The sequence below is a fragment of the Mixophyes fleayi genome, chromosome 1 (genome assembly GCF_038048845.1).
Source record: "Mixophyes fleayi isolate aMixFle1 chromosome 1, aMixFle1.hap1, whole genome shotgun sequence".
Classification (NCBI taxonomy): domain Eukaryota; kingdom Metazoa; phylum Chordata; class Amphibia; order Anura; family Limnodynastidae; genus Mixophyes; species Mixophyes fleayi.
Window position 1 is genome coordinate 7,269,482 of NC_134402.1, and position 72,089 is coordinate 7,341,570.

The 72,089-nt window shown below is 42.5% G+C and overlaps 1 protein-coding gene across 1 annotated transcript; it reads right to left on the bottom strand.

Annotated features, from left to right (window-relative positions):
* Positions 1–15,415: 15,415 nt before the first annotated feature.
* On the bottom strand, positions 15,416–25,353 carry LOC142110997 (vomeronasal type-2 receptor 26-like). The gene is made up of 2 exons (XM_075193790.1): positions 25,307–25,353; positions 15,416–16,151 (listed from the first exon to the last, which is right to left on the bottom strand). Exons 1-2 carry the CDS (start codon positions 25,351–25,353, stop codon positions 15,416–15,418), a joined length of 783 nt encoding a protein of 260 aa, XP_075049891.1.
* Positions 25,354–72,089: the final 46,736 nt, after the last annotated feature.

Genomic DNA, 72,089 nt, shown 5'->3' on the forward strand with positions numbered 1-72,089 from the left:
CTTCTATTACACTGCACCAAAGTGACATTACCTGTGTCCCACTAACTACAAAGAAACACCTGCATGTGCAGGGACCCCCTGATCATTTACACCCATGCCCATCAGCTAGCCAGGGCTTGAGAAGGAGGTGCACTGTGTACCCTTTGCACCCCACACTACACACAGTGACAGGGGGTTACATAATGGCGCCCAACGTGGGGCTCAAGCACAACAGATGGAGAAAGTGCTTGCAGGACACAGGGACTGAGTGCAGTGTGCCCAGCCGGAGTAACACCCTTGGGACACCATGTCTGACCGTCTCTAGGTGCCCAGGAGACCAAGGGTAATGAGGAGAAGGTGAAGCAAGCTGTTTGCTGAGTAGTTCTGTCCGGGACAGTATATGGAGCAGCAGTGTGCTTGTTGCTGAGACTTGTAGTGCCACTTAACCCAGCTGAGTGGGAAGCAAAAGAAGAAAAGGTTCAACGTGTGAGGTGTAATTATAATGCAGTCTGTATATTGCCTTTCCTGAGGATTTGGGGAAGCAAAGAGAGGCAGATTGTGCAATGTGACGTCTGTATATTGCCCTTCCGGAGGATTAGGGGGAGCAAAGAAAGGCAGATCGTCCACGTTGGAGAGAAAGGGGGGAAGGCAACCCCGCTGGTCAAATGCCACCCCTGCATATATTGCTGATATGTGACTTGGGGGAGATGTATTTGTTGGGAGGGGCCCACGAGAGCCACCTGTCTCTTTTTGACCCAGGAGGGGGGAGACATGGGCAGGCATGGGCAGGTGCTACATTGCTTTGGCATAAAGCCATATTTAAATGTACATTGAAAGAAAACAGGACACCTGTGACTCACATGTTTACATCCATTGGGGGTGTTGTGGGGTATGCAATGTGAAATGTGTTTATATTGATACTGCCATTGTATTGCTATGTATGTATTCACTTTACACTGTGATGTTTAATGCAATAGTGATGTAGAAAAGTTTACATGTGTGTGGTCATATGTGAGTTAGGTGTGAGTGAGATTAGCTAGGCAGCCCCATTAGGTGTAGTTTAGGGTGCCCAGCTAATCGGGGGAGAATGTAACACCCCCCCTAGAGGTGTTTTAGTTAAACCTTTACCTCAGTGAATTCAGGAGGGGTCACCTAGAGGGTAAGCTAATAGTTTATGAAAAGTTACATAAACAGGTTACCATGGGGATAACCCAGCCCAGCCTGGAGACTGAGGGAGAGGAAGGAGGGGCTGTCAGCAAGGGGGAAAGGAGATAGAGGGAAGACAGAGAAGAGGAGAGTTGTAGCTGGGGACCTGGGGTGGAAGCTCCCAGGCTTCCCCAGCATTGCCTGGAAGTCTGAGCATGGTGACTGAGCCAGGGCAAGGAATGTGTGCCCTGGATGAGGGGGAGAACTCCATGCCACTATAGAGAACCCAAGAGAGAGGGGGACACTTCGCATGGAAGAGGCCCTGGAGTGAGGGCTGCTACAAGAGGCCTGGTAGCTGTAGTGTCAGATCCTGAGGCTGAGAGTACACAGAGTGACGTGTCAGAGCACAGGAGACATCATCCCCGCAGAGGAGGGGTGAGCTGCAGTTGAGAGGTACACAGAGTGTGTCAGAGCTGCATGGAGGAGAAGCTGCCTGCCTATTAGCATCCATGCATGTGCCCCTGCAGAAAGGGTATCTGCAGTGAGTATGGAGTGTAAGAGAGACCAATGATTTATGTTACATAACATCTGGATAACATTAAGAACTGTGCAGGAGGAGTAATGAGATATATTTGCAACCATATTCGTATTGCTCATTAAGAACTGTGCTGGAGAGAGTAAGGAGCTGTACATATATTTCTTTATTGCTGCAACCATTATGATTATCGTGCTGGAGGAAGAGTGTAAATAAAGAGTTAAGTTTGTTATAGAGATGGTCTGGCGCCCAAATTATTGTGACTTCTATTACACTGCACCAAAGTGACATTACCTGTGTCCCACTAACTACAAAGAAACACCTGCATGTGCAGGGACCCCCTGATCATTTACACCCATGCCCATCAGCTAGCCAGGGCTTGAGAAGGAGGTGCACTGTGTACCCTTTGCACCCCACACTACACACAGTGACAGGGGGTTACATAGACAAAGATCAGCTCTCTAAAGATCAGCCAGCTTCCCCAGCATTGGTCTCCATGAACAATGAAGCAAGCAAGGTTTTGTACATGACATTCCTCCCACAGCTCTAGCTTGATGGGCAGGTGACACACCCAACTTCCCTTTAAAATGAAACTCCCATCAGTGGTTCTGTTTGCCCTGACACAGACACAACCTCTCTGTTTGCTGTAAAGTAGGACATTTCAAACCATGTATGTTAACCAAACTTTAAACTATTGTTTGTCACACATAAGTCTTCACCTGGTTTATCTTCAATCTAGATGCATTACTGCACGGATGATTTACTCTGCATGCATGCATTTTCTTCATATTGCCAACTAAATGCCTCCCTTTGTTACAATATATATATATATATTGTGACAGAGTCACTGGAAGGAGCCTAGATACAGAGGTATGTGTCCCAGCCTTCCAGCTTTGTATACATAAGGCCCAGTCCGGGTCTTCTGTTCTATCAGTCTCTAACAGACTGATTAAGGGATGCACCTGTGAGGTGTTTGTAATAAGGCAGCTGGGATATGCATCCAGTGTCTCAGACCTGGGGAGGTGAGTGCCTCCCAAGACACTCTGCTGCAGGGAGCAACAGTTGCATGTGGTTTGGTGAATGTGTGGGACATAAGGTCCTACACATGAGAGAGCGCCTCCATGAATGTATTAGCTAGAAGCCAGACGGCTAAGATTTTATTTGGGTTTTGATCCTATTTTGAAGCTGGTGAATAAACTGGCTGTGGCTGTTATTCAGAAACTCCTGGACTCATGTGTCTTACTGCTGCTGTTCACCCAGGAGATGATACCTGTTCCCCTGATTATACTACATATGGTGGAGAATTGGCTTGCAAAGATCTGCGCAGATCAAAAATGGCAGCAGTCTTGGAGATACTTACAGAAGCCAGCTCTGTGTGTGTGCTTGGAAAGTTTAAAGGAACAGACACCGTGGAAGTACATGTATGTCTTGTCATGTGAAGAAAAAAGAAAAAAGCAGCTAAAATATTGGATTGTTTATGCACAGCAACGGAGGATCCAGAGAACCACGTGGATGTGAGTAATAAACTCTACTGTGAAATGCTGTATATACAGATTTGCTGCATATATGATGAATTGAGAAGAGTTAAAAGTTGTCTGTGAAAACTGGCCATTTGTGTTGGGAAAACAGAAGTGTATGCAAAGACCAGTGAGCGAAAAAGGAATCAAGTGTTTTCATGAACTGTGTTTGTTAATTGCTCTAAAGCAGTCAATACAAGTTGTTTCTGAAGTCATTTTCCATGTGTACAGAGCTGGATTGGTGCAACTATTGTGTTACAGTTGATGTGGTTTATTCCAATGTCCAAGGGGCTTCCACAAAAAGTAGTAAGAAGTCTCAGAAAATGAGCACATTATTGGCACAGATAAAAATGTTTTCTGCAATGGAAAGACTAAGTTGTGTTAATTGATGGAAAGCAGGTGTGTTCATTAAGACTGAAGAGAAGAAAATCCCCAAGTATTAGTGTGTCTGCAAAAGCACAAGTTGGGTGTGGTTCTGTGCATAAACAAAGAGCAAGAGACTTTAAAGAGAAAGATTTATTGAGAATCTTTGTCAGTGCAAAGTAGATGTTTTCCGTGTTGAAACAACGGAAGTGTGCAAATGTGTTTGCAAAACCATTGAGCAGAAGTTAAGGGAAAAAAGGAAAAACTTTTACTCTGCAAAGGAAAAGTTTGTGATATATGCTGGGTGTTGTAGTTCCACAGCTTTTAAGTCAAGTGAGGTGCTCCTTCTGCAAAGAAAGTGCTTTGTTCGTATAAAGTTAAATTGGCTACTCAAGCTATAGTGGGCAAGAAGAAGCAGAGGCCTAGTGGTTCAACCTAAAAAGACTGTGTGAAAATTTAAAGAGACAGCACCCAATTTTATGAAAGTATGCTATATGATCCAGTCTTATGAACCCTAACCCGGGACATCGCCAGCTTATTAAGAAGGCTACATTCTGCCCTTTTCCTGCACCGGAAGCCAGCATGGAAGATATGTTCAAGGCGTTGGTACAAATTGCTACAACTCAGTAAGGAACTAATAGAGCTCAGCAAGAAACTAATAGGATTCAGCAGGAAACTAACAGGCTACAGAAGATAGCCAATGAAAGGACCAACAGACGTCTTCAATTCCTTGAGGAGACCATTGCTCAACTAAGCCAAAAATTTGCAGAGTCCGAGCAGAATCACAAGAAGGCTGAGCTAGAGCAGCGCAAGTTACTGGTGGATAAAAAGACCCTAAAGGAGGGTATGATGCTTCTCCAAACATCCTTTACTCCTCGCCAGGAGTATGGAAAAGATATGAATGATATGCATTTAAGAATCATACAACTGGAGAAACAGATGTGTCACAGAAAGGTGAAGAGGAGGCAAGAAGAGTAAGCTCTCTTATCTCAGAAAATGCCAGTCTACGGGAAAACCACATATCGCTGACAAAACACCTGCAAGCCTCTGCCGCACTGACCACAGAGTTGGAGAAAGCTAAAGCTGAGCTAGCTATGATCAGGAAGCAACTGGAGTGTGAGACAAAAGACCTGACTAAGATATGGACAGAGCTGCAGAGAGAGGTTACTAAGCAAGCAGCCCTGCAAGCTCGGTTGGACAGGGAGATGGCTCTAAAATCAGAGTTGCAGGACTTGAGAGAACAGATGTGTTTGGACTATGTGACGAGGAAGGAACATGAGGAGAAAGTGTCAGGGCTGCAGAAATTCAAAGAACAGATAAAGCAAGAGCCTATAACGGCACATGACAATTATCAGAGTGACAAAGTGGATGGTGAAATAACGCAACTTCAAGCTAAGAAACAGAAGCCTGAAGCAAATATGTTACTGTTGCAACAATCTTATTCCAAATCTGGCGAAAAGAAAGAAACCAAAGCACCTGCTACAGGTCTAGGGAAAACAGGACCCCCTCAGAGTGCAGCCAGTGAAAAGGTTGCAGCCAAACCTGGCATGGCACCCAAAAAGTCACTTGCTGCCAAGGCTGGAGGGCCTGCCAAATAGGCCAAAGCATCTGCCTCTGCTGGAGGAGCTGCAAAGGGCAAGAAGGCAGCCGAAGTCAAAGAGGTTATTGAACAAAAGCTCTCGCCTGAGGCCTGTGAAGAAAAAGCAGCAGCTGTTCTTCCTGCCTCTTGCATGCAGCAGCTGGACAGCAGCAATTGGAAGGAAAGGTTGGCAAGCATGGAGGAATTCCAAAAGGCTGTTGAAACAATGGAAAAGAAGTTTCTTAAAAAAGATGTGAAGAAAGAGCAAGCGCCTGCCGACAAAGAAATAGAGCAGCGTGAAGTGCAAGATGCAGAGCTCAAGGCAGTAGAGGCCCAAGAAGAAGATGGGAAAGTAGAGTTGCTGGACCATGCAACTTGTTGCAAGTCATCAAGGAGCAGCCAGTGCAGCAAAAGCGTTTGCTAGACCAGCAGGAGAAGCTCTTGGCGGTTGTCAAGGAGCAGCAAGGAGACAAGCCAGAATTGCATGTTCCAGGGCATCCCAGGAGTAAAAAAGAAATTAAGGGAGAAGTAGCAGAAAAAGTCCTAGTCATTAAGAAAGAGCCTGCCCTAGATTTGCAGAAGGAAGAACAGACCAAGGAGGAAGATAAAGTTGCCCTGCCTGCACCTGAGAAAAAGGCAGTACATGAAGATATTGAATTAGAAAAAGGTCCGGTTGATGCAGTGACTAATCAAGTGTCTGATGTCATAAAGACTGATGATGATCAGTTAGCTCAGAAGGTTGAACCAGAGCAGAATGCAGTTCTGGATATTGGGCAAAAGGCAACGGGAACCAAGAAGCAGCCCATGCAGGAATTTAACGTACAGAACCCGGCACAGGAAGAGAAGGTAAAGTTGAAAACTGATATTACAATGGTAATTACAGTCCAGAACACAAATAAAGGTCAAGGTCAAAGTGCGAAAGAGGAAGCAGTAAAACTGAGGAATGAGACAGAAAATCTGCAGAAGGAACTTTACGCCAAAGTCATAGATATACAAGAGAAAATTAAGATCATTTCCCAGGTTGAAAATGTTGGAAAGCAATATAAAACTCAATATGGAGAGTTAAAGATTCAGCAGGATAAGTTGGTTGCCAAAACTCTCCTAGCTCAGACAGCATCATCAGAAGAGCGAGCTTCTGAAACAGAAGTACAAGAGTTAAGAAATTCCCATGACCAAGCTGATAGAGATATCTGCACTTGCAGACCAACAAGAGTCCATAAGTAGAAAAGAAAGAAAGATAAAGGTCAACGGGAGCAAACCCCAAATATTCTATCAGAATTGTCCACAGTTCAAGAAGAACTACGGTACGCTACTAAATTTATTCAAGACAATGTCAGCAGAATACAAATTGTTAAGGATAACTGGGAGAGGTTTTCCTGTGGCTTTGAGACACCTTCCACTTCAAATTTTAAGGAAAAGTAAAGCGGCTAATTAAACCAAGATTGTCCAAGATTTTAACGGAGCCTCAAGTTACAAGCACTCAGGAAATTAATAATATGCTTCAAAAGGTACAGCAGACTGAGATTACTACTGACTTTCCTCAACAACAATTAAAGGAGTTGCAAAGTCAGCTGTGAGGATACCACCCTTAGCTGGGATGGAAGTTACCCTCTGTGGGATTTAACTCACTCGGGTAGACCAGGATATATCCAAAATAAAACTTTATTACGACAGCACAACACCACAAGACGTTCACAAGTTACAGGGTAAATCGTAGCATGTATCCTCCAGCAGCCTCCTGCAGTCAGCACTCCAAAGTAATAATCTCTGTCTCTTTCAGGGTCTTATCCTCCCGAAATATTACCACTACCGATTAGCAAAACAGGGTGTCCCCCAGCCTGCGATACTGGCTCACACCTCCCCTGTCCTGGTAGTGTTTCCTCCAGCGGCACCACAATGCCTGGCCCAGTCCTTTTCACTGATGTCTTCTACACCAGGATCCTCCAAACTAGCATCCCCCGCTCGGCATTCTCCTCGCCCTATCTTATTTTCTGTATACACAGGAAGTAGGGTCAAATGTCTCAAACCTCCCCTTTACAGAAGGGGTCTCCCATTCAACAATTTAGCTGCTAGACATACTGTCCCTGTTATCTTGATTAGACAATAGAATGGCTTGACTCAATTAGCTGTTTTGGCTGGATACACTACACATGGGGTTACAATAGTACATCAAGGAATGACACTGCACGCTTGCATGGAACAATAAGACTTTTGACACATTATATCAGCAGGGTTACACAATATAAATCTGTGATACCTTTTGATACAATAACATTTATATTGATACCTTTCCCAATGTTATTTTACCCAATATATTACTGTGGAGGCACATTGCATATCATTAGAAGTTCTAACCTCATTACCTCTCAGGTTACCTGTTGACCTAGCTAATTAACATGGACTGCCAGCTGGTTAGCTCAGACATTGTTCTGATTAGAAACCAAATCTCAGCTGCCCCTCATAACAATGGACATTGAGACAAATGGTAATTGCATTAGCTAGCACAAGCAAACTTACTGATTTTGTCCTGTTATTTTCACACAGTATAGCAATATTCTTTATATTTATACTACATACAATATTGCAGGTAATAGGAAGGGCAAAATGTACCTAATAACATGAAATAATAATACACATAATACACCTATGCTCTGGTGTATATACTTAGACTGGGCCAATGATTAAAAAGTACATTAAACTGTGAGAAACGGGTGATAAATACAAAGTTCTCAGTCCAGTAGCAACCCATTTCCTCACATCAGCCGTGCCAGGAAGCTGAGTTCCTGTCCTTGTCTAGGGTTCCATCGGAAGTAGTACAGACCAAGTATGTAGCAACAAAAGAAGTGAAGAATACACCCCGCCAGCCTCTAGTTCAGAAATGGCGATCTCCAGTGGATTCTGGTAAGACTGTTCCAGGGGAAAAGGGTGCTGGGTGGTTTAATGAACTAAAATGTATAGAGACTGTAGGCTCAGTACCTGAAGATTGGCAAGTTATGCCAAGAGGGTTCCGGCCTCATAAGAGATATGAAAGAAATGTGATTACCTGTTTCAGATGTGGTGGCTTAGGCCATATTGCTGCTTATTGTTCCCATACCTTTGAATCTATGCAATGTAATAATGCTTATGTACCACGTAGAATGTCTTTATATGCCAAGCTAGCTTGTGACGCAGACAAACAGGCTGACAAATTGATGTGTGAAGTTACCATAGAAGGTAAAAAGATAAAGGCTCTTCTAGATTCTGGCAGTACAATTTCCCTTGTGAAAGCAGAGTTAGTGAGCCCCTTAAAATATAAAGAGGGAAATGTTGGAGTAACCTGCATACACAGGGATACATCGCAGTCTGTTACCACGGAAGTAAACATAAAAACAGTTTGGTTTTGGGGTAGTCACTGTCGGTCTGGTTCCTGGTTTTTAAGTTGACACAATATTGGGGAGAGACTTTTCCCACTTCTGGAAGCTATGGGAAACCCACTTGGTTGCAAAAATAAATAGACCAGCCCCGCGTGAGGATATTACGTATACAATGGTAGCAGGAGTGTTCCTCAAGTCAAATGTGTTCCCTTTGTCCAATGTGCTGAGTAAGTCAGGAAATGACAAGGGCAGCAGTAGAGTACAGGATTTTGTACCTCCTATTGAAGGGGGAAATATGGTTGAACCTGTTGATTGTGTACCTGGGATTAATCTAAGGAAAAATGTTTTTGCCTTAAAGCAGTTATAAGATCCCACCCTGGCAAGGGCCAGAAAAAGTGTGAGAATTATTAATATGAAGCCAGTAGAACCTGCTAATAGATTGCCGTACCCATACATGACGATAACCCAGGGGTTATTGTGTCAGTCATTTAAATGAGGAAAAGACATTTTGGAACGGTTGGTAGTTCCTAAACTGTATAGAAAAGCAGTGTTGGACTGGGCTCATGGTTCAACAACTGACAAGCATCAGGGGGTGGGAAAAACCCTAGATAAAGTTTTACAGAAGTTCTTCTGGCCAGGGGTTAGAAAAGAAGTCTTTGATTGGTGGTCATCCTGCCCGGAGTGTGAATGCCATGTTTCCAGACCTCAGTCTAAAAAGTCTGATGGCAACTACTCTAGTTTACCCACTAACCGGTGTTTCTTTGGGTTGGAAAAGTTCTGTAAGCAATACCCTTGCACTCAGTTTGCAGCATAAAGCTAAAATGTTTATGGGAAAAATTAGAGGAGCATTTAGGGTTACAAGTGTTCTACCCGTAGGTTGAAACAAAGGGGGGAGGATATGTGACAGTCATTGGAAGGAGCCTAGATACAAAGGTATGTGTCCCAGGCTTCCAGCTTTGTATACATTAGGCCCAGTCCGGGTCTTCTGTTCTATCAGTCTCTAACAGACTGATTAAGGGATGCACCTGTGAGGTGCTTGTAATAAGGCAGCTGTGACATGCAGCCAGTGTCTCAGACCTGGGGAGGTGAGCTGCCTCCCAAGACACTCTGTTGCAGGGAGCAACAGCTACATGTGGTTTGGTGAATGTGTGGGACATAAGGTCCTACACATGAGAGAGAGCCTCCTTGAATGTATTAACTAGAAGCCAGACGGCTAGGATTTTATTTGTGTTTTGTTCCTATTTTGAAGCTGGTAAATAAACTGGCAGTGGCTGTTATTCAGAAACTCCTGGACTCGTGTGTCTTACTGCTGCTGTTCACCCAGGAGATGATACCTGTTTCCCTGATTATACTACAATATATATATATATATATATATATATAGAGAGAGAGATGGAGAGAGAGAGAGTAGATAGATGTAATCAAATGTGTATTATTTTATTAAAACAAACAAGGTAACAATTCATAAAATAGATTGATCCCTTGAGAATCAAAACCTGTAGGACAATAACTACTAATTATACTTTTAAAAGAGGATGTATAAAACCTTTCCACATCTTGGGCTCCTTAATTATTTTGTAGTGTAGTGGGTTATTCTATTGTGGTCACTGGTGATCATAAAGAATAACTAGTAAGGGGACATATCATTTGAAACAAGGGACTTTTCTCTTTCAAATGATGGGATCTCTGCATTTATTAATTCTTAATGCTTTCTGCTGTAAATCACACATGATCACCAGGGAATATCCCAGAAGTGAAGATGTCATCAAGCCTCACTCTTCCCTGGCTCCCACCCGATGTAGCTAACTGTAAGGGCCTTTTATGTGTTTCCCCCATTTGAACTCCTGCCAAGGAGGTGTAGGACTCATTCTTAGCACATTTGAGGTTTATTCTGAGGAAGAGTCCAACTTGTCCTAAACAGTGAAGGGGTCAAATAAGCCAATTAAAGGATTAGTTGAAATCTGCCAAACAGGATATTTTAATGTGTTTCTATCAATATATAGTTTAACAATCTTGATATAGCTGTTAGCTAGTGAGGCTGATAGCTAGTGAGAATTCTTCTAAGTGAAATTCTTACAAGTGTATTAACTAGTATAGTTAGAGATATACAAGAGATGAACAAGAGGAGAACAGGAGGGGAACATTCTACCTGCAAACACTGCTACATGAGGACAACATTCAACAAACAGCCCTGAGCTCTGATATCCTCCACCACCTGGATTGTTAACTGCCTGGACTCTCCCTGCTGATCTGTTTCTCACACTTATTCAGGCTGCTGCAGTATTATCACTTGGTGATTCCTCTTATGCTGCTTGGATTCCCACTTTCAATCCACACTGTTACTCCACTTAGCTAGAACTTTGAACTGGCTCACTCTTGTCCTGTGGATTTGTATCACCAGCTCAGTACACCTTTGTATTATGCCTTGTTTTATACTATTGCCTTCCAATCATGCCTGATGTTACTGTTTCACCTAACTGTTTTTTCTAAACCCACCCATCTGCTATCTCTGATGTCCTTTCTGCTTCTTATTCCCTGACTCATACTTTACATCTCTTCTTCCTCTTTTCTCTCCTTCTACCTTTGCATTCTTTTTATTCACCTCTTGTGCTCTCACTATTTCCTCACTACGCTTGTCAGCCCTTACCATTCTTGATTTCTGAATTCTTTCAACTGTCTATTCCACACCTTCTATAGCTTTATCATGATTTACTCCTCTCTCACTTCTGTCCTCTTCCTCTGTCCCCCTGCTTCCCATGTCCAACCTTTCCATATTCTTCCTCCTCCTCACTCCCCCCTCTCACTTCCCATCCCCCTCCCTATTTTACTCCTCTCATCTCTTCTGTGCCTCTGGACCCCTGATCTAACATGCTGCCCCCTCTTACATCTTTTCCTCTCTCCTCCCTTTCCCCACTCACACCCTTTCCCTCTTGTCCCTTTCGCTGCTCTTCTCTCAGCGTCAATCTGCTCCTACCTTCCTCCTCCCTCTCCTTCCCCCCCAGCTAATCGTCTCCCTCACGTCACTCCTACCTTCTGCCTCTCCCATTCATAAACCTCCTTATCTGACCCATCTCCACTCCTCCCCTACCTCTTGCTCCTCTGCCCCTCGTCTCCTGTCTGCTGAGCAATCCCCTCTTATTTCTGCATCTCGTCCAATTCCAGTCCTCTTTTCCTGTCATTCCCCTCGCTCCATATCATACTCACCCTTGCAGACGAGCAACCCCAACAATCTCATCCACATCTCTCCTCTTCCCTCTCTTCCACTATCCTGTGGTCTCTGGAATGCCAGATCAGTCTGCAACAAATTGATCTCTTTATCTCTAGATCCTTCAACCTGCTTGCCATCACTGAAACCTGGCTATCCCCTGAGGACACTACCTCTCCAGCTGCGCTCTCTTTCGGGGGGTTGTCCTTCTCCCACACACCCAGACCTGGGGACCGGCAAGGTGGTGGCGTCGGCATACTTCTCTCCTCCTGCTGCTCTTTTCGGGTTATTCCCCCTGAACCCTCCCACTCCTTTTCCTCCTTTGAGGTACACTCTATTTGCCTATTCCACCCAGTCCACCTTTGTGTTGCTGTTATCTACCGTCCTCCTGGTCCTGTATCCCAATTTCTTGATCACTTTGCCACCTGGCTCCCTCACTTTCTCTCCACTGACCTTCCCTCCCTGATCTTGGGGGATTTTAATATCCCTATAGACAATCCCTCAGACCCTGCTGCCTCCAAACTTCTCTCCCTCTCCTCCTCCCTTGGTCTCTCTCAATGGACCTCCTCTCCCTCCCACCGCAGTGGCCACTCCCTAGATCTGTTTTTTTCACACCTCGGTACTGTCTCTGACCTCATTAATTCACCTTTTCCTCTCTCGGACCACCATCTCCTCTCTTATAGCATCTCTCCACCCCTCTCATCATCCCCATCGGTTACTCTCACCAGGCTTAATTTTGACACAGTTGATCCTACCACTTTCTCCTCCTCCCTGGGCTCGCTCCTCTCCCCCCATCACCACTCTTTCTTGCCCCGATAGGGCTGTCTCCTTCTACAATCTCACTCTTACCGCTGCACTAAACTCTGTCACCCAGGCTGTCACCGTCAAGCTTCGTCGGTCCCTGCCACAACTAAACCTACCCGCTATCTTCAAAAATGCTCCCGCAGTGCAGAACGGCTTTGGAGGAAGTCACACACTCATGCTGACTTCCTCCACTTCAAGTTCAAGCTTGCCTCTTATAGTTTGGCCCTTTCCCTCTCTAAACAATCTTTCTTCAAAGCTCTCATTTCTTCCCAATCCTCCAACCCCCGTCAGCTTTTTGCCACCTTCAACTCCCTCCTCTCCCCTCCCTCTCTCCCACTCCCCTCCACGCTCTCTGCTGTCGACTTTGCTACCCACTTCACCTCCAAGATTGAGTCTATACGTCATGACATCTCCCAGCAGTCCCTTCTTACCCCACCCTCTCCCCCCTCCATGCCCATTCTGTCCCCCTTCTCACCCTCCTCTTCTGCTGCTATCTCCTTTCTCCCCTCCACTCCAGCTAGCTCACCCTCCTTCTCTTCCTTCACTCCGGTATCTGCAGATGAAGTCCAAACCCTTCTCTCTTCCTCTCCCCCCTCCACTTGCACACAGGACCCAATCCCCTCCCACCTCCTCCGCTCCCTCTCTCCTGAAGCCTGCTCCCACCTTGCACACCTCCTTAACCTCTCCCTCTCTCTAGAATCTTCCCCTCCTCTTTTAAACATGCTCTTGTCTCCCCCATACTCAAGAAACCGTCCCTTGATCCCGCCTCTCTCTCTAATTACAGCCCTATTTCGCTTCTTCCTTTTGCCTCCAAACTCCTTGAATGGGTTGTCTACAACCGTCTTACCTCCTTTCTTTCCTCTCACTCACTACTTGACACGCTCCAATATGGTTTTCGCCCCCTCCACTCCACTGAAACTGCCCTCACTAAGGTCACTAATGACCTTCTCCTCGCTAAATCCAATAGACACTACTCCCTTCTAATCCTCCTTGACCTCTCTCCTGCCTTCGATACCGTTGACCACGCACTACTTTTGCAAACTCTCAAATCTTTAGGCCTATGTAACACTGTCCTGTCCTGGTTTTCCTCTTACCTCACCAACCGCTCCTTCTCAGTCTCTACTCATGTTTCTACCCCCTCTTCCCCTACCCGTTGGCGTTCCTCACGGCTCCGTTCTTGGCCCCCTGCTTTTCTCCCTCTACACTTCCTCCCTTGGTGTCCTCATCCACTCCTTTGGCCTCCAGTACCACCTCTATGCTGATGATACCCAAATCTATCTTTCATCCCCTGACCTCTCCCCTTCCCTTCTGTCTCGTGTCTCCTTCTGTCTCTCGGCCTTCTCATCTTGGATGTCCCAACGCTTCCTTAAACTCAATATTTCCAAGACAGAGTTTATAGTCTTCCCCCCCTGCCAGGACTCTCCTACCTCCCCCCCTCTCTATTTCTGTTAATAACACTACCCTCGTTTCTGTCCCCCAAGTCCGATGCCTTGGGGTCATCCTTGATTCTTCCCTCTCATTTAAGCCTCACATTCTGTCCCTCTCTAAATCCTGTTTCTTCTACCTTTGGAATATATCTAAGATACCTCCCTCTCTCACCACGGAAGCCACGAAAACCCTTGTTCACTTGCTTATTATCTCTCGCCTTGACTACTGTAACCTTCTTCTCTCTGGCCTACCTGATTCTCACCTTGACCCTCTTAAGTCTATCCTCAATGCTGCTGCCCGCCTAATTTTTTTCTCCCGCCGCTCTATCTCTGCGGTCTCTCTCCAACAGTCACTACATTGGCTCCCCTGACCCTACAGAATTAAACTTAAACTCCTTACCCTCACCTTTCAAGCTCTTAGCAGTCTTCCCCTCCCTACATCTCCAATCTCATCTCTACCTACACTCCTACCCGCCCCCTCCGCTCTTCCTCTGACCGCCGCCTCACTGCTTCACTGATCACCTCCTCTCACTCTCGTCTTCAGGACTTTGCCTGGGCTGCTCCCCTGCTGTGGAACGATCTTCCACATTCCATCAGGTTAGCATCTACTCTCAGAGGCTTCAAGCGTGCCGTTAAGATTCATTTCTTTATTCAAGACTATCAGTCCTCCTAACTTTCTTGTCCTGGCTCTCTCCCCTAGTTAGTACCACCCTTTATGTGTCTCCCCCTCCCTTTAGGTTGTTAGTACTCATGAGCAGGGCCCTCTTTCCTTGTGTGCTCCTTCTACTTTTCCTTCACCCTCTATACCTCTTGGCCTGCTTTGCTAGCCATGTTTTCCCTGTTTTATTAATCTTCAGCCTTCTTCTTGCTGATTTCTACTATCCATTTCACTATCCATTTCACTATCCATTTCACTATCTGTCAGATATAATCTGATTTGCTTTACCCTGTCACCTGTGTTTGTATATATTTGTGTATCATGTTGTGTCTTGGTTCTGTTTTCTGTGTATGTAATGTACGGCGCTGCGGACCCTTTGTGGCGCCTTATAAGTCAAAGATAATAATAATAATAGCGCTGTATTCTGGTTAGGTTTTTGTGGTTTTTCAGGAGGGAGGGAGAGGACAATAGTGGCAGCTGCTTCTTTTATGTGTAACTTGTGCAGTTCTCTTCTCCATGGAGTCAGACCTTCATAACATTATAGGAGCAATTATTTCAGCTTATGATTCTTAATGTTTTTCCTTTTTTGTAGACTCACTGTAAAATACTTCATCTGTGGAACTTCTGTTGTGAGATCACAGAAAATATTCATCAGGTTTAACCCTTATTGAATACTGAGGACACATTATTACATTTTATACTTGAGTTAAAATTTAATTTTAATAGCATGCATATAGAAAACATTAACGGTAATTGTTTCTTTAAATTATATATTGTTTAAAACAATTATTGATTTGCACCAGACAATAAAGCAAAACATTACTTTCTATTGCAAAGTAATGAATACTTTTATGAATAAGGTTTCTCTAACAAATGTCTTTTACTGTTCATTTCAGGTCTCAGTAGAATATTGTAGCATTTAGGAAAGAATATACAGCATAATATTCCAATACCAGAAGCCAAAATGGCAAAAATCTCTACAGTGACCATGTGCTTCCCATTACTGCTCAGATAGGCAGGTATGGCACAGACCCAAACACTGCAGAACACCAACATGCTGAACGTGATGTATTTGGCCTCATTAAAGATGTCAGGTAATGTCCTCACCATGAAAGCTAGACCAAAACTCACAGCTGCCAGGAACCCCATGTAACCCAACATGACATAAAAGGCAAGGACAGAACCCTCATTACACTGAATGATGATCATCCCAGGGTAAGAATCAAACTTTTGAAAAGGAGGAGAAACTGACAACCAAATAGCACTGATGAGAACTTGAACAGATGAACAGATCAACACAACAGAATTTGGCAGTTTAATACCCAGCCATTTTCTCCAATAGCTTCCAGGTCTGGTGGCTTTGAAAGCGATGTAAACCATGATTGTCTTGGCCAGGATAGAAGATAAAGCAACAGAGAAAATTATTCCAAATGAAATTTGCCGTAACATGCAGGTGATATCCACTGGACGACCGATGAACAGAAAGACACAGAGTAAACTCAGCTGGAGGGAGATGAGAAGAATGAAGCTAAGGTTTCTATTATTGGCTTTTACTATGGGAGTGTCCCGGAATGAAACAAATATTCTGATTATATAGACAGTCAAGATAAAAAATAGCACAGATATTGCAGAAAAAACTATAGCAATTGTGTCCGTCTTGTATGATAGAAATTCTGTTATCCTGGGGACACATGCGGCTTTCTTCTCATTGGGCCATTCATCATCAGGACATTTATTGCAGCTTTCACTATCTAAAAAATGAATAAAGCAAAAATGTGTTCTGTTAAAACATAATACTCCCACGTTGTCTCATTTATTTCTATTATTGATTTACAAGTGCCTCCCACCCCTGAAGTGGAAGGAAAAAGCTAAATACAGCCAGCACATGCACATAGGAACACAGCTCCACAGACACTAAAAGAGGGATCCTAACTGTAAGTTTCTTATTGTATCTAAATTTGCTTCTCTGGAAAACTGCAAACACCAAGACATCTTTATTCTGGGGCAGCACGGTGGCATAGTGGTTAGCACTGGGGTCATGAGTTCAATTCCCAACCATGACCTTATCTGTAAGAAGTTTGTATGTTCTCCTTGTGTTTGCGTGGGTTTCCTCCAGGTGCTCCGGTTTCCTCCCACACTCCAAAAACATACTGGTAGGTTAATTGGCTGCTAACAAATTGACCCTAGTCTGTCTGTCTGTCTGTCTGTCTGTCTGTATCTGTGTGTGTGTGCATGTGTGTATGTTAGGAAATTTAGACTGGTAGCCCCAATGGGGCAGGGACTGATGTGAGTGAGTTCTCTGTACAGCGCTGCGGAATTAGTGGCGCTATATAAATAAATGGTGATGATGATTCTGTATTTATCCTAATACTAAGGGTTCTATACTGCTATAATAACACTACATTGAAAACCTCAAACAAAAACAACTATTACACTTTTAGACTTAGTTAAAGCTGAACATATATGTACAATGTGACCATATTGATGAATGGATGTATACAAAACTCAAGCCACTACAGCAATGAGTGACATAATAGGGCACAACAACTAGCAATTACATGATGAGCAAACAGAAATAAGTTTCATAGTACATGGGGACTGAGCAGTTATCATACTAGTATAAAGCAACCATGGGTGCAACAATCAGGGCAAGAGATGATGAATAAGACAAGGCAGGAAAAGATTAACATAGGTGTAACAATAGCTATGATAGGGAAGAGAGGAAAACACAAGGTAAGAGGGCCCTGATCATGATCGCTTACAGTCTAGATAGAAGGGGCAGACACAAAATGGGTGATAAAGAGTGGGTGAGTAAGCGTGAGAGGGCAGCAGGGGATGTGTTAGGATGAGGGCTGGCAGGCTTTGATGAAAAGATGAGTTTTTAAGGTGTGTTAAAAGTCTTGGATACTAGTGGATAGTCTGATTGGTGTGGGAGTGAGTTGCAAATTTTGAAGAGCAACACGAGAAAGAGGTTACATTGATCTAGAGATGGTCACTGACCCCCGTGTTTGGTTTTGGATTCGGTTTTGGATCTGGATTACCGTCGTGTTTTGGTTTTGGTTTTGCAAAACCGCCATTGCGTGTTTTGGTTTTGTTTGGTTTTGTTTGAAAATCAATGTTTTTGGGCCTAAAATAACCCAATTTAGTGCTCCAACTGTTTTAGAGATAAGTAATCTAATTGTTGAGGTAATAAATCATCAAAAAAACAGTTTAATTCTTCGTTGGTAGACCTTCATTTATTCTACACACAAAACAGATTGTCTTCCTCTCCATCTATGCATATTGGCAATGCAGCCATCGTCTTTGGATGTATATTACACCCTACACTTATAGTTAAATATGTAAAGAAATGGAAAAAGGCAGTTTGCTTTCTGCCTCTATAGGCCCCCTCCACTTGTCAAAAATACAAAAAAATTCAGCCGTTATAGACTGTATAATATTAATTGACATGGAGAAAGCCAGTTTGGTTTCTGTATCTCTAGGCCCCCCTCCACTTGTATAAAATACCAAAAAATCCAGCCGTTATAGACTGTACAATATTATGAGAAATGGACAAAGTCAGTTTGGGGTCACTCTGTCTATGACACCCTACCCTTAAGGATAAATTTCTTGACCTGCCTCTGGGATGACGATTCACCCCCAGCAGCAGCAACAGCAGCAGCAGTGGGACTAACGCTTTCTTCAGAGGAATCAATAATAGTGCAGGAGTCATCCAGCCTTAAGTGGGATGCCGGGCTAACTCCGAGCGCTACTGAGGACATTGATGAGGATGGTGTGGTGGGTGTATTTTGTAGCCGTCGGGATGTCGGTGAGCGGAGGGTCCTAGCTGATGATGGAGTGCTTGTATTTTTTTGGGAAGAACTTTCAGCTTTTCCCAACACTTTGCCATGAACTCTCGTTAAATGGCGTAACATAGACGAGGTTCCAAGATGGTTAAGGTCCCTCCCTCGACTGACGGTGGCTTCACATACACTACAAATGGCTATACAATTGTTGTCTGGATTTGGGTAGAAATAATTCCACACATAAGAAGTGGATTTTTTTGTTCTATGCCCAGGCATGACAATGGCCTTTTTCTTGTCACGTGCCAGAACTGCTGCCACTGGTGCAGGACTTACACAAACAACCTCATCCTCATCAACATCCTCATTAGCGCCCTCGTCGCCTACACAAATTTCCCCCTCATCCTCTTCTAATTCCAAAGTGGCATCCTCAATTTGAGTATCACCGGCTACACTCGGGCTATTAAGGCACACATCAGCAGAATGCTCACGATTAGACATCCCACTGTTGGATGGACTCTCCACAGGGATTGTTGTCATTTGTGAATCAGAGCAAACATTCTCCTCTAATGCCTCACTGTTATCTTGCAGCTCGGCTTTGACGCGTAACAGTAGTTGTGCACCAATTGTAGGCTGGGTAACTTTTTGGGATCTGCCACTAATAGCCAAAGGTGAAGGCCTCATTCTATCTTTGCCACTGCGTGTGTAGAATGGCATGCTTGCAAAATTTTTTTTATCGTCACTTAACTTTTGCTCATTTACATTTCTTTTACGCTTCAATACAGTAAATTTTTTTGGGGTTTTTGTTTTTTGCACTATTTTGGAAACACTCTATTGTTTGACATCGCCTTGGCCAGATGACATACTGGGAACACTAACATCAGGACTGGTGACAGAACCTGGTTGCTCATTCTGATCATATGTGGACTGCTTTGAATCCATTCTGAGCGCAAACCACTGGGGAGGGCTAAAAATTATTTGGTAGATACTGCTGACAGATATGACTTTTGACAGCCAGAAATATTAGTGCACAATTAGGGAGGACACCCCAAAAGCACTGAGGAGTGCTAAAAATTATTTAGTAGATACTGCTGACAGATATGACTTTTGACAGCCAGAAATATTAATGCACAATTAGGGAGGACACCCCAAAAGCACTGAGGAGTGCTAAAAATTATTTAGTAGATACTGCTGACAGATATGACTTTTGACAGCCAGAAATATTAATGCACAATTAGGGAGGACACCCCAAAAGCACTGAGGAGTGCTAAAAATTAGTTAGTAGATACTGCTGACAGATATGACTTTTGACAGCCAGAAATATTTATGCACAATTATGAGGGACACCCCAAAATCGCTGGGGAGTGCCAAATATTAAGAAAAAATAATAAACCTCTATCCTCCCCTCTGCATTAGTGATTTTGGTTAGAGCAATTGCAAGAACAATATTGTATTCTCTGTCCCTGCTCTAATCAGCCTATGACTACACCCTGCTCTCTCCCTCTGTCAAATGGCGATGGATTTCTGTGGAGGCGTGTATTTATAAAGTTGAAGTATCGCGAGAACCGAGCCCCGAGATCCGACGACGTCACGATGACGTTCGGTCTCGATTTGGATTCGGAACGGGCGGGAGAGTACCGAGCTGCTCAGCTCGGTACTCGGATACCCAAAGTTCGGGTGGGTTCGGTTCTCGGAGAACCAGACCCGCCCATCTCTACATTGATCAAGATTACAAGGGAGTGAAAAAGAGATTTGATGGAATTTATTATATTGATTATATATATATTCCAGGGGTGGAGGTGGCAGGATTTTGAGAGGGACTAAATGTGAGATTTGAAGGAGAGGATTACATCTAGGTAGGGTAGAAAAGAAATTAGTGTTATCAACGGAAAGAAGGGGGGTAGAGAAGCCTTGAAGGGGGGTAGAGTGTAGACAATTGTTACAGTCTTGGACATATGAGTTTAAGAAAACTCTGGAACGTCCCAGATGAGATGGCCGAGAGCCAGCAGGAAACATTATACATAAGGAGGTTAAGGGATGAAAGATAGATTTGGCTGTCATCATCATATAAGTGGTAGTGGATGCAAAATGAGCTGATAAGTTCGCCAAAGAAGGAGATGTTGAGGGAGAAGAGCTGGGAGCCAATAATGGAAATTTGGTAAACTTCAACAGGTAAAGAAAGAGTGTGGAAGTCGAAACATGTGTAGAGATTGATAGGGAACAGTTGGTGATATAATAAGAAAACCAGGAGAGGACTGCATTACAGAGACCTATCGATTGGAGTCTTTGCAAAAGGATGGAGTAGTAAACCGTATCAAAGGCAACAGAGAGGTCAAGATGTATAAAAGTTGTCCCTTACACTTAGCAAGGAGAAGGTAGTGACCTTAGTGATGGAATTTTTGGTAGAGTGGAGGGAGCAAAATTCAGATTGGAGTGAGTCAAGAAGGGAGTGAAATGAGAGAAAGGAGGTGAGATGGTTGTACATATCCCATTCAAGAAGTTTGGATACAAAATGAAGAAGGAATATAGGGTTGTCATTTTTGAAGGAGGAAGGCTCAAGTGATGTATTTTGAGAAAGTTGAGAGAAGAGCATGTTTAAGGGAGGAGGGGAAGGTACCTGAAAGGAGAATTAGGTTGAATAAGTGGGCAAGGTGAGAGCAGGCCTCAAGAGAGAGGGAGGAGAGGAGATTAGAGCTGATGTGGTCAAGTGGGCAAGTGGAGGAGGGAGTGGGTGATAGAAGACTGTAGAACTTAATCAGATATCAGAGTGAAGGAAAAGAAGGTGGGCTGCTTTGCAAGCAGGGTGATAGTCTAGAGCAGGGATAGAGATAATCCAAAGAGGAGGCTGGGAGAGGGGATAAGGTGGGTAGGTAAGGGAAAAGTGTAGACTGAGAGGGGACTCATGTTGTGACGTATGTACTCAGTTTTGGAGGTGTAGTGTGTAGAAAAGTTGATGGCAGAGAGTGAGGAGGAGAGTGGGAGAGGGGAAAGCAGGGAGTTGAAGGTGGCAAAGAAGCCTTGGTGGTTGGAGGGTTGAGAGGAAATGTGAGATTTGAAGGACTGTGACTGTTTAGTGAATGATAGGGGAGAAATGTAACAGGAGAGAATGAACTTGAAGTGAAGGAAGAAGCATGAATGTGTGATTTCCTTCAGAGCTGTTCCATGATTATGAAGAGAGTGGGTCAGTTTGGAGTGCCAATATTGAGGAGGGTACTGGTAAAGTTATTGACAGTCTGGCTGACAGAGTGAAGTGCAGTGGTAAGGGGGTGGTGGGTGGGGGAGGGGATAAGACAAGAAAGGAGGTAAACTTGGTAGGATCAATGATGTCCAGGTTACACCTGGAGAGAGTAACTTTAGGAGATGGGGAAGGTGAGAAGGGTGGAGAGATTTTTAAAGATTGGAGATGGTGGTCAAAGAGAGGGAATGGTGAATTGTTAAATCAGAGACTGTTCAGAGGTGAAAAAGTCCAGATCAACAGCCTTTGATCAAGTATCAAATTAACTCCAGCGACTCTTCATACTACATGTCTACTCCAATGTCAGCTGTGGCACACTAAAGTAACACAAAATCTTTAAAAACTTTCCCATAAAGCAGAACATTACTGGTGTAAATTTTGTACCTCTAATGATTTCTTTACATATACTTCTGTCTATCACTCCTATCGCAATGCTCTGGACACTGCAAAACAAACATTCTTCCAATTTCTCATCTATGCTCAGGTGTCACACGCCGGGCGATCAGACGCCCTTGCCTCGCAGGAACTTCTAACCACCTTGGACGCTATGATTTTGTTATGTAATCGTGTGAACCTCCACTTTTTTGAAAGATCTTCCGAGAGAGATAGTTCCCGGTGCCATGCGGTCAAGTTAGCTTCTTGCTTTCTTCATCCAGTGTTGGAGGATGAGCCCATGCAAATAGGACGTTCTCGTCTGACTCCGGAAGAACGTGACAGGAGACTCAATAATAAATTGTGCTTGTACTGCGTGGATCCTGGTCATCTGCTGAATGTCTGTCCCAAAGATCAGGAAATGCCAAGCCCTAACCTGCTCCAGAGAGTTCAGATGAGGCCTCTCTAAAACCTCTCCCACTCTTGAAAATCCTAAAATCTGCTCCTTTTCTGTCATTCTCTATAGCCTTAGGGTACCATTCACATCTATGCTCTCTTAGATTCAGAAGCAGCTGTGAATTTTATTTCACTTACTTTACTTTACTTCAGGTTCCTGTTTCTATTATCACCATCGATTGGTTGCCCGAACAATATCATTCATTCTTGGACGTCTTTGATAAAATCCGTTCGAAGCATTTGCCCCTTCATTGATCATGGGACTGTCCCACTGAACTTCAGCCAGGGAAGACTCCTTCCAGAGGCCGGGTATACCCCCTGTTTTTACCTGGGACTCGGTCCATGTCTGAATACATTAAAGAAAATCTTCAATGAGGCTTCATCAGACCTTCTTCCTTGCCCCGGAGCGGGGTTCTTCTTTGTGAAGAAGAAAGACGGCTCCTTGATGCCGTGTATTGACTATCGGGGTCTCAATGCCATAACCATCAAAAACCGCTTGACCGTATCAAAGGAGCCAAAGTCTTCACCAAATTAGATCTTCGTGGAGACTATAAAGTCATTAGAATAAAAGCAGGGGATGAATGGAAGATGGCGTTTAATACATGCGATGGTCATTACTAATACCTTGTAATGCCGTTCAGTCTGTGCAATGCACTGGCAGTTTTTCAGAGTTTTTTCAATGAAATATTCCTTCTCTATGTATGTGTGGTCGTGTACCTTGATGATATTTTGATCTTCTCCAAAGATATTTCCTTTCACCACCTCCATGTGGCAGAATTTCATTCCAGGTTACGCCTAAACCAACTCTTTTGTAAACTTGATAAGTGATCTTTCGAATTTCATCAAAGACCTTTCCAGGTTACATCGTGTCTGGATCTTTATTGTGAATGGATCCTGATAACATTAGATCAATTCTGGAGTGGCCGCTACCATTAGTCCTCAAGCCTATTCAACGGTTCCTTGGATTCGCCAATTATTACAGGCATTTCATCAAAGATTATTTCATTATTGTGGCTCCTATCGTTGCTCTTACCTGGAAAGGTTCTAATCCCAAATCTTGATCTACAGACGCCTTGGAGGCCTTTGAGTTCCTTAAGAACGCCTTCATGTCTGCACCTGTCCTCAGACAACCTGACACCTCATTAACGTTCTTCCTGGAGATTGATGCCTCTAATGTGGACATAGAAGCAGTCTTTTCGAAGAAGTCACCTTGAGGGCAGTTTCATCTTTGTGTTTTTCTCTGTAGGAAATTTCTTCCTGCGCAGAAGAACTATGCCATTGGAAACAAGGAATTACTCGCCATGAAGGCAGCTCTTATCGAATGGCGTTATCTTCTGGAGGGTGCTCAACACCCAGTTATCATTTTTACTGACCATAAAAACCTTCTATACCTCCAATCAGCACAATGTCTGAATCCCAGACAAGCACAGTGGTCACTCTTCTTTTCTCGTTTTGACCTTCGCATAACCTTCAAACCAGGGGAGAAGAACAAGAGGGCTGATCTTGTGCATTTTCTTTGGACATTTTTTCGGAGGATACTCGTTTTTGTCCCATCCTGGACCCCAAATGTCTCATATCCTCCACAGTGCTCAAATCTCCAACCCCTCCACCTGGGAAGACTTTTGTTTTCCTCTGGTCTCAGCAAAAAGCTCCTGAGTCATTTCCATTGTACTCATTTCTCTGGTCACACGGGGGTCTTTAAAACCATCAAATTGGTGTCAAAAGGCTACTGTTGACTAAGCCTACACTCTAATGTTAATAATTTTATTTCTCCTGTGGTATTTGCGCCTAACACAAGTCTGCTCACCGGGCTCCCTCCGGTCAGCTACTTCCGTTACTCATTCCACAGGAACCATATCAGTATGGACTTTATTACAGACCTTCCACCCAGCAAGAAATATACCACTATAAGAGTTGTAGTGGATCGGTTTTCTAAAATGACCCATTTCATCCCACTGGCTGGTCTTCCCTCCTCTCCGGTTTTGGCATCTCATTTTGTTAAGTAGATGTTTCGTCTGCATGGCTGTCCCGCCGATATAGTCTCAGACCAGTGCATCCAGTTTGTGTCTAAGTTCTGGCGATCTCTCTGCAAACTGTTGGGAATTAAATAAAAAAATTTCTCTTCATACCACCCCCAATCCAACAGGCAGACCAAATGGGTGAGCCAGGATTTAGAGACCTCAGGATGTTTTCTTCGGCCAACCAAGACAACTGGGTTGACCTCCTACCCTGGGCCGAATTTGCCCATAATAATGCTTTTCATGAATCTATCACTACTTCAGCCTTTTTTGTGGTCTATGTATATCATCCTTCTCTTCCAAAATTTGCATCCCTCCCTCCCAGGTTCCTGCTTAAGAAATCTTCCATTCGCTACAAACAGTTGGCAAATAAGAAACGACAGATATTTCCTGTCTTTAAAGTCGCAGATAGGGTGTGGCTATCCACCCAAAATATACGTTTCAAGGTTCCATGTATGAAACTGGCTCTGCGGTTCATTGGTCCTGTCTGTTTTAAATTGTAGTTGCCTGCCTCTCTTCGTATTTCTAAATCCTTCCATGTTTCTCTGCTGAAACTTTTGATTATTAATCTTTTTTCATCTGTATCATGCTACACGGATGATAGAATTCATCATTAAGAGGAGTTTGAACTCAGGCAAATCTTGGACTCCAAGTACTATAAGGGTGGTCTAAAGTATCTGGTGCACTGGAAGGGCTTCCGCCCTGAGGGACGCTCCTGGGTGTGTGCCTCCGACATTCACGCAACTTTATTTTTGGAAAAATTTCATGAGAAGTTTCCCATGAAGCCTAGCAGTAGACGTGCTGTGTCCACCTTTAAAGGGGGGTATTGTCACACACCGGGTGATCGGGCTGCACACCCCATCCCCAGCGCTCTTACCTGGTAATGCCAACAGCTCCCTCCGTCCCGGCCACCACCATCTTCATTTCCGGTCTACGCATGCCTATTACCACCCGTTAAACAATCCGAGCAGGACAATAGCCCTCTGACAAACATTGCTGTGTAACCGGTTCATACAGCATACTAATCCCTTTTTGTTTATTTCATTTTTTGTTTTTAGCTTTGCAATCTGATTGTACTGAAATACAATATATAGACTTATCCCTATGTATCCAACTCCCATTGTCCCATAGATTATAAACCTGAGAGCAGGGCTGTCTCACCTCTGTGTCTGTTTTACCCAGTTTGCTGATTACTGTGTTCGTCCCAATTGTAAATAGCTACAGAATATGTTGGCGTTATATAAATAAATGATGATGATGATGAGTGGCCACTGTGGTGGGAGGGCGGGAAGGTCCATTGAGAGAGATAAAGGAAATAGGAGAGGGAGATCATTTTGAATGCAGCAAGGTCAGTAATATTCTCTATAAGGGTATTAAAGTTCCCCAAGATAAGGGAAGGAAAGAGGATTGTAGATAACTGTCACATGAAGGTGGGCTGGGTGGAAGAGGAGGATGAAATGTACCTTGAAGGAGGAGAAAGAGAGGTCAGTGTGTACAGGAGAAGGACAAGTCACTGAAAGAGAGATCAGGGGGTGTAATCAGGGGATAGTCAGGTTTTAATTATTGCATATCAAAATATTACAAGTGAAAGAGCAACACAATTATAGGTTCCAAATAGGGCAGTGACATAACATGGCAATGGTAAAAATATAGTAACCTGTATAAGAAAGAGAAGAAATGTAACTATGATTAAATATTCATTCCATTTGCATTCTATTTCAAATCACTTTATGATAGGTCATGAAAGCAACCCCATTGGTCTGTCACTAGCAGAGTTGAACAGTTCAATGTAAACAAATCAGGGGGTGATAGGCATAAAAAAGTATGTATGAGAGAATCATTTGGATATATACTTTGGGAACACGACGCCCGTGGAATTAAATGATGTGCTTAATATAAATAAGCTTAAAAAATCTCCAATTTTCTATGGGCTACACTTTTAATATGGTTTTGTACCTGTTTATATTGGGTAAATTAATGTACATCTGCCCTGTTATTTCTGGATTTTCCTATTTATATTATGTGTATACTACAAAATATCCAAAATAACTATAGTCTGTTGAAATGTAAATATATATTACTGTTAAAAATGGAGTCTCATCAATCTGCTAGTTCTCTTGTGATAACTGGGGTTAATGGTAGATGAATAGTAGTCTGATTGGCTGTCACAGAAATAAATACTCCATCTTCTCCTACTCTAATTACCTCTGATGAATCCATATTATATGGGGAAATTTGTAAGCTGATGCTGCTTGCTATATTTCTACCATGTTATGGTTCCTATGGTCTCCTATGTGCAGAGTTTGCTCTGCTAGATTGGGACACTGAACTGCATTTAAAGGATTCAGATCTTATTCATGTTCTATTATCTATTATAGACAGTAAGTTACAATTCATTCCCTTGATGTTGTTGGTTGCAGAACTATTTTAGTTACATGTTTGTAACAGTTGCAGCTTAGTTTATTTTACATCTATTCTAGTGTGTATCTTTTTATCTATGAGTTAGATTATTTTACATTTACGTCTCTGCTGTAGGGGAGTTGCATCAAGATACATGTCCTCATCATCACCACTTGAAACAATTTCAGAGGCACTTTCTGAAAATTGATTATCTAACACACATTACTTTGTACTGTATACAACTGATGCGTATTTGACACAAATTGGATTTTTCTTGAAGTATATAATAATTGGTTGAAGAATCATCAGTGACCATTTCCATTCCCAAGTTACCACAGACACGATCACTGCTTGTTATTGTATAATGTACCTGGCAATGTGGGGGTTTCCTTCTGTTTTGCTTGTAATTGTACTGTTGTTATTTGCTATAATAACCTTTAATGTATGTCTGACACTCTATCACAGTAATATGTTTTCTTATTTGGAAAAATGTAATATAGCAAATATGTATAAACATTCATAGAGCACGGGTATAGTTTTAATAGATAGATCTGTACACAGTAAGTATATAAGAGGAATGGAAAATGCATCATACGCATAACATAACATAACATTACACTTGAGTAGATCACACTGTAATATTCTAGTGATATATCATAAGCTGAACAGAAATCTACACGTAGGTGATTCGCTTCATTCAGTTCAATGTCATTTAATTGTCAGATTCAGTATGTTTGGTATATTGATGATGTATTTAACATTGAATATTACAGAATATTACAGAACTATGAATTGCCAAATTAAATGAATCGATCTTCTTTACTTCTCTCTACAATGGACATAGTGCAGCAGGCAGGTAACTTACATTTTCCAATAAAATATAAGATATTTACCAGATGTATTAGATATTTCTCCTTCTGAACATGGAATACAGTCATAGCAGCAAATGGGAGATCCTTTCCTTATTGCTCGTCTGCTTCCCGGAAGACAGATTGCAGAACACAAACCTTGTGGAGCCTAGGAATTACAAACATTAAATTGTCATTGCAATCCTGCTTTCCAAGTATGTTATTGTTTTACTTGTAATTTAAATGTGTACTCTGTTCGAGCCTAATAAATACATTATTTTAACTATAATCAAATTATCGTGTTATTGTAGCAGTTTTATAACGTGATCCTTCTTTATAATTCAAGATTAGAGCACAGGAGAGAACTGGTGCATTACTGAGGATGGTGATATATAAAGGGTAATCTATAACAGCACTGATACATTTTGATGAGATTTTGTGTAGATATTACCTGGTAAATGTGACATTATAAAGGGTGCATTATAAGCAGAGAACACAATAGTATAGCTACTTCCTGTAACAATAATATGAGAGATACAACAAATGCTATCCCTGCCTAGTAAAAAAAAACATTGCAAAACAACATCTAGACTAGCTGTACATTAAAAAGCGTCACTTAAACCTACTTAGAAAAACATCAAGGCATTTTATAATTTTTCTGCTGATAGTTATGTGTCTGACAGAGAGAACAGAAGAATGCAGTGCACTTTTAACTGTGCTGTGACAATATAATAGAGATCATTTTATTAAATAGACAAAATAGACATTTTCCCCAGGCAAAGAATCTTTCTTGCATAAAGTATACCCACAAATATGATAATCCTTCCACACAAGTGTACTAAACTGTAGTTTGAGATTATCGTTATATGTTGAGGACCCATTAATGTGATTTTTGTCTGCCAATCAATGTCTTAATAAAATCCAGATGCAGACTGCTATAAACTGATATTGGCAGAACCTTTTGGTGTCTGCAAGGTATCAAAAGTGCTGGATAGGAATGTTATTCCGTACAGCGTTAAACTTAATTGAGTTATTGATTTACTTTAGAACAGTAACAGCAGTGATGCACATGTACACAGGATTAATGGCTGCAGCAGTTGTAACAGTTGTAGAATGCAATTTGGGTCATAAGGACATACATTGGGATCATAGGGTCATACAGCAGTAGGATGCTGATGTCATTAATCACCGCCCCGTGCACCAGTATTTCTCTAGAGGACCAACAGAGAGAATGTAAGAGAGGCGACAGCACATGGTTACATGTATAAAACATAACACTTTATCAAAATAAAGTTTTTCCTGTATCCAGAAAACATGGGGTTAATAAACAAAACAGGCAAACAGTGAAACATATCAACATTAATCAACCAGGCAGAATCCACTCTACATTTTAACAGGAGCATAGTCAGCAAGTGTGATATCAGTCCCTTCATTAATATATCCGCAGCACTATCCTCGCTTGGCCTATAACTCACACTGATAGACTTTTTCTCCAGTAACTCACGTATGAAGTGCTGTCTAATGGCAATATGTTTGCACCATCCATATATATTTGTACTAGAAGGCATATCAATCGCACCTTTGTTATCACACTCAATGTTCATGGTTTCACTCTAACAAAGAAGATTAAGTTCACACAAAATCTCCTTTATCCTTAAAGCTGATAGCTGCACCTGCCAAGACAAACATGTATCCTGTGTAGGATCGACATCTGATTCCAAGTCAGCATCACAGAAAGTCTTAAGTTGAATCTTTAGAATTTATAAATCCCAACTTTAAGGAACTTGTACACTTCAGGTATCTTAAGATTCTTTTTACTGCAATCCAGTGTTGCTTCCCAGGTTTGAATGCGGCTCACAGCATGTGAGATGTCGTGGCAAGTCTCAATACTTGCATACATTAAGCTCCCAACATCTTATTGTGTGGACCAGTATATGTGAGGGGGTCAGTATATATTGTGTGTGCGAGGGGGCCAGTGTATATTGTGTGTGTGTGTGAGGGGGCCAGTGTATATATATTGTGTGTGTGTGTGTGTGTGTGTGTGTGTGAGTGAGAAGGGGCCAGCGTATACATTGTGTGTGTGTGTGTGTGTGTGAGAGAGAGAGGACAATAGTATATATATATCGTGTGCATGTGTGTGTGAGAGAGAGATGGGGCCAGTATATTGTGTGTGTGTGTGTGTGAGGGGGTCAGTATATTGTGTGTGTGTATGTGTGTGTGAGGGGGTCAGTATATTGTGTGTGTGTGTGTGTGTGTGTGCGTGTGTGCATCCCACCGCTAAAAGCCAGTATTCCATCCAAATGTATAGCAGGAGCAGGAAAAGGAAATGACTGCAACCTGCCGGTGCTTTGTCCACCAAGCGGATAAACACAGTTGAATCCGTCTGCTGCAAAAGCGGGGACAGTGAAGCATGACAGAGCCCACTGGTAGTTCCGACTTTAGCCCAGAGAGCAGTGGAGATGAGTTATCCCCTGACACTTTGGAGGAGAGCGGTTCAGACACCAGCAGAGGTGCCCCGTTGCCCACCAGCCCAGCAGAGTGCAGGTACCCAGAGATGAGATATATGTATGACCATTCTCGACCTTTTTCTAACCGTAATTTAAACACAGAGAGTCGGAGAGACAACGCGGTGTCTGTCCAAACGCTATCCAGAAACAGTGATGGCTACAGGTCGCATAGCAATAAGCAGTACTGCATGTACTGCCTGCCCCTCTTAAAAATTGCCCAGCACATGGAGCATGTTCACCGCTATGAGAATGAAGTAGCCTGGTCCCTGAAATTCTCCAAGCACTCGAAAGCAAGGTGCATGCAAATGGCACATCTTCGCAAAAGGGGGAACTTTGCACACAATGCTGAGGTAATGAGGGCAGGCAATGGCGTTCTGGTCCCATGCAAACTTCCAGACAAACAGATGGACGTTGAAGATTTCATGCACTGTGTAGCCTGTCATGGCTTATTTGCAAGAAAATACCTGTGGTGACACATGAAGAGATGTAAGCTAAGCCAAAGGGGCAACAACCTTACACCTGGAAAGAAGAGTCCAGTCACTGTACATCTTTGCTCAGCCTGTTCCACCTGACATCAGTGATGACTTTTGGAAGCTCTAGAGTGACATGAGCCAGGATGAAGTCTTACTCGCAGTCAAAAATGATCGATGCACCAGGCCAGAAGTGTTACCCCTTTTGGAGAGGTTGGAAGACTTTACCGCCCCATCAAAGTTTCTGCATACAGACACTGTGAAGCTGGTAGCTGACTATGATGAGGAGACAGGTACATTTAAGATGCCCTCACTGGCACTGAAGATCGGGCATGGCCTGCAAAAGATAGCAAGCATTGTGGAGTGCCGAGCCATGATGGAGGTCTGCACTGCTGCGGTGGAAAAGACACAAAATTTCAAGTAGCTATATGAGGCGAGATGGATTGAGTTGATCTCATCGGCTGCCTTGAAAACTCTTAAGGAGTACAAATGGAACATGTCTTAGCTCTTACCTTTCACGGAAGAGGAGAAGCAGCAAGCCTACCGAAGTGGGCTATCCACCGAGTCTACGGTTAACCATTGGGCTCTACTTGCAAAAGTCACCCTTGCACAGGTGATCTTGTTCAATCGAAGAAGGGAAGGTGGAAGTTTCAAAAATGCTGCTGACTACCTTCTCCTCAAGAGATACTTCGGATCACCACAAAGATGTGTCCCTAGCGCTATCTGTCGCATTGAAATCCTGAGGAAAGCGAGGAAGAAAAGTACCCATCCTCTTGACACCAACCATGCAAGCTGCAATGGAACTTTTCGCAGAAAAACGTGACAAATGTGGAGTGGATAGTCAAAATGTCTACATACTCGTCATACCAGCTGCCTTGTCACACTTCAGAGGCTCCAATTGCATACAACTGTTTGCCCAAGAGTGTAAAGCCAAACATCCCCACATGCTGTCTTACACAGAGCTTCAAAAGCACATTGCCACTCTCTCGAAAGTTCTCAACCTAAATGACACAGAACTGGAATAGTTGGCAGACTTCCTTGGTCACGACATCAGGGTGCACCGGCAGTATTACTGCCTCCCAGAATGTACCCTCCAACCCTCCAGGATCAGCAAATTGTTAATGGCTCTCGAGAATGACAGACTGGCCAAATTCAAAGACAAGGATTTGGACGAGAAGCACATTGATCCGGAAGGTAAGTGGAAAATCTGTTGTCTGTTGTATGCTTTTGACATTTACCTCGGTCATTTACATATCTGTTTCTCTTCAGAATTGGTCCAGCTACACAGCGACATGTTGGATGATGAGCAATCCCCCGTGACAGAGGGACAAGTGGCCAAATGTTTAGTCGACACTTCTACATCAGAAGAGAGTTGGTCTATGGACCTGGCAACACAGGACCATGCCCAGCCATGGCTTCCACAGGTAGGTGTAGCACACAGTTTTGCTAGGCAGAAGAACTTTGCCTTCTCTGTATTTTGCGGAGCTAAATGGACCACTCTACTTCATTTCTGGTTGCAAAGAAGTGCAGAGGAAATCCTGGAACAGAGAGGAGGTCCAGGCTGTGGAGAAACACCTGATGAGGTTTATACAGATGGAAAGCGAGACTGTGTTGCGTGCCTCATGGCTGAACCATCCATACTGAAAGATCGGAACTGGTTGGGGGTGAAATTCTACATAAAGAACAACATAACAGCTTTAAAGAGGGATTTAACTTGTTGAAATGATGCAAAGTGGTTGAACAGGGCTGTAGCCTCCATGGCTAGGTGTAGGTGTAAGCGGGCATGCGGATGTCCTCAGACAGTCACTTTCCCCATCTAACAGTCCATGTCAGTACTTTATGCAAAGTCAAAATGTAAATCTCATGCGGTAAGTCTGGTGACAAACCGCTCCTATACATACCCCTATGATTGTTCTGTCGACAGGGCATTAGGAAAAGGGTGTCCCTATACGTCATGTTCCAGACATGGGTCCTCTTGATGCAATAAAAACAAATATGTGTGTGTGTGTTTGTGTTTGTGAGGGGGTCAGTATATTGTGTGTATGTGTGTGTGTGTGTGCGCGTGTGTGAGGGGGCCAGTATATTAATATAATTTGTGAGGGAAGGGGATCTTGATTTAATGGTGTAGTGAAGGTTGGGGGCTAATTATGGATGCTATTTTATTTCTGGGTGGAGGGGCAATTTATTAGTGGGGCCTATGAAGTTAGGATGGGGTGATTGGACCTTTAATTTAATGCTGGGGTGGTTTGAGAGCTATTAATTGAATGTGGGGCTGTTTGGGAAAAAGGAGGTCTATTTTTTAAATGTGATTATGAATTATTTAATGCCTGGGGTGGATGTGGGAAATGATTATATTTATTAAATTTAAATGCTATTTAATTTATTGCTGCGGCTGTTTGGAAGGATGAAAATAGGTTTGTTTATTAAATGGGAATACCATTTAATGTTGGGGGAAATAGGTCTATTTATTAAATGTGTATGCTATTAATTTAATGTCAGGACTAGTAGGAGGAAAGTAGATTTATTTATCAAATATGAATACTATTATTTTAATTTTGGGCTGGAGGGAAGTTTAATTATAAAATGTGGGTGTTATATTGATTTATCACTGAGGCTGGTTGGAGTTTTCTGAATTTCTAGCGTGATATTGTCACAATAAAAGTTTAATTCATCCCATACATATATAAAAAACATATTCCAACAATTAAAACCACGATAAAGTATATGGGAATACTCCTACCAGAAAGCCAGACCAAAAGTGCATGTCATGGATCCAATAACTGGAAATGTATTCAATCTCACTTCATGTCCATAGGTATGGTTTCAAAGATGTAACAAAGTGTATTCAAAACGTTTATAAGTCAATCTAAAGCCTCCATCGCGTTTCAACCGCTACAGCGGTCTTTCTCAATTAAACTTTTATTGTGACAATATCACGCTAGATCGATTTTTTTTTTGTTTCTATGGCAAAAATGTCCTTATTGGCCAAGTGAAGGAAAACAAACAGAAATAAGAGATCCAGTTGACTATCCATGTTTTTATATCCACTACCCTATCGGAAAGGAGAGGAAGGAGAGAAAGGTTGTTTCAAAGGCTTATGATCTAACAATCTCTGGTAGGAATCCATTTCTCACTTTTTTACCGAGGTGATGGTGAGGTGTGAGTCACATATCAAGAATATATTCGTTCCATAATCACCTAATTCTCAACATTAAAGAGGACTACAGATGACAAACTTTTTTCTTTTGATGAGCTACCAATGTATTAGTTTGATTATTTCAAACATGTTCTTTAGACCTTTGAGTATGATTTAGCGCTGAATATCTTATACTATTTAGAATTAGAAATTATTTACAGAAAGATAAAACTACATTAAAGGTATTTATGGTTCAGGTCGGAAGGTATGGTGTTTGGTCTTATATTAATCCACATTTTACCTGCAGTGATCCGGTATCATCAGAGAAGCGATCGCACGTCGTGGTTGCTAGCTATGATTAGTATAAGATTAATTATCATAAGTACTCTGTTAATGGGTTAGTTTGAACTATATTTTCGGTTGTTCCCTGAGGCAAGACACTTATGCAGCTGTTGGAGTGAGTTGCCTGCACCTTTAGAGAAGAATCGACTGAACTGACCGATGACCAGCATTCTACTGGAACATCATAAACCCTGAACCAATTACGAACTTTCTTAGTATTATCTTTGTGTACATTGGGAATTCATCACTGTTCTTTTCAAACCAAACTTTATATAAACTAGAAACTTGTACAGTAACAGCCTATTTGACTACAGACTTCAGGATTGATGAGCTGTTACTGGAATCAGTGCGCACCCGTATGTATCGGTTATACTTTGTGATATTTTTCTTTTGCTATTAAATCTCTTTGCGTTTTGAAACCATGATAATTGCATCGGACAATCTTTATTGGTGATGATTGAAACTGACATTACAACATTAACACTATCAGCTTCAGACACACTTTCTGCTACCTGTATATCCAGCATTACAAATTTTTGATGTGGTTCTTCCATCATCCCTCACGGTGGTGCTGCTTATGAAATAACACATCTCTGGATTTTATGAGATGTTTTTTGGTAATGTCTCAAAGCCTGTATCCTTTACTCTCCTGGCAATATGAAGCATTATACATTCAACTGACCTGGGATCCAGCTTCAGTCTTCGTTCTGGTGCTGTATGTCATATTTCAGTAATGCTTCAGCCTAAATTCAGAGGCCTTCTGCCCCATCTTGTGACACATGAAGCACTTGTACTTGGGATTTTTGGCATTGAAACCTTTAGTGGGCAAAGCAGAACCCTCAGCATTTGTCTCAACAGGAATGCATTCTTGGAACAGAAGCAGCTTAACACTCACAATTTCTGTTTGAGAGAGGAGACAGCATACAGCACACACTTCTCTCCAACAACTGAAACACCAGCAAGTGATCAGCTGCACAAAGACCTTTATGTTCCAAACGTTGCCCTTTTACCTCAACATTGTAAGTGGTTACGGTGAGCAACATACATTATTCCATCATAATAGCTCACATGCTAACCACCAAATGTTAACTGGGAGTATTTCAACCATCAGTACAATTAGTAAAAAATGCTAGGTAAATTATATTAAATAACTAAAATGATTATATATTGTAATGTAGAATTACCATAGTAATGTGCATAGCTATCTTAATATGTCCCTTTAAAGTATGGGAAGAACATACAATTGTCACAAAGATCGAGCTCTGGACAGAAACGAACTAGTGACCCCAGTAATGTTAGTCAGCAATAGTAACCAATTTGGGGTATATTTACTAAACTGAAGTATATATATATTAGAGATGGTCACTGACCCCCGTGTTTTGGTTTTGGATTCGGTTTTGGATCTGGATTACCGTCGTGTTTTGGTTTTGGTTTTGGTTTTGCAAAACCGCCATTGCGTGTTTTGGTTTTGGTTTTGGTTTTGTTTGGTTTTGTTTTGCTATTTTTTGGGAAAATCCATGTTTTTGGGCCTAAATTAACCCAATTTAGTGCTCCAACTGTTTTAGAGACAAGTAATCTAATTGTTGAGGTAATAAATCATCCAAAAAAACAGTTTAATTCTTCGTTGGTAGGCCTATTCTACACACAAAACAGATTGTCTTCCTCTCCATCTATGCATATTGGCAATGCAGCCATCGTCTTTGAATGTATATTACACCCTACACTTATAGTTAAATATGTAAAGAAATGGAAAAAGCCAGTTTGGTTTCTGTCTCTCAAGGCCCCCCTCCACTTGTATAAAATACCAAAAAATTCAGCCATTATAGACTGTACAATATTAATTGACATGGAGAAAGACAGTTTGGTTTCTGTCTCTCAAGGCCCCCCTCCACTTGTATAAAATACCAAAAAATTCTGCCATTATAGACTGTACAATATTAATTGACATGGAGAAAGCCAGTTTGGTTTCTGTCTCTCTAGGCCCCCCTCCACTTGTATAAAATACTAAAAAATTCAGCCATTATAGACTGTACAATATTAATTGACATGGAGAAAGACAGTTTGGGGTCACTCTGTCTCTCTAGGCCCCCCTCCACTTGTATAAAATACCAAAAAATTCAGCCATTATAGACTGTACAATATTAATTGACATGGAGAAAGCCAGTTTGGTTTCTGTCTCTCTAGGCCCCCCTCCACTTGTATAAAATACTAAAAAATTCAGCCATTATAGACTGTACAATATTAATTGACATGGAGAAAGACAGTTTGGGGTCACTCTGTCTCTCTAGGCCCCCCTCCACTTGTATAAAATACCAAAAAATTCAGCCATTATAGACTGTACAATATTAATTGACATGGAGAAAGCCAGTTTGGTTTCTGTCTCTCTAGGCCCCCCTCCACTTGTATAAAATACTAAAAAATTCAGCCATTATAGACTGTACAATATTAATTGACATGGAGAAAGACAGTTTGGGGTCACTCTGTCTCTCTAGGCCCCCCTCCACTTGTATAAAATACCAAAAAATTCAGCCATTATAGACTGTACAATATTAATTGACATGGAGAAAGCCAGTTTGGTTTCTGTCTCTCTAGGCCCCCCTCCACTTGTATAAAATACTAAAAAATTCAGCCATTATAGACTGTACAATATTATGAAAAATGGACAAAGCCAGTTTAGGGTCACTCTGTCTATGACACCCTACCCTTAAGGATAAATTGCCCTAACAGCAGCCTTTCAAGATGGTATGTGATATGGAAATGCCACAAGTCCCTTTCCTCTTTGGGGGTAGATTGCACCCTACACTTACATAGAAAGTTTTAAAAAGATGTTATCGGCATCATCTTCAGCTTCATCCTCACCCTCATCAGTGTGTACGTCATCATCACAGACTATCAATTCATCGCCGCTTGAATCCGCCATTAGAGAACAGTCAGTGCTTGGATGTCTTGGATGGTGAAGGCCTTCCTCGTGGAAGATGTAGTTCATTTTTATAAACATCATTTTCTCCACATTTTTGGGAAGTAACCTTCTACGGCGATCACTGACTAAGTTCCCTGCTGTGCTGAACACTCGTTCAGAGTACACACTGGAGGGTGGGCAGCTTAGGTATTGCAAAGCAAGTTTGTACATGGGTTTCCAAATGGCCTGCTTTTCTTCCCAGTAAGGAAAGGGACTGTCTGACATTTCCATATCAACTACCTCTTGAAAGTAATCCTCCACCATCCTTTGCATGTTTATACTCATATTGGATGGAGTTATGGGCAAAGTGACACATTTTTTTGAAAAATCCTTCAAACCAGCCCAGATGTTAAATTGTTCTCGTCTGCCCCCTGTGTCTTCCCTGCTTCTTTTTTGGAAATTTAATTTTTTACGAGCAACAGCTTGAGAAAGTGAAGGAGGACACGTCGTCAAGCCGAGGCCCAGTTCAGCGGCCAACTTGCTGAGCAATAGCTCCTTGCAAAAGTTCACATCTCGCTCATTTACAAGTAAAGACTCAATGTAGGTTTTAAACCTTGGATCAAGCACAGTGGCCAAAACGTACTGATCCGAGTTCAAGATCTTAATAACTCGAGGATCATTGTGAAGCGAATTAAGTACTTGATCGACAAGGCCAACATACTTTGCTGAATTGCTTGCTTTCAGCTCCTCCTTCATTTTCTCAAGCTGCTTTTCCAATAGTCTAATTAAAGGAATGACTTGGCTCAAACTAGCAGAGTCTGCACTGACCTCACATGTCACAACTTCAAATGGTTTCAGCACCTTGCACAGCACTGAAAGGATTCCCCACTGTGCAAGAGTGAAATACATCCCCCCTCCTTTCCCAATGTCATGACTTGTGCAATATGCTTGGATGGCTTTGCGCTGTTCCTCCATCCTCTGAAGCATGTACAGGGTGGAATTCCACCGAGTTACCACCTCTTGCTTAAGTTGGTGGCAGGGCAAGTTAAACTGCTCTTGGAGCTGCTGTAATCTCCTACATGCTGTGGCTGAATGCCTGAAATGGCCTGAAATTTTACGGGCCACCGAAAGCATCTCCTGCACCTCACGGTTATTTCGTAGGAAGCTCTGCACCACCAAGTTGATGGTGTGAGCAAAACAGGGAATATGTTGGAAATCACCCAGCTGTAATGCTCGCACTATATTGTTGGCGTTATCTGAAATGACATACCCTGGGGAGAGTCCGAGTGGTATAAGCCATGCATCAATCACATCTCTCAGTTTGCGTAACAAATTGTCAGCCGTATGCCTGTTAGTGAAGCCGGTGATACAAAGAGTGGCCTGCCTGTGACAAATGTTACGTAGTGGTGTACATGCTGCTGCTGTTCCTGCTGGTGACGGTGAATGACCAACCCAGTGGGCTGTCACAGTCATATAGTCTTTGGTTTGGCCACTTCCACTTGTCCACATATCTGTGGTTAAGTGAACAGTGGGCAGAATGGCATTTTTCAGCGCAATCTCTACATTTTTACACACTTTTTGGTATAGTTGTGGAATAGCTTTACGGGAGAAATGGTGTCGCGATGGAATTCTGTAACGCGGACACAAAACCTCAATTAACTGTGAAAAACCAGCTGCGTTTATTGTGGAGATTGGACGCAGATCTAACACTAACATTGCAGCCATGGCGTCTGTGATTCGCTTGGCGACTGGGTGACTGCTGTCATATTTGCTTCCCCTCGCAAATGATTGTTTCACAGTTAATTGCTGAAATGTAGGACTGCTCATTTTATTCACCTGCCTCTGGGATGACGATTCACCCCCAGCAGCAGCAACAGCAGCAGCAGGACTAACGCTTTCTTCAGAGGAATCAATAATAGTGCCGGAGTCATCCAGCCTTAAGTGGGATGCCGGGCTAACTCCGAGCGCTACTGAGGATATTGATGAGGATGGTGTGGTGGGTGTATTTTGTAGCCGTCGGTATGTCGGTGAGCGGAGGGTCTTAGCTGATGAGGGAGTGCTTGTATTCTTTTGGGAAGAACTTTCAGCTTTTCCCAACACTTTGCCATGAACTCTCGTTAAATGGCGTAACATAGACGAGGTTCCAAGATGGTTAAGGTCCCTCCCTCGACTGACTGTGGCTTCACATACACTACAAATGGCTATACAATTGTTGTCTGGATTTGGGTAGAAATAATTCCACACATAAGAAGTGGATTTTTTTGTTTTATGCCCAGGCATGACAATGGCCTTTTTCTTGTCACGTGCCAGAACTGCTGCCACTGGTGCAGGACTTACACAAACAACCTCATCCTCATCAACATCCTCATTAGCGCCCTCGTCGCCTACACAAATCTCCCCCTCATCCTCTTCTAATTCCAAAGTGGCATCCTCAATTTGGGTATCACCGGCTACACTCGGGCTATTAAGGCACACATCAGCAGAATGCTCACGATTAGACATCCCACTGTTGGATGGACTCTCCACAGGGATTGTTGTCATTTGTGAATCAGAGCAAATATTCTCCTGTAATGCCTCACTGTTATCTTGCAGCTCAGCTTTGACGCGTAACAGTAGTTGTGCACCAATTGTAGCCTGGGTAACTTTTTGGGATCTGCCACTAATAGCCAAAGGTGAAGGCCTCATTCTCTCTTTGCCACTGCGTGTGTAGAATGGCATGCTTGCAATTTTTTTTTTATCGTCACTTAACTTTTGCTCAGTTACACTTCTTTTTCGCTTCAATACAGTAAATTTTTTTTTGGTTTTTGTTTTTTGCACTAATTTGAAAACACTCTGTTGTTTGACATCGCCTTGGCCAGATGACGTACTGGGAACACTAACATCAGGACTGGTGACAGAACCTGGTTGCTCATTTAGATCATATGTGGACTGCTTTGAATCCATTCTGAGCGCAAACCACTGGGGAGTGCTAAAAATTATTTAGTAGATTCTGCTGACAGTTATGACTTTTGACAGCCAGAAATATTAATGCACAATTAGGGAGGACACCCCAAAAACACTGAGGAGTGCTAAAAATTATTGAGTAGATACTGCTGACAGATATGACTTTTGACAGCCAGAAATATTAATGCACAATTAGGGAGGACACCCCAAAAACACTGAGGAGTGCTAAAAATTATTGAGTAGATACTGCTGACAGATATGACTTTTGACAGCCAGAAATATTAATGCACAATTAGGGAGGACACCCCAAAAACACTGAGGAGTGCTAAAAATTATTGAGTAGATACTGCTGACAGATATGACTTTTGACAGCCAGAAATATTAATGCACAATTAGGGAGGACACCCCAAAAACACTGAGGAGTGCTAAAAATTATTGAGTAGATACTGCTGACAGATATGACTTTTGACAGCCAGAAATATTAATGCACAATTAGGGAGGACACCCCAAAAACACTGAGGAGTGCTAAAAATTATTGAGTAGATACTGCTGACAGATATGACTTTTGACAGCCAGAAATATTAATGCACAATTAGGGAGGACACCCCAAAAACACTGAGGAGTGCTAAAAATTATTGAGTAGATACTGCTGACAGATATGACTTTTGACAGCCAGAAATATTAATGCACAATTAGGGAGGACACCCCAAAAACACTGAGGAGTGCTAAAAATTATTGAGTAGATACTGCTGACAGATATGACTTTTGACAGCCAGAAATATTAATGCACAATTAGGGAGGACACCCCAAAAACACTGAGGAGTGCTAAAAATTATTGAGTAGATACTGCTGACAGATATGACTTTTGACAGCCAGAAATATTAATGCACAATTAGGGAGGACACCCCAAAAACACTGAGGAGTGCTAAAAATTATTGAGTAGATACTGCTGACAGATATGACTTTTGACAGCCAGAAATATTAATGCACAATTAGGGAGAACACCCCAAAAACACTGAGGAGTGCTAAAAATTATTGAGTAGATACTGCTGACAGATATGACTTTTGACAGCCAGAAATATTAATGCACAATTAGGGAGGACACCCCAAAAACACTGAGGAGTGCTAAAAATTATTGAGTAGATACTGCTGACAGATATGACTTTTGACAGCCAGAAATATTAATGCACAATTAGGGAGGACACCCCAAAAACACTGAGGAGTGCTAAAAATTATTGAGTAGATACTGCTGACAGATATGACTTTTGACAGCCAGAAATATTAATGCACAATTAGGGAGGACACCCCAAAAACACTGAGGAGTGCTAAAAATTATTGAGTAGATACTGCTGACAGATATGACTTTTGACAGCCAGAAATATTAATGCACAATTAGGGAGGACACCCCAAAAACACTGAGGAGTGCTAAAAATTATTGAGTAGATACTGCTGACAGATATGACTTTTGACAGCCAGAAATATTAATGCACAATTAGGGAGGACACCCCAAAAACACTGAGGAGTGCTAAAAATTATTGAGTAGATACTGCTGACAGATATGACTTTTGACAGCCAGAAATATTAATGCACAATTAGGGAGGACACCCCAAAAACACTGAGGAGTGCTAAAAATTATTGAGTAGATACTGCTGACAGATATGACTTTTGACAGCCAGAAATATTAATGCACAATTAGGGAGGACACCCCAAAAACACTGAGGAGTGCTAAAAATTATTGAGTAGATACTGCTGACAGATATGACTTTTGACAGCCAGAAATATTAATGCACAATTAGGGAGGACACCCCAAAAACACTGAGGAGTGCTAAAAATTATTGAGTAGATACTGCTGACAGATATGACTTTTGACAGCCAGAAATATTAATGCACAATTAGGGAGGACACCCCAAAAACACTGAGGAGTGCTAAAAATTATTGAGTAGATACTGCTGACAGATATGACTTTTGACAGCCAGAAATATTAATGCACAATTAGGGAGGACACCCCAAAAACACTGAGGAGTGCTAAAAATTATTGAGTAGATACTGCTGACAGATATGACTTTTGACAGCCAGAAATATTAATGCACAATTAGGGAGGACACCCCAAAAACACTGAGGAGTGCTAAAAATTATTGAGTAGATACTGCTGACAGATATGACTTTTGACAGCCAGAAATATTAATGCACAATTAGGGAGGACACCCCAAAAACACTGAGGAGTGCTAAAAATTATTGAGTAGATACTGCTGACAGATATGACTTTTGACAGCCAGAAATATTAATGCACAATTAGGGAGGACACCCCAAAAACACTGAGGAGTGCTAAAAATTATTGAGTAGATACTGCTGACAGATATGACTTTTGACAGCCAGAAATATTAATGCACAATTAGGGAGGACACCCCAAAAACACTGAGGAGTGCTAAAAATTATTGAGTAGATACTGCTGACAGATATGACTTTTGACAGCCAGAAATATTAATGCACAATTAGGGAGGACACCCCAAAAACACTGAGGAGTGCTAAAAATTATTGAGTAGATACTGCTGACAGATATGACTTTTGACAGCCAGAAATATTAATGCACAATTAGGGAGGACACCCCAAAAACACTGAGGAGTGCTAAAAATTATTGAGTAGATACTGCTGACAGATATGACTTTTGACAGCCAGAAATATTAATGCACAATTAGGGAGGACACCCCAAAAACACTGAGGAGTGCTAAAAATTATTGAGTAGATACTGCTGACAGATATGACTTTTGACAGCCAGAAATATTAATGCACAATTAGGGAGGACACCCCAAAAACACTGAGGAGTGCTAAAAATTATTGAGTAGATACTGCTGACAGATATGACTTTTGACAGCCAGAAATATTAATGCACAATTAGGGAGGACACCCCAAAAACACTGAGGAGTGCTAAAAATTATTGAGTAGATACTGCTGACAGATATGACTTTTGACAGCCAGAAATATTAATGCACAATTAGGGAGGACACCCCAAAAACACTGAGGAGTGCTAAAAATTATTGAGTAGATACTGCTGACAGATATGACTTTTGACAGCCAGAAATATTAATGCACAATTAGGGAGGACACCCCAAAAACACTGAGGAGTGCTAAAAATTATTGAGTAGATACTGCTGACAGATATGACTTTTGACAGCCAGAAATATTAATGCACAATTAGGGAGGACACCCCAAAAACACTGAGGAGTGCTAAAAATTATTGAGTAGATACTGCTGACAGATATGACTTTTGACAGCCAGAAATATTAATGCACAATTAGGGAGGACACCCCAAAAACACTGAGGAGTGCTAAAAATTATTGAGTAGATACTGCTGACAGATATGACTTTTGACAGCCAGAAATATTAATGCACAATTAGGGAGGACACCCCAAAAACACTGAGGTGTGCTACAAATTATTTAGTAGATACTGCTGACAGATATGACTTTTGACAGCCAGAAATATTAATGCACAATTATGGGGGACACCCCAAAAGCGCTGGGGAGTGCCAAATATGAAGAAAAAATAATAAACCTCTATCCTCCTCTCTGCACTAGCGATTTTGGTTAGAGCAATTGCAAGAACAATATTGTATTCTCTGTCCCTGCTCTAATTAGCCTATGACTACACCCTGCTCTCTCCCTCTGTCAAATGGCGATGGATTGCTGTGGAGGCGTGTATTTATAAAGTTGAAGTATCGCGAGAACCGAGTCCCGAGATCCGACGACGTCACAATGACGTTCGGCCTCGATTTGGATTCGGAATGGGCGGGAGAGTACCGAGCTGCTCAGCTCGGTACTCGGATACCCAAAGTTCGGGTGGGTTCGGTTCTCGGAGAACCGGACCCGCCCATCTCTAATATATATATATATATATATATATATATGTATGTATTTCCCCCATAGAATTAATACCGTTTTTGTGCCCGTATGTTAAGGGCGGATGTATGCGTTAGGTATATACCAGTGTCGGCTTCCTAAGGGCGGAAGTGATGTATCGCCGATTTGACGGAAGTGACATCATGGAATACAAGACGGAAGTCTTCAGCGCTCAGACTCACGCTTTCCTTTGGCTGTGCAGACTATTTAAAGAGATCTAGTGGCATGGACGGATTTCACCTTTTGATAAAGTCTTCACGACGAAACGCGTTAAGGTTCAAGGAGTGAGGAGGCATCGCCTATACCATTTGTCTTTCATTCCCTGTATGAGAAGGTCTCTTGGGATTTCTATATGCTGTGGACTTGTTCAGATAAGCATCATATTCTTTGTTTTAATGTACGGGCATTTGTCTGCTTATGCAATTGGATATGTAATTGTCACGAGTCGCGGCTGTATACGTAGAGGAGAATCTAAGAAAAGGAATTATCCGTCCCTCTAAATCCCCGGTAGGTGCTGGCTGTTTCTTCGTGGCTAAAAAAGATGGCAGTCTGAGACCCTGCATCGACTACCGTGGCCTGAACGAAATCACATTCAAAAACACTTAACCTCTGCCTTTGATTTCTGTTTTGTTTGATCAGCTCAAGTCTGCCACCATCTTCTCTAAAATTGACTTACAGGGTGCTTATAATCTCATCCGCATCAGACCGGGAGATGAATGGAAGACCGCCTTCAATACACTCTCTGGGCATTATGAATATTTGGTGATGCCATTCGGATTGTGTAACGCTCCGGCAGTCTTCCAGGATTTAATCAATGACATCTTTCGAGAATTCCTGGGTAAGACCGTGGTGGTTTATTTAGATAATATTTTAATTTATTCTCAGTCCCTGCCTCAGCAACAGGTTTGGGAAGTTCTGGAAAAGTTACGTCAACACCACCTCTACGCAAAATTGGAGAAGTGCGAGTTCGAAGTCTCCAGGGTGGCCTTCTTAGTGTCACTCACCGGACTGTGAGTGCTTCTTCCCGGACATTTAGGAACCGTGGCCGTCCTCCATCCTGAGGGACTGCGCATGCGCAGCCCTTTCTAAACCTTCAGTGTATGTTCCTTTAACTTAATTGGCAGATCAGGCAACCTCCCTGTATTAAGCACCTGTGGTCAACACCACGTTGCCTGATCTTGGAGTCTCATTCCCCATGAGTCTCTGAAGGTGTTCCTGTGTTTCCTCGTTTATTCAGCCCAGCTGATTCCTGTGGTTTCCAAACCACTTCTACCTTTGTGGTTTCCAAACCACTTCTACTACTGTGGTTCCCATACCACTTCTACCATCTACTGTATCATCGTGACTGTGAGCTGATTCCTATCCGCTGCCTCCGTGCACTACAGTCTTCTAACCACTTCAACTCTACCATGTATCATTGGGACTGTTAGCTGATGCCTATCCGCTGCCTCCGTGCACTACAGTCTTTTATTCACATCCACTCACCTGTTCATGATTGTGACTGCCAGCTGATTCCTACCCGCTGCCTCCGTGCACTACAGTCTTCAACCTGCAACTCGTCTGTGTTTCATCATCGTGACTGCTAGCTGATTCCTATCCGCTGCCTCCGTGCACTACAGTCTTCAACCTGCAACTCGTCTGTGTTTCATCATCGTGACTGCTAGCTGATTCCTATCCGCTGCCTCCGTGCACTACAGTCTTCAACCTGCAACCCGTCTGTGTTTCATCGTGACTGTTTGGCTGATTCCTATCCGCTGCCTCTGTGCGCTTCAGTCTTCAGTCCTTGTCAACTCTCCCGTGTTTCCTTGAGTCTGCTGCCACTATTGCTACCCGCTATTCTCCGTGATCAACAGTTCCAGTTCAACTCTGCTCTCCCGTGTCCCATCGTTACTGCACCTGCTGGTTGCTATTGGCTACCTCCGTGTTCCCGCAGAGACCCGCTGCTGTTACTCCTCAGCGCTACTCATCCATCTACTGCTGATCCGCTCTCCACGCCTTCCTGTGTTCCCTGCTGGTCTACCTACCTGTGCGCTGCACCTGCTAGACCACCGCTTCACCCATCCAGGGACTTTGCATCCTGCCGGCCTCCTGCCGTTCAGGTATCTCTGCACTCCTGTCTGACTGCCTTCTCCTGAACCACGGTATGCATACTTCCCATTGACTGTGCTGTGTATTGCATACCTTGCTGGACTGTGTTGGTTCTCCTCTGGAGTGTGCTATCCGCTGAGTCTATTGCCATCATTGACTGTGTTATCTCGTGCTGGATTACTTCAAGAGACTTTCTATATTGGCAGTGTTGTTCAGTCATCTATACATTTATATTGTGCATATTACTGTGGATCAAAGTCAAGGTGCCCGTGTATATCTTGTGTTGCAGTCTCTCCCCGTGCACCTCCACACATATATATTCAGTGGTACAACTTGCTAGTGGCAGACCACTGACCCCTGTTTCCAGTTTCACCTGTTCCAGTATCCTCTCACATAGCAGTGGTACAACTTGCTAACGCAGACCACTGACTCCCCGGATACCTCCACTTGGATTCTATTCCTTCACTCAGACAGCGGTACAACTTGCTATCCGCAGACCGCTGACTCTCATCACCTCCTCGTTTCTGTTGGACATTCCTCCTCACTATAGCAGTGGTACAACTTGCTACCGCAGACCACTGACTACCTTCACGTGTCCTTTGTCCATACAGTTCCTCGTGTATTACTACCTCCATATTGCCAGTGCTGCTAGTCATAGACTTTCCTGAGCATCTCATCATCTGCTATTTCCTGTTCCGTGATCACCCTGCTACCAGAGTACCATATTACCACCTATACTGCTCTGGTAAGCCTATCACCTGGTGATCCCTGGGTAAAGACTCCTAGTGCCCGTGACAGTAAGATCAGGCCATGACAGACCCAGATACGGAGCCTACCGCTAAAGAGATGCTGCAGCATCTGGTCAGCCGTGTGGAGCAACAGGATGCTCGCCAACAGCTGTTACTTCAATGTTACCAATCGCTAACCTCCCAAGGAACATCTGGACAGACTGTTACAGCTAATATTGAAGCTCCTGTGCTTTCCTCCGTTTCCCCAGTGCCATCCCAGGTGTCTACAGCTCCTACGCTTCACCTGCCTACTCCGTCAAAATATGACGGGGACCCCAAAACTTGTAGAGGTTTCCTTAACCAATGTTCAGTCCATTTTGAACTCCAACCTCAAAATTTTTCTACCCATCGTTCCAGAGTGGCCTATCTTATCTCATTGTTTTCTGGACAAGCCCTGGCTTGGGCCTCCCCTCTGTGGGAAAGAAACGATCCAATTCTACAAGATAGTGCCAAATTCATTTCCACGTTCCGAAGTGTGTTCGATGAACCAGGTCGTGTGACCTCCGCTGCTTCCAGCATTCTTCGTTTGCGACAAGGCTCCCATACAGTAGGACAGTATGTCATTCAATTTAGGATCTTAGCCTCTGAACTTCAGTGGAACACTGAAGCATTAGTTGCCGCCTTCTGGCAGGGGCTCTCCGATAAAATTAAAGATGCACTGACTACCCAAGAGCTTCCTTCGTCACTAGAAGATTTGATCTCTCTTTGCCATCGTGTAGATATGAGATTTCGTGAAAGAGAGTCTGAGAAAACAACGGCTGTCAAAGCACCTCTTCGTTCAAACCCTCAATTTCGTCCAGCTCCACCCTCTGTGATTCCCATGGAGATAGGACGTTCCAAATTATCTTCAGAGGAGAGGAAACGAAGAGTAAAGAATAGACTCTGTATCTATTGTGCTGATTCCACGCATATGCTCAGCTCTTGCCCTAAGAGATCGGGAAATGCCAGGCCCTAACTAGTTCTGGAGAGGTGAAGTTAGGGTCCCTGGAGTCCTCTCCATTGTCTATGAAATCTAAAGTCTGCGCTTTTGATGTTACGATTTCCTTTGCTACCAAATCCTTTGAGTCACAGGCATTGATTGATTCCGGAGCAGCAGGAAATTTCATTTCTAAATCACTAGTGAATCAATGGTCCCTACCAGTGATCACTTTAAAAACACCCATTACTGTGACGGCTATAGATGGATCACGTCTCATCAATGGTCTCATCACCCAGAGTACGTCTCCAGTAACCCTTCAGATTGGTGTACTACACCATGAAGAAATTTCGTTTTTAATTCTTCCAGTTACGACAAGTCCGATTGTCTTAGGCCTTCCATGGCTTCAGTGTCACTCTCCCCAGATTGACTGGCGCACCCCTCAAGTTACGTCTTGGGGGTCTGAATGTCACCATCGTTGTCTTTCTCAAGTTATTCCTCTTAAAGTACAGCAATCTTCCATCTCATCTTCCTCCCCGGGACTCCCTCCACAGTATGCTTCATTTGCCGATGTGTTTGATAAAGCTCAGTCTGAACGTCTTCCTCCTCATCGTTCTTGGGATTGTCCGATCGACCTTCTACCTGGCAAGACTCCTCCCAGGGGTCGGGTCTATCCTCTCTCGTTACCTGAAACTCAAGCCACATCTGAGTACATACAGGAGAATCTCCAGCGTGGGTTCATTCGACCTTCCACCTCTCCCGCTGGAGCTGGGTTCTTCTTCGTCAAAAAGAAGGATGGATCATTACGCCCTTGTATAGATTTTCGTGGACTCAACGCCATTACTATCAAGAATCGGTATCCCATTCCGCTGATCACTGAGCTATTTGATCGCATCAAGGGAGCTCGGATATTTACTAAGTTGGATCTTCGTGGTGCCTACAATTTAATTAGAATCCGTTCCGGTGACGAATGGAAGACCGCGTTCAACACCAGAGATGGGCATTACGAATATTTAGTAATGCCCTTCGGGCTGTGTAATGCCCCCGCTGTTTTCCAGGGTTTCATCAATGAGATCTTTCGGGACTTATTATATGTATGTGTCGTTGTCTACCTGGACGACATATTGATCTTCTCACAGGACCTGCCTTCTCATCACCAACATGTGGCAGAGGTCCTCTCCAGACTACGGAAAAACTCATTATTCTGTAAATTGGAAAAATGTTCATTCGAGTTACCCCAGATTCCATTCTTGGGGTATATAGTTTCCGGAGTTGGCCTGAAGATGGATCCAGACAAAGTAAATGCTGTACTACATTGGCCTCAGCCAACTACTCTTCGTGCCATCCAGCGTTTTTTAGGTTTTGCCAATTACTATAGACGCTTCATTCAAGACTTTTCATCCATTGCATCTCCTATTGTGGCCCTAACTCGGAAAGGGGCTAATACTAAGCAATGGTCATCCGAGGCTCTCCAAGCCTTTCAAATTCTCAAAGAGTCCTTCTCGTCTGCTCCCATTCTTCGACAGCCTGATGTGACACTCCCCTTCTTCCTAGAAGTAGATGCCTCTAATGTGGGCTTAGGAGCCATTCTCTCCCAACGCTCGGAGCAACAAAAATTACATCCTTGTGCCTTCTACTCTCGGGGTCTTCTGCCCGCAGAGAGAAATTATACTATCGGGGACAAGGAGTTGCTGGCCATCAAAGCTGCATTAGAGGAATGGAGATACCTGTTGGAAGGAGCTCGCCATCCGGTGACGATCTTCACGGATCATAAGAACTTGTCATATTTGCAATCTGCCCAATGCTTGAACCCTCGTCAAGCAAGATGGTCTCTTTTCTTTTCCCGTTTTGAATTAATTATAACCTTCAAACCAGCCGCTAAGAACAAGAAAGCTGACGCTCTATCTCGAGCTTTTGTGACGTCCTCTGACGTTGAAGAGGTTCCCAACCATGCTATTCTAGACCCCAAATTTATTTCTCTGGCTGCTTCATCCACCAAAATGCTACCATTTGGGAAGACCCTCGTGCCTCCTACTCTGAGGAGGAAAATCCTTTCGTGGTTCCATGCCTCTCGTTTTTCTGGACACGCCGGTGAACACAAGACCTTTGAGATTCTCTCTCGAAGTTACTGGTGGCCTTCAATGAGGAGAGACGTCAAAGAGTTTATTGCTTCCTGTGATTTATGTTCTCAATTCAAATCCTCCCGCAGAACTCCAGCAGGGTTGCCTCGACCACTACCCATTCCGTCCAAGCCTTGGACCCATATTAGTATGGATTTCGTTACTGATTTGCCACCAAGTAAGAATCACAATACTATTTGGGTAGTGGTAGACAGATTTTCGAAGATGGCCCATTTCGTCCCTCTGTCCGGTTTACCTTCCTCGTCTACTCTGGCTGAACATTTCATTAAAGAAATCTTTCGCATCCATGGATGTCCGTCTGAGATTGTGTCAGATAGAGGAGTACAATTCGTTTCCAGATTCTGGCGGGCCCTTTGTAAAACCTTGGGCATACGATTAGCACTCTCATCTTCTTACCATCCGCAATCTAACGGACAAACGGAACGAGTCAATCAAGATCTTGAGACTTTTATTAGGATGTTCTCTTCAGCCAACCAAGACAACTGGGTAGAATTGCTCCCTTGGGCTGAATTCGCCCATAACAACATGTACCATGAGTCATCATCCAAAACTCCATTCTTTGTGGTCTACGGTCACCATCCGTCTTTTCCGGAATTTCCTGCCCTCCCGCCCACCCAAGTTCCTGCTGTGGAGATTGCTTGTCAGACCTTCAAAAATATCTGGTCTCAGGTCAAAACCTGTTTAAAGAAGACATCTAACAAATATAAGTCTTTCGCAGATAAGAAGAGGCGGGCTATTCCACCACTAAAAATTGGAGATCGTGTCTAGTTATCTACCAAAAATATTCGTTTGAAGGTTCCATCCATGAAATTCGCCCCTCGTTTTATTGGTCCATATAGGATCATTCAAGTTATCAATCCAGTATGTGTTAAACTTCTTCTTCCTAAGAATCTTCGGATTTCCAATGCCTTCCATGTGTCCTTGCTCAAACCTCTCATCATCAACCGTTTCTCGACTCCTCCCTCAGCACCGCAGCCAGTTCAAGTTCATCAGGAGGAGGATTTCGAGATTACTGAGGTATTGGATGCAAAAATTTCGCGAGGAGTCCTCCGTTTCCTCGTTCATTGGAAGGGCTTTGGTCCTGAAGAGCGTTCATGGATCAAAGCTGAAGATCTTAATGCTCCTGCCCTTCTGAAGAAGTTTTATTCCAAAAATCCGGACAAGCCCGGTTCCAGGCGTTCTGTGCCCACCTTTAAAAGGGGGGGTACTGTCACTCACCGGACTGTGAGTGCTTCTTCCCGGACATTTAGGAACCGTGGCCGTCCTCCATCCTGAGGGACTGCGCATGCGCAGCCCTTTCTAAACCTTCAGTGTATGTTCCTTTAACTTAATTGGCAGATCAGGCAACCTCCCTATATTAAGCACCTGTGGTCAACACCACGTTGCCTGATCTTGGAGTCTCATTCCCCATGAGTCTCTGAAGGTGTTCCTGTGTTTCCTCGTTTATTCAGCCCAGCTGATTCCTGTGGTTTCCAAACCACTTCTACCTTTGTGGTTTCCAAACCACTTCTACTACTGTGGTTCCCATACCACTTCTACCATCTACTGTATCATCGTGACTGTGAGCTGATTCCTATCCGCTGCCTCCGTGCACTACAGTCTTCTAACCACTTCAACTCTACCATGTATCATTGGGACTGTTAGCTGATGCCTATCCGCTGCCTCCGTGCACTACAGTCTTTCATTCACATCCACTCACCTGTTCATGATTGTGACTGCCAGCTGATTCCTACCCGCTGCCTCCGTGCACTACAGTCTTCAACCTGCAACTCGTCTGTGTTTCATCATCGTGACTGCTAGCTGATTCCTATCCGCTGCCTCCGTGCACTACAGTCTTCAACCTGCAACTCGTCTGTGTTTCATCATCGTGACTGCTAGCTGATTCCTATCCGCTGCCTCCGTGCACTACAGTCTTCAACCTGCAACCCGTCTGTGTTTCATCGTGACTGTTTGGCTGATTCCTATCCGCTGCCTCTGTGCGCTTCAGTCTTCAGTCCTTGTCAACTCTCCCGTGTTTCCTTGAGTCTGCTGCCACTATTGCTACCCGCTATTCTCCGTGATCAACAGTTCCAGTTCAACTCTGCTCTCCCGTGTCCCATCGTTACTGCACCTGCTGGTTGCTATTGGCTACCTCCGTGTTCCCGCAGAGACCTGCTGCTGTTACTCCTCAGCGCTACTCATCCATCTACTGCTGATCCGCTCTCCACGCCTTCCTGTGTTCCCTGCTGGTCTACCTACCTGTGCGCTGCACCTGCTAGACCACCGCTTCACCCATCCAGGGACTTTGCATCCTGCCGGCCTCCTGCCGTTCAGGTATCTCTGCACTCCTGTCTGACTGCCTTCTCCTGAACCACGGTATGCATACTTCCCATTGACTGTGCTGTGTATTGCATACCTTGCTGGACTGTGTTGGTTCTCCTCTGGAGTGTGCTATCCGCTGAGTCTATTGCCATCATTGACTGTGTTATCTCGTGCTGGATTACTTCAAGAGACTTTCTATATTGGCAGTGTTGTTCAGTCATCTATACATTTATATTGTGCATATTACTGTGGATCAAAGTCAAGGTGTCCGTGTATATCTTGTGTTGCAGTCTCTCCCCGTGCACCTCCACACATATATATTCAGTGGTACAACTTGCTAGTGGCAGACCACTGACCCCTGTTTCCAGTTTCACCTGTTCCAGTATCCTCTCACATAGCAGTGGTACAACTTGCTAACGCAGACCACTGACTCCCCGGATACCTCCACTTGGATTCTATTCCTTCACTCAGACAGCGGTACAACTTGCTATCCGCAGACCGCTGACTCTCATCACCTCCTCGTTTCTGTTGGACATTCCTCCTCACTATAGCAGTGGTACAACTTGCTACCGCAGACCACTGACTACCTTCACGTGTCCTTTGTCCATACAGTTCCTCGTGTATTACTACCTCCATATTGCCAGTGCTGCTAGTCATAGACTTTCCTGAGCATCTCATCATCTGCTATTTCCTGTTCCGTGATCACCCTGCTACCAGAGTACCATATTACCACCTATACTGCTCTGGTAAGCCTATCACCTGGTGATCCCTGGGTAAAGACTCCTAGTGCCCGTGACACTTAGGCTATATCATTTCTTCATCTGGCTTCTCCATGGACCCCAGTAAAGTCCAAGCAATCCAAGACTGGGTTCTTCCTACTAACCTCAAGGCGACCCAAAGGTTCCTTGGCTTCGCCAACTATTACCGGAGGATTATACGCTCCTTTTCTTCCTTGGTGGCTCCTATTACAGCCCTCACCCGGAAGGGCGCCGACCCAACTAATTGGTCTTCGGAGGCGTTAGCGAGCTTTTCTGCCCTTAAAGTCGCTTTCACATGTGCACCCATTCTTAGGCATCCAGATCCTGAGCTTCCGTTCATTGTTGAAGTAGACGCCTCACATGTAGGAGGAGGCGCCATTCTCTCTCAGAGAGACCCTCAAAGCAAAAAATTGCACCCATGTGCATATCTGTCCAAGAAATTCTCATCTACCGAAATTAACTACGACGTTGGGAATCGAGAGTTGTTGCCCATCAAGTGGGCCCCCGAAGAATGGGCATTGGTTAGAAGGAGCATCTCACATTATTACCATCTTCACTGACCATAAAAACCTTCCGTATATTCAGACCGCCAAAACTCTAAATCCTCGACAGGCCCGCTGGGCTTTGTTTTTCACCCGATTCAACTTCCTTATCACTTACCGTCCAGGATCAAAAAATACTTAGGCTGATTCTCTGTCTCTGAGTTTATGGCATCCCATGCTCAGCCCCCTGACCCACAACCAATAATTCCCTTGACCTCCATTCATGTCGGTCTAACTCAGGATCTTGGGGCCACACTCCGCCACTTCCAGAAAATTGCTCCAGCTCAGACACCTGCTGATAAATTGTTTGTCCTAGTTCATATGAGAAAGTCGGCCCTCATTGAATGCCACAACAACCGCTCAGCAGGTCATCCCGGTATCGAGAGGACCATAGAAATACTTTCCCGCTGGCTTTGGTGGCCCACCTTGTCTTCGAATGCAGAAAACTATGTTTGCGCCTGCCCAGAATGTGCCAGGAACAAGTCTTCCAGAATCCGTCCTCCGGGTCAACTTCTACCCTTGCCAACTCCAAACAGGCCATGGACCCATATTTCCATGGACTTTGTTGTCGACCTCCCTTTGTCCTCGGGTCATAACACCATTTGGGTAGTTGTTGATCGATTCAGCAAGATGGCACATTTTATACCCTTGCTCAAATTGCCGGATGCCAGAAGTTTGGCCACCTTATTTATTACTCATATCTTCCGTCTCCATGGCCTTCCAGAAGACATAGTCTCGGAACGAGGGTCCCAATTCATTGCATTATTTTGGAGGTCTTTCTGCAATTCCCTCAATCAAAGTTAGTTTGTCCTCAGCTTACCACCCTCAGTCAAATGGTCAGACGGAAAGAATCAATCAATCCTTAGAACAATTTCTGCACATATACGTTTCCAAGTTTCACGATAATTGGTCCTCCCTCTTATCCTGGGCAGAGTTTGCTTATAACAATGCTTACCACCTCCCCGTTCTTCTGCAACCTTGGGTTCCACCCGAAAGCGAACTCTCTCTCTTCTGCTATTACCATTGGTGATCCTGGAACACCTGCCTTCACTGCCAGGTTGAAGTCAGTTTGGAAGAAGGTACATTCCGCTCTGTGTCAAGCCTCTCTTAGGTCTAAAGCCTTCGCTGATCGCCATCGTGGTCCATGTGTATTAAAAGCAAGAGATCGTGTATGGTTGTCCACACGGAAGATCAAATTGAGACAACCCTGCAAGAAACTTGGTCCCCGATTCATCGGGCCATTTTTGATTGAGAAGAAAGTAAATCCAGTGGCATTCCGACTCAAACTACCACCACCTTTAAAAATTCCCTGTACTTTCCATTGTTCTCTTCTGAAAAAAGCTGTTGCTCCCAGCAAAAACAGTCAATCTTCCTCTAAAAGACCTCGGCCTCTTCTTATTAATGGAGACAGCGAGTTCATCATTGAAAAAATTCTGGACTCAAGGAAGGTTCAAGGGCAGGTCCAGTTCCTAGTCCATTGGAAGGGTTACGGCCCAGAAGAGCGAACTTGGATACCCCAGAAGCATCTCCATGTTGAGAAACTCCTTAGGGAATTTTTTAAGAAGTTTCCTTCTAAGCCTGGATGTCGGGGTGCCTTGATCCCTCCTCAAGGGGGGGTACTGTCACGAGCCGCGGCTGTATGCGACATCCTGGCGTGAACTAGCAGCCGGGCGTGTGCTTTAGATTCTGTGCTCTGTTATTATCCTTGTGACATAGATGTAGGAGGGTGTAGGGACATCCTCCAACACCAGGGGGAGCTCCTATATGATTTAAACTGGTTCACTTTTATTTTTATACATGCTTCCTGGTTATGTTATTTCCTATGCTAGTTCTAGCTAGTAATTAATTAGCTGCCTCCTGAGGCTGATTCTCAGCCCTACCCTCCTCTGTCCTGATTGGCTCCTAGTGCTATTTAAGGCAGTGAGATCAGAGCCTCACTGCCGGTTATAGCGTCCTGTTCACAGTTCTGCTGCCTGCTTGTGCTCTCTCTGCTTGGTGTTAAAACCTGTGACTGACTTCCTGTGTATGACCCTCGCTTGTTCCTGGACCTTGAACCTACGCTTCTGACCCTGACCATTTGCCTAAATACCGGATTCTGCTCCTCCGCCAGTGCCCCTGACCTTTCGCTTGTCCCTGGATTCCGAACCTGTGCTTGTGACCTCTGACCTTGGTTTACTCTGCCTGAACCCCACGCTGCTGTCCGCCAATCACTCCACTCCTGTGTTCTCCTTAGCCGGTATACGATTCTCGACCCTCTGTCAGCCTGCGGCCAAATCTGTCCCCACCACTAGGGGCTCCAGCGAACACCAGGCTTTCGGAGTAGACTCCAATTTTATTGTGCTGGCTAGGAAGTTCAGTAATAAAAAATATATATATATTGTATGGGCATATTGCACTATGTTGCTCTCTCTTTGAGTTCTAGTGTACCCACGGATTTGCCATAAACCATTTGAGAGGGATCTGGAATCTGATCGATTTTCTAAACCAGATAAGCCTGATTTATTTATCTATTTGGTACGCGGCTATTCAAGCACTCAATTTTATGTCATTTAATCATATGGTTTTACACTATGTTTGGCGCTTCTTCTCTCATGTTTACCTAGGTTATCTGCATCTGCAATTTGTTGCCGTTTGAAGCAGCCTACTGTATGTGTATTTTATAATAGAGCACTTTTTAAGCACTTTATTGGTGATATACACTGAGCGCAGTTTGGTCTAAATCGCGATATACATATATATATATATATATATATATATATATATATGTTTATATATGACCACTTAAAATGTGCCCGGGATCCAACTGAACATCTTTGCTTTGATTTAATCTGAATCGGTGCAGGAGTGTCGAAGATATTCGCCTACAAACAAAAAACAAACAAGCAAAGAAACAAGCATACAAACGTCTTCTTTTACATGTATACATACATATATATATATATATATATATATATATATATATATATATATATACTAAAATAATAAAGTAAAAACAATAATATATATATATATATATATATATATATATATATATATATATATATATATGTCTGTGTGTGTGTATGTTAGGGAATTTAGACTGTAAGCTCCAATGGGGCAGGGACTGATGTGAGTGAGTTTCTCTGTACAGTGCTGCGGAATCAGTGGCGCTATATAAATAAATGGTGTTGATGATGATGATGATGATATATATTATTGTCTTTACTTTTTTATTTTAGTAGTTATACTATACTTATTATATAATTGTGTAATTGACCTTTCCATGTTTCCATGTTATTCTCCAAGGTAAAATGTTCAACTGCTGATCTTCTGGAAAAGATGGATCAAATTTACCCACATAAACCCGTAATGGAATCCTTGTATCGCCATTTCTTGTACATACCCAATTCACAATTTCTAGTGTTTCAGGCAATTCTCCTTTTTCATTAAAAAATAGTTCTTCATTATATGGACCTCTATAGTTAATTTTATTTACAAATTTTCTTAGCTTTAAAAAAGAGAGAGGATGTCAGGATAAATAAGTGGTTTTAAACATGCAAGTTACGATCTGATATGAAAGTATTATATATATATATATATATATATATATATATATATATATATAATATATATACTGTAATCTGCAATACAGAGTAAGTCATTATGTATGTTTAGATTACAGCAAGAACTAATACAGTTGTAACAACAAGAGAGTCATATTTAAGTTTTCTTTTACTTACATTTTTTTATGAATCAATATAAGTAAACACAGATGTTTTAAAGCGTTAACCAGCAAAAAAAACCAATGTGTTGGAAGACACTATTGTTGTAGCATAAAAGTATAAAAAAGTGGGGGGTTTAATAGTCCTAACATCTTGCAAAAAATGAGTGCACACAGTAAGCTAAATAAAGACATGTTAAATTATATAAATATAAATTTGAATTATGAATTGGGTATAAAATGTAAAAGAGATTACTACAGAAGTATCAGGTGTAATGAATGCGTATTACAAGTAGGAAGTGAAAAGCCTGCAGTCCTGGCAATAACTGCTCTGAATAATTTTCTCTATATTTTGTGTTGGGCCATGATCCTTGATACTTCAGTATATTTAAAACTTTATTGTTCATTTCCCATTTACTTGGCTCTCCAGGACCACATATTATTCTACATTCTCCCCTGATAGGGCAGTGCCTCATTTTCACCAAATCCTAGCAACTGCCCTTGATCAAGTGACTCCAGTGACTCTACATATTCCCTGTAGACTTTGTTGCCAACTTTGGCACACTAATGTAACACAAACTCTACAAAAGCTCTAGTAGAGCAGAACATCACTGGCGTAAATGTTGTACCTCTACTGATTTCATCACATATACTGCTATCTACCACTCTTATCAAAATGCTCTGGACACTACAAAACAAACATACTTCCAATCTCTCATCTATGCTCAGGCTTCTAACCCCAAACACATTTTTAACACATTTAAATCTCAAACCCTCCCACCCCAAACCCTCCGACTACCATCAGTGCCGAGGATCTTGCTTCCTATTTCAAGGACAAAATAGATAAGATCAGACTTGAAATGGTATCATCTCCCCCGACAAGCAGTCAGCTTAATTCCTTTGTAGCACCCTCTGACACTCTCTCTTCATTTGATCTCACAAATGAAGAGGAAGTTTCTATTCTCTTCTCGTCTTCCTACATTACCTCCTGTTCTCTTGATCCCATTCCCTCACAAATTGGTAGGACCCTGTCTCCTGTGCTCATTTAACCTCTCACTAAAATCTGTAATCTCTCTCTCTACTGGTATTATTCCATCACTATTCAAGCATGCTGTGAATACTCCTATTTTGAAAAAACAAAATTCTGATCCAATCATTCTCTCTCTAATTACCGCCCAATCGCTAAGCTCCAAAGGCCCCTCCAAGTTTCTCTAGAGAATATCCTACACTCGTCTCACACACTTTCTTACAGCAAACAACCTACTGGATTCCCTTCAGTCAGGCTTTCACTCTCAACACTCCACAGAGACTGCCCTGACAAAGGCTATCAATGATTTGATCACAGCAAAAACTGAAGACCATTATTCTCTTCTAATGCTCCTGGATTTCTCTACTGAATTTGAAACTGTTGACCACTCTCTCCTCATACAAATGCTACAAACCCTAGGTCTTGAAGGCACTGTGCAATCCTGGTTCTCATCCTACCTATCTAATCGCTCTTTCAGTGTCCTTTCGCCAACTTAAACTCAATCTTTCAAAACCTGAATTAATATTATTCCCACCCAAATACAGAAGCATCCTCTCTGACATTTCTGTTTCTGTTGATAACATGACCATAAATCCCACCCCGCAAGCTTGCTGTCTAGGTGTAATCCTTGACTCAGAACTGTCCTTTGTTCCCTATATTGACTCTATATCTAAATCATGTTACATACATCTAAAGAACATTTCCACAATACGCACATATCTCACACAAGACATTGCAAAAACCTTAATTCATGCACTCATCATCTATCGCATCGACTATTGCAATTTCCTCCTTACTGGTCTTCCCAAAATCAGACTTGAACCCTTACAATCTATTTTGCATGCAGCAGCTAGATTGATTTTCCTTTTCGTGCCACTCTGTCAGTCTCTACATTGGTTGCCTATTTTTCAATGAATCCAATGTAAAATTCTTCTATTAACATACAAAGTCGTCAACAAAATTGCTGCGACATACATCTCATCATCATCATTTATATAGTGCCACTAACTCCCCAGCGCTGTACAGAGAACTCACTCACTTCAGTCCCTCCCCCACTGGAGCTTACAGTCTAAATTCCCTAACATACACACTCAAACTAAGGTAAATTTTGAAGACTGACAATTAACTTAGTAGTATGTTTTTGGAGTGTGGGAGAAAACCCACACAAACATGGGGAGAACATACAAACTCCACACAAATAAGGCCATGGTCGGAAATCAAACTCATGACCCCAATTCTGTGAGGCAGAAGTGCTAACCACTAAGCCACCATGCTTCCCATATCTCCTCACTTGCCTAAAAATATCTCCTAACTCGACACCTCCATTCTATACAACTTCTGCTTCTATCTTCCACTCTCATCACACCCTCCTATTCCTGGTTACTGGACTTTTTTCAGGCTGCACCTACTTTGTGGAATTCCCTCCCTTGCACAATAAGACTTTCCTCTAGTCTTCAAACCTTCAAGCGGTCTCTGAAAACCCACCTCTTCAGGCAAGCTTATGATATTCCTCAACGAGCATCTTAATCTCCCTAGCTTACCCTATTTATCACCCTCTACACAGCTAACACAAGACAACAACCCTCTGACCAACATTACTGTGTGACTGATCACACAGCCCACTCAATAATTTTTATATTTGCATTCTAGCTGGTCCAATGTGCAATATGATGTAACACATGCCCTTGTGTTTCAAACTCCCATTGTCCAATAGATTGATAGCTTGTGAGCAGGGCCCGCTTACCTCTCTGTCTGTCTGTATTACCCAGTATTGTTTTATTAATGTTAGTTCCTAATTGTAAAGTGCTAAGGAATCGGCTGGCACTAAATAAATAAATGTTGGTTTGCCTAATGGTAGTGCCGAACCTGGAGGCATATCTGAGAATATTTCTTTTTGACTAATTTACATTTTAGGATAAATTTGAAAAAGATTCTTGTGGATTAGGATTAGATAATTATCAGAAAATGTCCAGCTTATGAAAAGGTCATAAATATAGAGCAATCAGGCCAAAAGGATAGTAATATTGATAACCTGTTCATGCCAAACTGGAGAAATAATTTCTAGCTAATTGGCCCAAGACAATAAAAGTTAATTGTTAAATACCACTCATGTTGTGCACAGTCGTGTACCAGCTGTAGAAACACTATCCTGCATTGAAAGATATATTGTAAGTATGATCTCTTTTATTAAGATGATTGTTAATACTATTGGGAATGTTATGTGATACAACTGATCAATGATATAAAAATATTTGTAAAGTTCTATGTGATATCAAAGATGAAAATGCAATTTGCAAACTATAGAAACTTTCCAATTTATTCAAATTTGTTTACAAATCCATTGGTGAACTGAATCTCATGAGATCTTCTAAATTATTCTATATAGCACAACATATATATATATATATATATATATATATATATTAGAGATGAGCGCACTCGGATTTCTGAAATCCGAGCCCACCCGAACGTTGCCGATCCGAGTCGGATCCGAGACAGATCCAGGTATTGGCGCCAAATTCTAATCTGAAACTGAGGCTCTGACTCATAATCCCGTTGTCGGATCTCGCGATACTCGGATCCTATAAATTCCCCGCTAGTCGCCGCCATCTTCACTCGGGCATTGATCAGGGTAGAGGGAGGGTGTGTTAGGTGGTCCTCTGTCCTGGTAGATTTCGTGCTGTGCTGTTTAGTTCTGTGCTGTGCTGTTTAGTTCTGTGCTGTGCTGTGCTGTGCTGTGTTCTGCAGTATCAGTCCAGTGGTGCTGTGTGCTGTGCTCTGTCCTTCTGAGGTCAGTGGTGCTGCTGGGTCCTGTGCTGTGTCCTGTTCAGTCCAGTGGTGCTGTGTCCTGTGCTCTGTGCTTCTAAGGGCATAGTTATTTCCCCAATATTCCCCTGTGTTTAAAAAAATAAAAAAAAGTTATTTAAAAAAATACCAAAAACTAATTTAATTTTTTTTAATTACCACAAAATTTGCACAACCAATCCTGCAGTATAAGCCCATTGGTACTGCAATATTACCAAGTTCACACATTCAGCAGTAAAAGTCCAGTGGTACTGCAATATTACAAAGTTCACACATTCTGCAGTATCAGTCCAGTGGTGCTGTGTCCTGTGCTCTGTCCTGCTGAGTTCCGTAGTGCTGCTGGGTCCTGTGCCGTGTCCTGTTCAGTCCAGTGGTGCTGTGTCCTGTGCTCTGTGCTTCTAAGGGCATAGTTATTTCCCCATTATTCCCAAGTTTTTAAAAAATAAAAAAAAAGTAAAAAAAAATAAAAAATTAAAAATTAAAAAAAAAAAAATAATTATAACCAAATTTGCAAAACCAATCCAGCAGTATAAGTCCATTGGTACTGCAATATTACAAAGTTCACACATTCTGCAGTATCAGTCCAGTGGTGCTGTGTCCTGTGCTCTGTCCTGCTGAGTTCCGTAGTGCTGCTGGGTCCTGTGCCGTGTCCTGTTCAGTCCAGTGGTGCTGTGTCCTGTGCTCTGTGCTTCTAAGGGCATAGTTATTTCCCCATTATTCCCAAGTTTTTAAAAAATAAAAAAAAAGTAAAAAAAAAATAAAAATTAAAAATTAAAAAAAATATATATAATTATAACCAAATTTGCAAAACCAATCCAGCAGTATAAGTCCATTGGTACTGCAATATTACAAAGTTCACACATTCTGCAGTATCAGTCCAGTGGTGCTGTGTCCTGTGCTCTGTCCTGCTGAGTTCCGTAGTGCTGCAGGGTACTGTGCCGTGTCCTGTTCAGTCCAGTGGTGCTGTGTCCTGTGCTCTGTGCTTCTAAGGGCATAGTTATTTCCCCATTATTCCCAAGTTTTTAAAAAATAAAAAAAAAGTAAAAAAAAATAAAAAATAAAATATTAAAAAAAATATATATAATTATAACCAAATTTGCAAAACCAATCCAGCAGTATAAGTCCATTGGTACTGCAATATTACCAAGTTCACACATTCTGCAGTATCTTGTGCTACATATAATGGAGACCAAAAATTTGGAGGATAAAGTAGGGAAAGATCAAGACCCACTTCCTCCTAATGCTGAAGCTGCTGCCACTAGTCATGACATAGACGATGAAATGCCATCAACGTCGTCTTCCAAGCTCGATGCCAAATCTCGTAGTACCGGGCATGTAAAATCCAAAAAGCCCAAGTTAAGAAAAAGTGGCAAAAAGAGAAACTTAAAATCATCTGAGGAGAAACGTAAAGTTGCCAATATGCCATTTACGACACGGAGTGGCAAGGAACGGCTTAGGCCCTGGCCCGTGTTCATGACTAGTGGTTCAGCTTCACCCACGGATCTTAGCCCTCCTCCTCCTCCCCCCCCTACAAAAAATTGAAGAGAGTTATGCTGTCAGCAACAAAACAGCAAACAACTCTGCCTTCTAAAGAGAAATTATCACAAATCCACAAGGCGAGTCCAAGGATGTTGGTGGTTGTCAAGCCTGACCTTCCCATCACTGTACGGGAAGAGGTGGCTCGGGAGGAGGCTATTTATGATGTAGCTGGCGCTGTGGAGGAACTTGATGATGAGGATGGTGATGTGGTTATTGTAAATGAGGCACCAGGGGGGGAAACAGCTGATGTCCATGGGATGAAAAAGCCCATCGTCATGCCTGGTCAGAAGACAAAAAAATGCACCTCTTCGGTCTGGAGTTATTTTTATCCAAATCCAGACAACCAATGTATGGCCATATGTAGCTTATGTAAAGCTCAAATAAGCAGGGGTAAGGATCTTGCCCACCTAGGAACATCCACCCTTATACGTCACCTGAATAACCTTCATAGTTCAGTGGTTAGTTCAGGAACTGGGGCTAGGACCCTCATCGGTACAGGGACACCTAAATCCCGTGGTCCATTTGGATACACACCAGCAACACCCTCCTCGTCAACTTCCTCCACAATCTCCATCAGATTCAGTCCTGCAGCCCAAGTCAGCAGCCAGACTGAGTCCATGTCAATACGGGATTCATCCGAGGAATCCTGCAGCGGTACGCCTACTACTGCCACTGCTGCTGTTGCTGCTGTTAGTCGGTCATCTTCCCAGAGGGGAAGTCGTAAGACCGCTAAGTCTTTCACAAAACAATTGACCTTCCAACAGTCGTTTGCCATGACCACAAAATACGATAGTAGTCACCCTATTGCAAAGCGTATAACTGCGGCTGTAACTGCAATGTTGGTGTTAGACATGCGCCCGGTGTCCGCCATCAGTGGAGTGGGATTTAGAGGGTTGATGGAGGTATTGTGTCCCCGGTACCAAATTTACTACCGGGGCCACTCCACTGTGCAGTCCATATTTAGGTGTATCAGATATTAAACAACGGTGACAGTTGATGCCCAATTTTTTAATTATATTGTGGCCTCGGTACCAAATTGTGTACCGGGGCCACCACACTACGCAGTCCATACCCTTTTTTGGTGGAATTCTGACCCGTGGAGGGTTTTTTAATTATATTGTGGCCTCGGTACCAAATTGTGTACCGGGGCCACCACACTACGCAGTCAAGATAGATAGATGCGTATCATAGATAAAGTACATTCAGTGGTGTGCGGCAAATTGAAAATTATTCAAAATGCACTGACATTATCAAAAACAAGAGGTTGTCACACGCTAAAACTCCAACATGTATATGATGGAGAGGATGGAGGAGCAGCCGTATGCGCAGTGTAATGCAGACCTGTTGAAGGTTTTTTATATATTTTATTGTGGTGCCCAGTGCCCACTCCTCTACGCAGTCCAGATACATTTATTGGTGCGAATCATAAAAGTTCAGGGTTTTTAATATATATTGTGGTGACCCACTCCTCTACGCAGTCCAGGTACATTTATTGGTGCGAATCATACAAGTTGATGGTTTTCTTATTATATATATTGTGGTGACCCACTCCTTTACGCAGTCCAGATACATTTATTGGTGCGAATCATAAAAGTTCAGGGTTTTTAATATATATTGTGGTGACCAACTCCTCTACGCAGTCCAGGTACATTTATTGGTGCGAATCATACAAGTTCAGGGTTTTTAATATATATTGTGGTGACCCACTCCTCTACGCAGTCCAGGTACATTTATTGGTGCGAATCATAAAAGTTCAGGGTTTTTAATATATATTGTGGTGACCCACTCCTCTACGCAGTCCAGGTACATTTATTGGTGCGAATCATACAAGTTGATGGTTTTCTTATTATATATATTGTGGTGACCCACTCCTCTACGCAGTCCAGGTACATTTATTGGTGCGAATCATACAAGTTGATGGTTTTCTTATTATATATATTGTGGTGACCCACTCCTCTACGCAGTCCAGGTACATTTATTGGTGCGAATCATACAAGTTCAGGGTTTTTAATATATATTGTGGTGACCCACTCCTCTACGCAGTCCAGGTACATTTATTGGTGCGAATCATACAAGTTGATGGTTTTCTTATTATATATATTGTGGTGACCCACTCCTCTACGCAGTCCAGGTACATTTATTGGTGCGAATCATACAAGTTGATGGTTTTCTTATTATATATATTGTGGTGACCCACTCCTCTACGCAGTCCAGATACATTTATTGGTGCGAATCATAAAAGTTCAGGGTTTTTAATATATATTGTGGTGACCCACTCCTCTACGCAGTCCAGGTACATTTATTGGTGCGAATCATACAAGTTGATGGTTTTCTTATTATATATATTGTGGTGACCCACTCCTCTACGCAGTCCAGGTACATTTATTGGTGCGAATCATACAAGTTGATGGTTTTCTTATTATATATATTGTGGTGACCCACTCCTCTACGCAGTCCAGGTACATTTATTGGTGCGAATCATAAAAGTTCAGGGTTTTTAATATATATTGTGGTGACCCACTCCTCTACGCAGTCCAGGTACATTTATTGGTGCGAATCATACAAGTTCAGGGTTTTTAATATATATTGTGGTGACCCACTCCTCTACGCAGTCCAGGTACATTTATTGGTGCGAATCATACAAGTTCAGGGTTTCTTATTATATATATTGTGGTGACCCACTCCTCTACGCAGTCCAGGTACATTTATTGGTGCGAATCATAAAAGTTTAGGGTTTTTAATATATATTGTGGTGACCCACTCCTCTACGCAGTCCAGGTACATTTATTGGTGCGAATCATACAAGTTCAGGGTTTTTAATATATATTGTGGTGACCCACTCCTCTACGCAGTCCAGGTACATTTATTGGTGCGAATCATACAAGTTCAGGGTTTTTAATATATATTGTGGTGACCCACTCCTCTACGCAGTCCAGGTACATTTATTGGTGCGAATCATAAAAGTGCAGGGTTTTTAATATATATTGTGGTGACCCACTCCTCTACGCAGTCCAGGTACATTTATTGGTGCGAATCATACAAGTTGATGGTTTTCTTATTATATATATTGTGGTGACCCACTCCTCTACGCAGTCCAGGTACATTTATTGGTGCGAATCATACAAGTTGATGGTTTTCTTATTATATATATTGTGGTGACCCACTCCTCTACGCAGTCCAGGTACATTTATTGGTGCGAATCATACAAGTTGATGGTTTTCTTATTATATATATTGTGGTGACCCACTCCTCTACGCAGTCCAGATACATTTATTGGTGCGAATCATAAAAGTTCAGGGTTTTTAATATATATTGTGGTGACCCACTCCTCTACGCAGTCCAGAAAGATACCTCGTTGCAACGTTTTGGACTAATAACTATATTGTGAGGTGTTCAGAATACACTGTAAATTAGTGGAAATGCTTGTTATTGAATGTTATTGAGGTTACTAATAGCATAGGAGTGAAAATAAGCCCAAAAACTTGATTTTTAAACTTTTTATGTTTTTTCCAAAAAAAATCCGAATCCAAAACCTTAAATCCGAACCGAGACCTTTCGTCAAGTGTTTTGCGAGACAAATCCGAACCCCAAAAATAATGAAAATCCGGATCCAAAACACAAAACACGAGACCTCAAAAGTCGCCGGTGCACATCCCTAATATATATATATATATATATATATATATATATATATATATATATTTAAAACTAGAGATGTGTGCAGACCCCCATGTTTTAGTTTTGATTCTAAAACCATCTTTCTATTTTGGTTTTGGTTCTGGTGGTGTATAAAAATCCATATGTGTTTTAGTTTTTGTTCTAGATATAGTAAAAAATTGTGAAAAAAAGGCAATTTTTTTATTTCAAACTGTTTTTGTACATACATTAGTATGTATAGCATTAACATTTATTTACAGTCATTTACAGTCTATTTTGTAATGATCTCTTCACAACTTTCACTCATTTTGGTCAGTGAACTATATTCATCGTCTGGTCCTTTTAGTGCAACTCTGCCATACAATTACAGTGATCATCCTTGCGCTTCAAAATAGAATCCTGTGCCAATTTCATACAATTACAGTTCCACAGCAAGTTTACTGGTGCTGCTGCTGGTAATACACCTACCCAGTGAGCTGTCACAGCGGCATCATCAGAATACAATTTTACATAAAATGATAGACCGATTCTATAATGCAAAATAGTGCAAGATGGAATTGTCCTTGGGAAAAATGTTAAAAAATAAATGCACATAGTTTAACAAACCACACATTTGTGGCAGAAGTGCTTGAATTGTTTGGGACCCCACAAAGTGAGCCTTTTGGCTGCTGTTTGTGGAACTATAGAATATATAGGGGTTTTAACAAATTATTGCTAATGGGCTAACAGTGATCATCTGACTCAATGACGAGAATGTCATCACCCTCATCATCATCCTCATCACAGATGTCTAGGTTAATTACCTTTTCGTTTTACAAAAGAAGATACACCAAGTAGGCAACCATTAGACAGCATGTGTGAAACATTAAAAAATAGGAACAGCACCGACACATTGGAAGGAACAGCAGTGATATTTCAAAGAGGGACAGCACTGACACATTGAAAAGGGACAACACTGATACTTTGAAGAGGGACAGCACTGACAGATTGAAGAGGGACAGCACTGAAACTTTGATGAGGGACAGCACTGATACATTGATGAGGGACAACACTGATACATTGAAGAGGGACAGAAGTGATACTTTGAAGAGGGACAGCACTGATACATTGAAGAGGGATTGCACTGACAGATTGAAGAGGGACAGCACTGACACTTTGAAGAGGGACAGCAGTGACACTTTGAAGAGGGACAGCACTGACACACTGAAGAGGAACAGCAGTGATACATTGATGAGGGACAACACTGATACATTGAAGAGGGACAGCACTGATAAATTGAAGGGGACAGAACTGACACATTGAAGGGGACAGCACTGACAAATTGAAGGGGACAGAACTGACACATTGAAGGGGACAGCACTGACACATTGAAGAGGGACAGAAGTGCTACTTTGAAGAGGGACAGCACTGACACACTGAAGAGGAAAAGCAGTGATACATTATTGAGGGACAACACTGATACATTGAAGAGCGACAGCACTGAAAAATTGAAGGGGACAGCACTGTCACATTCAGAAGGACAGAAGTGATACTTTGAAGAGAGACAGCACTAACACATTGAAGAGGGACAGCACTGGCACTTTGAAGAGGGACAGCAGTGACACTTTGAAGAGGGACAGCACTGACACACTGAAGAGGAACAGCAGTGATTCATTGATGAGGGACAACACTGATACATTGAAGAGGGACAGCACTGACACATTGATGAGGGACAGCACTGACACATTGATGAGGGACAACACTGATACATTGAAGAGGGACAGAAGTGATACTTTGAAGAGGGAAAGCACTGACACATTGAAGAGGGATTGCACTGACAGATTGAAGAGGGACAGCACTGACACTTTGAAGAGGGACAGCAGTCACACTTTGAAGAGGGACAGCACTGACACACTGAAGAGGAACAGTAGTGATACATTGATGAGGGACAACACTGATACATTGAAGAGGGACAGCACTGACAAATTGAAGGGGACAGAACTGACACATTGAAGGGGACAGCACTGACACATTGAAGAGGGACAGAAGTGATACTTTGAAGAGGGACAGCAATAATACATTGAAGAGGGACAGCAGTGATACAATGAAGAGGGACAACACTGAGACATTGAAGAGGGACAGCACTGACACACTGAAGAGGGACAGCAGTGATACATTTAAGAGGGACAGCACTGACACATTGATGAGGGACAACACTGATACATTGAAGAGGAACAGAAGTGATACTTTGAAGAGGGACAACACTGACACATTGAAGAGGGATTGCACTGACAGATTGAAGACGGACAGCACTGACACTTTAAAGAGGGACAGCAGTGACACTTTGAAGAGGGACAGCACTGACACACTGAAGAGGAACAGCAGTGATACATTGATGAGGGACAACACTGATACATTGAAGAGGGAGAGCACTGATACATTGAAGAGGGACAGCACTGACAAATTGAAGGGGACAGAACTGACACATTGAAGGGGACAGCACTGTCACATTGAGACGGACAGAAGTGATACTTTGAAGAGAGACAGCACTAACACATTGAAGAAGGATAGCACTGACACACTGAAGAGGGACAGCACTGACACACTGAAGAGGAACAGCAGTGATATATTGATGAGGGACAACACTGATACTTTGAAGAGGGACAGCACTGACAAATTGAAGGGGACAGAACTGACACATTGAAGGGGACAGCACTGTCACATTGAGACGGACAGAAGTGATACTTTGAAGAGAGACAGCACTAACACATTGAAGAGGGATTGCACTGACAGATTGAAGAGGAACAGCACTGACACTTTGAAGAGGGACAGCACTGACACTTTGAAGAGGGTCAGAACTGACACATTGAAGAGGGACAGCAGTGATACATTGAAGAGGGACAGCACTGACACTTTGAAGAGGGAATTGTTTGGGACCCCACAAAGTGAACCATTTGGCTGCTGTTTGTGGAACTATAGAATATATAGGGGTTTTAACAAATTATTGCTAATGGGCTAACAGTGATCATCTGACTCAATGACGAGAATGTCATTACCTTCATCATCATCCTCATCACAGATGTCTAGGTTAATTACCTTTTCATTTTACAAAAGAAGATACACCAATTAGGCAACCGTTAGATGGCATGTGTGACACATTAAAAAAGAGGAACAGCACCGACACATTGGAAGGAACAGCAGTGATACTTCAAAGAGGGACAGCACTGACACATTGAAAAGGGACAACACTGACAATTTGAAGAGGGACAGCACTGACACATTGAAGAGGGACAGCAGTGATACAATGAAGAGGGACAACACTGACACATTGAAGAGGGACAGCACTGATACATTGAAGAGGACAGCACTGACACATTGAAGGGGACAGAACTGACACATTGAAGAGGGAAAGAAGTGATACTTTGAAGAGGGACAGCAATAATACAATGAAGAGGGACAACACTAAGACATTGAAGAGGGACAGCACTGACACATTGAAGAGGGACAGCACTGACACATTGATGAGGGACAACACTGATACATTGAAGAGGGACATCACTGACACATTGTAGGGGACAGAACTGACACATTGAAGGGGACAGCACTGACACATTGAAGAGACAGAAGTGATACTTTGAAGAGGGACAGCACTGACACATTGAAGAGGGATTGCACTGACAGATTGAAGAGGGACAGCACTGACACTTTAAAGAGGTACAGCAGTGACACTTTGAAGAGGGACAGCACTGACACACTGAAGAGGAACAGCAGTGATACATTGATGAGGGACAACACTGATACATTCAAGAGGGACAGCACTGACAAATTGAAAGGGACAGAACTGACACATTGAAGGGGACAGCACTGTCACATTGAAGAGGGGCAGAAGTGATACTTTGAAGAGGGACAGCACTGACACATTGAAGAGGGATTGCACTTACAGATTGAAGAGGGACAGCACTGACACTTTAAAGAGATACAGCAGTGACACTTTGAAGAGGGACAGCACTGACACACTGAAGAGGAACAGCAGTGATACATTGATGAGGGACAACACTGATACATTCAAGAGGGACAGCACTGACAAATTGAAAGGGACAGAACTGACACATTGAAGGGGACAGCACTGTCACATTGAAGAGGGGCAGAAGTGATACTTTGAAGAGGGACAGCACTGACACTTTGAAGAGGGATAGCGCTGACACTTTGAAGAGGGACAATGCTGACACTTTGAAGAGGGACAGCACTGACACACTGAAGAGGAACAGCAGTGATACATTTAAGAGGGACAGCACTGACACATTGAAAAGGGACAGCAGTGATACTTTGAAGAGGGACATCACTAACCCATTGAAGAGGGACAGCAGTGATACTTTGTAGAGAGACAGCGCTGCCACATTGAAGAGGGACAGCACTGCCACATTGAAGAGGGACAGAACTGACACATTGAGGAGGGTGTTAAAGTAACTTTTATCAAACTAACAGAAATACATATAAGCTCATATATTTAAGATTAGGGTCTGTACTTTTAAGAGAACGTGTTGCACAATACATATATTGTATAACAAAAGACACATCTTTAGTAATTTTCCATTACTGCACAATTCATAAACAAAACAGATTCGATAATTGTCATGTGATTGTATTTAACAATATCACCAGATTTGTTCAAAGAAATATGGGCACCGTTAAAGGTCAAGCAGTCCGTCCAATAGAACATGTTATTTTAATGATAGAGTGCCAGCAGTGATGTAAGCTGGGAAGGTGTGTTTTAAAGTAATAAAGAATATCATCTCTATAAATGTAGGAGTGAATCAAATATAGGGGTTCAATTGGCATTTAAGACCCTGGGCGTATGTCTGCTTCATCCAGTATGGCTCTATCTATGTATAATACCTTTTTAATAAATTATAGAAATTTTATATTTTGGAAACCTGCTCATCTCATTTATTATTGAAAGAGACGGAAAGAAATTAACTTATACAAGCTGTGGGCTATCGTCCTATGAGTATCACATACCACACCTTACTCTCTTCATGACTGCTTCGACAAGGGGGATTACCTACACTCCTCTGCACTGGTGAGTGTCAGATGTGTTAAATATAAATATATCTGTGCTCCGAAGTGTATCGAGGTACCGAAGCAGTGAGTGAGGAGAGGGTGGGATGGATGCTGATATGTAAAGTAACCTTGGACCTTATTGCTAAATGTGTAGTAGTTAATCTAATGTGTTTCTGCTGATACTTAGTAACTTAAGAAAATATTGTTAGTTTAAATGTTGCTAAACTGTGCTTTTTCTCCGGTATGGACTAGCCCCCCATAACTGGCAAAAGACATTTTAGTGTTTTAGTGTTTTAGTGTTTTAGTGTTTAACACTGTAAAGCTGTATGCACAGTTAAGGGTTGTGACTTGCAAAGTTAATGTGTTAAATGAAATGCTTTTGCAGTATAGGCTGATGACCTATACTTGGCAGAAAGCGTTGTGATGTTTTGTGATCTACTCGGTAGACTTATTTGGGAAAAAAATAAGTTATAAAATATGAGTAGAAATGCCGGTTTCTCATGATGGATGCATCCCTTAAATAAACTAAGTCGGGATGGAGATAGCTGTTTTTAAAGAGAGAAAGGGCGTGGCTCTCCCAGGGCAAATAAGTAAGAGTGCCTATAGAGTTTTAAATCCTGATTTCATTTAAACTCTAAAAAAAAGGGGGAATGCAAGGAAAAGAATAACAAAGAAATATACAATGTGTTTTTTTAAATGTGGAATTTTAATTTTAAACCTAGACGTTAAAATGTTATTTAATTGTTAGTTGTTAATAAGTGACATGAGCAGTGGAAAAAAAAAATAAAAAAAATAATTGCATAAATTTCAAAGGAAAGCAGAAATAAATATATAATTATACAACCACCGCAGCCTATAATCTTATTATGTTTCATCTCTCCCTGAAAGAAAAAAATAAATAAGGAAACTGAATGGGTT

Coding starts and splice junctions, on each gene's coding strand:
- LOC142110997 (XM_075193790.1), bottom strand. CDS start 25,353: ATGAAGATGGTGGTGGCCGGGACGGAGGGAGCTGTTGGCATTACCAG. Junction 16,152..25,306: donor GGAGCTGTTGGCATTACCAG/GTAAGAGCGCTG, acceptor CTATATAATCAG/AATATTTGTTTCATTCCGGG.